Below are 59,997 nucleotides of genomic sequence, written 5' to 3'. Positions count from 1 at the left end.
AGTGATTTATGTTCTACTTGGCTATCCGCAGATGCATAACCCTACCACGGGGGTTATACATGGTTTCTATTATGATATGATGTTCTGATGACGATGATGATCATTTATGTTATGCCAAAAGATATTTTTGAATGAAATTATTTCTAAATCTTCGCTCTGATATTTTGATAACATGTTCTGTTTCCACATTCTGAAAATAAAAATGTTTTGTTCTGCATTTTGATCTCTGTAAATGCTCATGTTTACACACTGGTATATGTTCTCTGCTTACTGAGTTGTTGATAACTCATCCCTTATCTCTAAACATTTTTTAGATAATCTTAATGGTTATACTGGAGAGCAAAAGTAGGCAATATTATAGAGGTTTAATGTTCGCTAAGGAATAAGTACCCAAGGGTACAAGTTTTTATTTAAGAGTCTTAGTTAGTAATTTAGTTATTTTCAGTTATTTTGATTTAATGAGTTAAGGATATTTTCGAGTCTTTTGGAGAATTTCAATTTATTTGATTAAAAATTTATGTATTGTCCTTACGAAGGAACATAAATATTTGGTTTGGATAAATAAATATTTTTATGAAGTTTCTGGATTATTTATAGTTGTGATTTTGAGTTGATATTTAAATTACAAAAGCTAACTCTCCGGACTTCAAGAAACGGGGCATTACAATTTACGTGTTAATCAATTAATGGGGACAGAAGATTGAAAAAAGAAAAAACCTAAGGAGGAGGTGGCAATAACTTACACTCACAGAAAGAAAAGGTTTCTTCTCATGCTCTCTCCAGCATCAAGATCGACAGGAACAAACTCATGAAAATCAAGTCGATGCTCAAAGAGGCATGCCAGAACCTTCAATGTGTCCGGTGAGTTGAGGCTGCCGTACACTTTCCGGTCTGCCATTTTTATATAAATGTTGACTCACCTTCGAGAACTACCAACCGATATTCTACTGATCGATGAAGGAACGAATTAGATGAGGTTGGTTAAGGGACAAACATTTAAATAAGAAGTTGGTAACAAGCCGTTCCCTATCCTAAGCCAGAAGAATGGGCCTAACCTGATCCATGAGGAATAATGGGCCCGACTTGATCGGCCTAGATAAGCATATGTAGGCCGAGCCTCTATTTTTGCAATTGTCTAATAACATTGGCTGATTTCATTGAGAGCAGTGTTACTGTTTAATTTGTTCTTTTCGATGTGACATTGATATCACAATGATCTCAAAGATAGAAAAACTCTATAGTTATGCACTCCAATCAGTGTTTTGTTCTGGGAAGAAACATAGAAAATAGTTATTTTATTTTTAAATCAGTATATAAAATAAACTATTTAGATTATTTAAATAATAAGATTTGATTTGTAAGATTCAAATTTTAAAATTTATCTTTTAAATTAAATTATATCATGTAAGTATTTTATTAGGTGTGTTCTACACACCGCCTTGAGAATATAATTTCCTTTTAAAAAAAATACTAAATTATGACTTACGAGAACTTCCGTATTTTGTGGAAAAATAAAGATAGAGATGGGATTTTTGCCATAAAAGCATATGTGGAAGAACGAGATTTCAATAAAGATAATTGCTACATTTACATAAAAAATAAAAATAAAAAAATAAAGATAATTGCTACATTTACATAAAAAAAAAAAAAAAAAAAAAACTACAAAGGTAAATTACATATTAACTTCGTAATAACAACGTCAGTCTAGGATAAACAAAAAATTAACTTAAAAATTCAACATAAAAGAAAACTGGTTGACACAATGACACATCAATAAGCAGGGGCAGACCAACGATTGCTCCCAAAAATTTTTAAAAACATGCTTTAATATATGGTTTTTTTTAAAGATATTCTAAATTAATATAAAGATAATTTGCCCTCCTAAAACATTTTCAAAAATTTCATTTAGTACTTAATTGTCTAGATTTCTTTTAATTTTTTAATAATTTTTCATACTTAAACCTATTTTTTGTCATTAATAAAATCTCATATTCTCATTTTTTTTTTTTTTTACATCTCATAAGAGGCAAGAAAATATCTTGGTCTCTTTTTATATATAAGCTATTTGGTAAATTTATAACCTCAATATTTTTCCTATTTATTTATACTTTTCCTTTCCAAGTCTTTCACTAGTTAGCTTGTTTGGATTAGTTTTGTTAATAAGTGCATATATAGTACTACCATCGAGTCAACAATTAGGAGTGAATGCAACAAATCTCACATACATATTTCTATTTATATTATAGAGACTTTACAATATTCGTTGGGTTTGGATGGACAGTTCAGATGAGATGAAATGAGATGAGATGTTTGGAATTGTAATTGAATAAAATATTATTAGATATAATTTTTTATTATTATTTTTATTTTGAGATTTGAAAAAGTTAAATTGTTTATTATATTTTTGTCTAAAAATTTAAGAAAGTTGTAATGATGAAATGAGATGAGATAAGAAAATGAGGTTTGTGTATCCAAATCCAACCTCAATCTTAGATTCAACAAAAAAATTTATCTTTGTTTACTTAATTTTTATCATTTGCTTCAAAAAATCTTACATGACTATTTCTATCTTTAATTTTATCGTTCTCAAGTGAGAGGTTTAGATAGGTGACTTTAATAATTTAGTTTATCGTCTGTTACTGTTTACCCTTACATACGACATACTTCGCTAATCACCAACTCCCCCCCCCCCCAGGGGGCACTAAATCCTAATTCCGCCCCTGTCGATAAGGATTCCTACATAGACAAAGTATTTCTGTATTGGTTGATAGATTCGTTTACCAATATCTAATTAATGTTTCTTTCTCAATCTTATTAAACAATTCTCCTTTGACGAGAAGTAGTGTTATAGTCATAAAAGTAAACTAATCATAAATTCATATAGTTTCATGTAATTTATTAAATTTATTTTATAATAAATATAACTTTACAATACAATAACTTATTATATTAAGCCATCTCATTTTATAAGTGTACTTAGAGAGTTGTAGCTAAAGCACTTATTCTCCTTTTTGACGTTTTCAAAAGCCAATCCGAGGACTAGCAATATGCCTATAGAGAACTATTGTCCCCTTTCTTATCTATCATTGGTTGTGAGGTCTGTACTGTAAACGACTACTGATCTTGGAGGAAGAACATAAAAGGAAGATATGGTACTGCAAAAAAAAAAACATGATATAATGTACCCAGCTTCCAACTGTTCTAAGTCAGATGTAATGGGCTTCATCTGTTCCATGAGGAGTAATTTTCAAGAGTGTTGGTTGTTCCCATACGTTTCAGTAGGCATGCATAGGATCAATTCGTCTATATATATTTGTAGCCTAATACTTAAACAATTCATCATGATCTTAGTTCCTTTGAATCTTTAATTTTCATGCAACTTTAAACTTAATTCAAATGAGATTTATATAATTTAAAGAAAAGCATGATATTGTCGAGAGAGAACAAAAATCATTTATTTCTAGTTCATGGAGTTCAATTTATAACAACCACGACAATTTTTTTTTCCAAGTTCTTGCAGCATTAATATCTTGGAAACAGATCAAACCTAAATATTTCTCACTACTTCTTTTCCACGAAAGTCATACCCTCGGCCACTTTCATGAAAGCAGGTCGAGAAGAAATGCCCTCCCACCATGCCTTGACATTAGGACGATCATTGACGAACGAAGCCCATGGAGTCTTCATGAAATAATGAGTACAAGCGTGGTGATGCAGATCAGCTAGGCTAAAGAAATCACCAGCCAGGTATTTGGTGCAACTTAGCTTAGACTCGTAAACATCGAAAACTTTTCCCAGCTTCTCCAAACTGGCGTCAATGGCTGCCTGGTCAGGAGTCTTCCCAAGTATTGGCGCCACGAAATGTTCGAACATAATGGGAGTGATTGCAGGGTCGAAGTGATGAGATTCTACCTCTAACCACACCTTCACTAATGCAGCTTCTTTGGGGTTTTGGAGCCTAAGGAGATCTGTGCCCGTTTCCTTGAATTTCTCAGCTACATATGCTGTAATTGCCCTAGATTCTGAAATACATATTGCAGTCAATCTTAGGTGAAAGAGAAATTATGATATTGATGATCAAAGTTTTTTCTATTTTTTTAAAATTTTAATCATCTGATCCTAAAGTGGCATCTTTTGTTATTTTGAGGCAAAATACACAAAGTGATTGCTAATCAAGTCTGGTATATTCAGGTTAGTCCAATCATGATCATTACAATCAACAAAACATACAGTACTCAATCACAAACTAGAGAAAAGAACATTTGAGAAGCGAAAACTTACCGAAAAGAGTGAGATCACCATCTTCTAGCACTGGAATCCGGCCAAGGGGCTGCCATTTTAATTAGAAAAAACAAAACAAAAACCAACTCCATCAAAACAAATTAAAGAACATAAAACATGCACGCATGCAACTGCTATATATACATACATTCTTTGCCAAAAAAGAAGGCTGCCTGTTTTCACCGCCGAAAAGGTCAACAGGAACAAGCTCAAAATCTACACCCTTCTCGTGAAGGCAGGCCATCACGCGAGTGGTGTTTGTGGACATGGGAAGTCCATAAAGCTTGAGACCCATTTTTATGTTTTCTCTTTGAGTACGGCACAAAGAGATACAGATATTGCTAATCCTAGCTTTAAGATGAATGTGCCCTGAAACGTATATATAGAGGAGGGTCTATATATATATATAGCAGCATGCAGTAAGTGGACTGAAAATTATCTACTTTTACTATAAATACAGTCAAAGTACTACTAGTTTCACAGTCAAATCTTCACACTATGTTCTAGCAGCTTGTAGTAGAATTTTGTAGATTAGGGTTTTGAGAGTTGTAAATAGAGCAGAAGGGGCATGTGACCATGTCATTACAATCACCCACATTCATGTCAGGTTGATTGCATGTGATCAACATGCGGACCTGATTGAGTTGAGAATTAATGGATTATATTAATACATTAATGTTGTGGCATAGCCAGCTTACAGTAGTAGCGAATAGACGTGAGAATACTTTATTAATATTGGTTTTCATGACAAAGATCCTTCCTGCCTTCGCTTGGCCAGGATTTCACAATTTTAAAACATGCAATATATAATGCTAATTAAATATTTTATCTGGCCACAAATTATCATAATTTTATGTAATCTATCAAATTTATTTTATAATAAAAATAATTTTATAATTTAATAAATCAGAACAAGTCAGGTTAATTTACAAGATTATTTTACGTAATTTAGAGTATTTCTCTTAATTCAAACTCTGAAATATTCGACTATGGAATTTAGGAGAGAGATCAGTATGGATGATGGTCAAGTACGCTCTGTTGAGGACAATTTGTCAAATGACAACGTAATGCATGGACGGCGCAAGTTGAGATGGCATTAGGTTGTACCCTATTTATTCGATTCATTACATGGGAAAACTAAACCTGCAGGTCTATTTACAATCTTTTATTAGCCTATTGAATTAGTCTCTGACCATCTCTCTATCTGTGCCTGTGTTTTGGTCCTACCAATGAATGAGTATTTTTCTCACTGGCAATTACCTGAAAAACTAGAGTTTTTTTCTGCAAAATTAGGACAGGGACTGCTGTCCTGCATTTTATTCAATTTCGACCCTTCACATGGAGGCCGGTTGAATGCAAGGCCCAATGCTTTGATGCAACTTCGTGGCTCGAAATCTACATATTAGATGATATTTGAAAAAAAAACAAATGTCAGTGAGCAGTAGAGTAACACCGCTGTTAAAGAGAAGCCAAGCAATAGCGTGATGTCACAGGTACGTGATTTAAGCATGGTCTGTGGTGCCAATACACGTTCATAGAAAACTGTAACCCTAGACAAAATATTAATGATCCAGTCAAACTTTACCACAAGCCACGCACGGTCTTTGGTGCACCAAATTTAAAATGCTCTTTCACTAAGATCAACTGCACTACTTTTTTATAATACTTAAAGAGCATTCGCATTCGGTTAGTGAAACCGGATGTGAGTGCTCTTATCCCAAAAGTGATCAAATCTAGTTTCTTTAACAATTTATTTATCCAGAGAAACACCCACCGCCCTTCTTGAAAATTTAATATATTTTAGTACAGATTTAACAACTATATATATATTATAAGATGCAAAAGGAATATATATATATATATATATATATATTACTTTCTGAAAGGAGACGGTGGATAAAGAATATTAATCTCACAACTCTAGCTAACATGTAAATGTCACTTTTTTTTTGTCCTCGAGAGATAGAAAATCATTAAGGCATATATATATATATAATATATATATAATAACTTCGGAGATTAGGTGTATGATTAAAAATAGTTAATTAGTTTATCTTATAGTACTATATAATATTCGTCAAGAATTCTATAGTTTTTTTTTTTTTTCCGTAGAAGGAGGACGGAACCTCCAAAACTTTATTGACAACTCTCATTTGTGAACGTGGAATACCATAGAAACAAAACCTCAATCCAACTTAATAAAACCCGAACATAGACCACATCAAAAAAATAAGCTCAACAAAAACTCAAAAGAAAAGTACAACCAAACAACTTCTATCTTTATTGAGTTTAACTCTACCCGCATCAAGAGGAAACCAACGGACCAGCTTTGAAAACTTGCGACCAACCTGTTTAATCGGCAAATGAAGAGACGTTAGGATCACTTCATCTTGACTATTCAAACCAGTCCCTCCCTTAATCTTCAAACCAGCCCAACCAACCCAGTATTTTATTTTTTTTCCCAAACAGACATCACCAACTCTGCCTACTCTTCCATTCTCGCTTTGCATCCTCTATTCCATAAACACCAAATCAGAATACATGGCATGATACCAAACAATGATTCTAGTACCTCTATACTACTCTATACACTATACTATGTGCATATCATCTATTTAATATAATACTAGTCCCCTCTCACGTATATAGTATAATATATATAATCTATTTACTATTGTGGCACATCTTATCTATAAAGTATAATTGTATCTACTAGTCTATACACTACACTATACGCATATAATCTATTTATTATACCATATATCTAGTATATATAGAATAATATGTACTATGTAACTATTATCATCTATATAGTATATATATAGTATATACTACAGGCTTTATAATTTTAGTTACTAAAATATATTATATACTAGAACATACTATAAATTATGTATATAGAGACTATATTTGTAATATCAGAGTCCTACTACGTAAGTCCTTACGTTATTTTACTAATTTTTTAAGTTAAATATTTTGAGATAAAGATTTTTATTACTTTTAATTATTTTATTTTAAGATGAGTATGCTTTATTTTTAAAATATGATTTATTAAAATAAATTAGAGGTATTATTTTTAAGACTTTGAAATATTTACTCTTAAGTCCTCTAATTTTTATTTATTTAAGAAATTGTTCAATTATTCCCTACCATTAGATCATATGTAGGTGAAAAACATCCTTGAGGTGGATAGATCTCCATCATCCATCTCCCAAGCTTATGTGATAAGTTTTGACCAAAGCAACTAAATCCTTTGAACCCGTAGGCTTCCAAGAGAAGCAGCTAAATCCTTTTTTTTTTTCTTCTTCTTTCTTTCCTTGAACATGAGCCTGTGGGCTTCCTAAGCAAGCCATGAATTTTTTTTTTTTTCCCTTTCCTTGCACCCATCGATTAAGACAACAAAAGAGAGAAGAAAAAAAAAACAAAATCTATCCTAAGCATTTTTTCTCCTACCCGTCGGCCTCACACCCAAGAAAAGAAAAAGAAAAGTTTTCATCTTCTTCTCCAAGCTAAAGCCAATTCTCTCTCCTTCTTCTCTCTTTTCATCTTCAAGAAATCAAGTTTCCATCATCTTCTTCAAGCTTTGTGACTCCATAGCAAGGGAAAAAGAAAAATATTTTTCTCTCATCCTCTTCAAACCATACGAGAACACTCCCCCCATGTCCATTTTCGGCTTTGCCTCAAAGTTTGGAACTAAAACTTGATTTCATCTTCCAAATGGTGAAATATTGAAGGTAATAGACTTTTAATTTATTCCCTCATATGATTTATATGTGAATTTCGAGTTGCACCATTTTCTTACCTATAATGTTTCGGTTTTGGAGTTAAAACAGTTTTATCATTTTGGCTCTTCATCCACACGACTATACCACTATTTGGTCCTTTATCTTGCCTCTTGAAATGAGCTAAGAGGTTAAGGTAAAAATCTTAATTTGACTTATTTGTTTTTAATGTGATTTTGGAAGCCAATTAAATTGTTTTAGCTTGTGTTTTGATGTAGTTAAATTCTTCTATTGCAAATAAATATGTATGTCCTATTTTTAGCCCAACCGAATGGTGTTATAGTTGTTTTGCTATGTATTTTCCCATATTTCAAAAATGCTATATTGTTATTAAACTTGGTTTAATCATAGGTGATGATTAAAGTGATTTTAAATTATATATGTTGGTATCATGTGCCTTGTGTTGAAGTTTGGTTGGTAATCCATTCTTAGGATGCTAGAGGTTTGGTTTAAAGGTTTTGCTTGGTCCTATAATTTTATATATTGCTTTTGAAGGGTATTAAGTGAGTAAATCATAAGTTTAAATGTTTAAATGTTTTAAAATTTCTTAATGGGTAACCTTTTTATACTTTATGCTACGTTAATTTTAATGGGATATGTTAACTAAACTATTTAAAATATTTCTTGTGTAATTAGATTATATAGCATAGGTGGTTTAGGTACAAGAGATTAATTATGCATGATATATTATGATATATAAACTTGTCCAAGTATTCATATGTCTATGTCATGTCATGTCTTGAAGTAAGAATAGCTCATTTATGTTGTCCCCTGTTTGGTTAAATTTTACCTAATCCAAGAGTCCAAAATATTGATAAGCTAACCTTTTTATAATGAGGAACTACAAGTTGATTTAAAGGGCATGTTTCCTAAGCTTCTTTAGCCTGCTTGAGATGCTTAAATCTATTTTAAAGTCTATTGTTGAGAATTTCCAGATTTTATCTCCTAATGTCCACAACCCAAAGTGAACTTGAACCAAATAAACATTGTTTGAAACTTATGAATTCTTAACTACTTTTCATTTAAACTTTTAAAATAGACTTTCTATGGACAGCTAACATGTCTTAATATTTAAGTTATTGCTCTTGTAAGTTGATGTGAGGAGTAGTCATCGGGTTAATACTAAGTATAGAAGGGACGCTAGATTGTAATATCGTGGCTTTCTCTTTTAAATGGATGGCTAAAGAATATTGTATAAGTATTAACAGGCTTATGTTATTTATTGAAATAGGATCTATATTGAAGTTGGAAGTATCGAGGAGCATAGAGGGAAGTAGTTATGATCATCCTTCTTACACCAAGTTCTCTTTATGAAAGAATGTCTCTCTCTCTTTTTTCAAATGTTCTTCTAAAGAAAGAGTAAATGTATATAGTATGTATAAGTCATTTCTTAATAGCCCATATTAAACACCTTATCGATTATAATTGTGTAGATGTGTATAAGGTAATGCATGCACGTAGATTCTAAGTCACGAGATTTCCATACATACTCTCTTAACTTATTGATTATTCATATATGTAGTATAGCATGAAAATGTATCTTTTCATAAAAAAATGCATGTGCATCTGACGGGAAGAAAGTATTTCAAAATGTCTCTATGAACTAATACTTTAAATGATGCGAAGAAAACATTTTAAGATGTCCCTATGAACTGATGTTAAATTGTCCTTATGATCTGACGCTTTATAGATGCCATGAAAAATGATGTTTAAGCCCATGATTTTAAAATGATGTTCATGTTCATAAATACACTGTTAAATGAAAAGATTATGTCTAAGTTCATACTTTTAAACGACGTTTTTCATAAATAAACTGTTAAATGACAAGAACTGAAAGACAGAAATGAATGAAAGAAATAATTGAATGAATGAATGTTTTATTGTATAAAAATACATAACAGCCATATGAATGAAAAGGGTACCAAAGAAATGAGCAAATTGCAATGCCGGGTAAGTAGTACTAATAGTGCACCCAGTGCTACCCCTGACTAAAAGGGATTCTCAACCTGTGGCCATGGGTGGAATCCAGGTCCAAAGGAAAACCGCTAACCCCAACACACAGGGCGTAATAGTGTGTACCGGCCAAAGAAAGTGAAACATGAAAGTATGGTTATTTCTTAAAATGTTTATACATGGAAGTATAATTATTTCTTAAATGTTTATGCATAAAAGTACGGCTTATCCCTTAAACTGTTATGCATGAAAGCATTGTCAAGAATTAGCTAAATATTTATGTATGCATGTTTTCAAAAGAAAAGAATAGATGCCTAGTATGTTCACTACATGGTATACTACTTACTAAGTATTCAACTCACTTTTGTTTTAAATGTTTTAAAATTCCAAATAATGATGAAAAGGTTGTGGTGCAAGGCATTACTGCAGAGGGAGAGGGCGTCCAATATGGATGAATGTTCGAATAAAATGTCTATCAAGTGTTCTCTTTATTAGATCAGAAATTTAGAATACACGTGTGTCATATTCATGCACGCATGTTATTAGAGAAAGAAAAGGGAAAGAAAGAAAGAAAATAAAAAAACATGAAAATTAAAATTAAAAGAAAATGACAAGTATGTACGTCGCGATCCTGCCCTTCCCGGGTAGGGGTTGTGACAATATTATATGTAGTAAATATATACTATATATCTATATTAATCCATATACTATATAATCCATCTAAGATATTTACTATATATAAACCATTATAATCTATATATTCTATGTACTAGTCTATACATTATATAATATCATCCATTGACTATATGTCTAATACTATATCTAATATTAATCTAGTATGTCGTATATAGGTATATAATGTATCATTTACTATATACTATATAGGTGTATATATATAATATACTATTATAACATATCACATATAACATACTATTTGATATTTGATATCGGTTATGTCTATATATTACAAATCTAATAATTTACATATCATCATGCAGTAGTCCGTTCAAATGGTATTCGAATGGTACTATTGTCCATTCAAACTAACAAGACATCCTCAATCTGGGTCACGTTGCATGGGCGGGAAAATTATCCGCCTTAATGGAATGTTCAAAGGAATATACCTTTTATATTGTTCGAACGGATAGACCATAATGTTTGAACGTCTAAATTGATTTGAAGCTATTTGTTCGAATGTCAAATCATAAATAGAAATTATATTCGAACATTAATCATCTCCTTTCGAACAATTGTGTCTTGAGCTAAAGCGCTCACAGAACAAGTAGGATAAAAGATATTTTTGGCGTTCGAACAATACAGCTTGGTACAGACTATGCATAGTTTAAGTTAGAACAGATATAGGAGTCTGACCTACTTATTTGAATGTAACAACACGTGGAATAATTAGTTCGGACCAAAAAAATTTAGTTTGAAAGGTATGGCCCTGAAATAAAGTGAGCTTAAAATGGCAGCTAAAGTAAACTTTTCATGTTCGAATGGAAAAGTTAGCGTTCGAACATGTAAGTCATATATATAGAGCTTTCATCATTGTCTCAAAGTCCATTGTCGTTCTCTTTCTTTGGAGAGAGAGAAAGAGAGAGAGTCATCAAGAACGGGGAGATAGAGAGGGATCGAGAGAGAGAAGCTTCTCTTAGAAAGAGAGAGACATTGCGAGATAGACAGAGGAAGATATAGTATTTTCAGTTTTGTTGTCCTCCAAAAGTATTGTCATGCAACAGAGAGTGGGAGGTAATGCTTTCCATCTTAACTTCCTGCATATGTTTATTGTTGATTTATTGTTTTCATATATGTGATTTATATGCTTGTGAACTATTTTGTTGTTGTTGTTGGGTTTACTTTATTTGATTTTATAAGAGTGTGAGTGACATTTGTTAGGGACAAAGATGGATACAGTGAGTGAGAGAGAGAGTTTAGTTACATGATAGATAGAGATTTGCATGAGAGTGAGATTATTTCATGCATTGTGTATTATTTGAATGTCTAGTGAGTGTTCAAACGCCCGTTCGAATTATCAGGTTAGTATTCGAACAAGTGTTCAAACCTTTTCAAGTGTTATTTAGAATACTTTATATAGTTTTATTAAGTTTAATTCCATTGTTTTGATATATTTGGTTTTGTAGGTTTATTGAGTTAGTTGACATCTTTCACAACTTGAATTTTGAGATAAGTGTTATGGACATCTAAATATTTTAATTATTTGTAATACATAGTTAATTATGTATAGTGTTTAATGGATGTTGAGATGTAATGCATGTTGTGGATTTAATAAATGTTGTGGATTGATTACTTAGGATTTAATAGATGTTGGGAATTAATGGAGGTTGTTGATATACACTATAAGTTATGGATTTATTACTTTGTATTTAATATTGCATGTTCGGATTTAATGCACGTTGGGATTAATAATAGATGTTGGAATTAGCAACCATTTTGGGCTTTATAGTATATAATGATTTTGTATATGTCACTTGAGATTTATTATATTTTGTTAGAAAAATTAAGTGTGTAAAGAACAAAATTTGTAGTATTTATGTTTCCACATAATATTAAAGTTAAAAAGAGAACATTAACTAACTAGTCAAGTAATTAAAATACTAGTTATATCTCGCACAATTAGAATAAAATTAAAAAATGGATGACATGATAAAGAAAAATTAAAAACTAATATTTTGATGATTATAATTAGAATACTAGTTATAATTAGTCAAGGAAATATAAATGTTATAAAAATTATAATTAGACCATTTTCAAAATAATATAAGTGTTACTCCATGATTAAAAAAATTATCCCCTAATTTTATAATAATTTAGAATACTAGATAGTTATAATTAGATAATCAAATAAATACTAGTTATACTTGGTAAAGGAAGTAACAACTAGTTATAAAAACTATAATTAGAATAAAATCAAAAGGATACTATTATTAGTCCATGATAAATAAATAAAAAATACTAAAAAATATTATATTAATCATGGTTCTATTTGGATTGAGAGATGAGATGAGATGAGATGATTTTAGATAAGTTGAATAAAATATTGTTAGAATATTAATTTTTAATATTATTATTGTTTTGGGATTTAAAAAAATTGAATTGTTTATTATATTTTGTATAGAAATTTAAAAAAGTTGTAATGGTGAGATGAGATGAGTTAAGATCACTTCTCAATCTAAACGGGGTTTATAATTAGATTACTCGCTATAATTAGTTGATGACATCAACACACTAGTTTTAATTACTCAAGCAAACAGAAAACGAGTGATTAAAATTATACTTAGAATAAGATAAAAATAATACAAATATTAGTAGATGATAAAATAAAATAAAATAAAAATTTAGAAAAAAAAAAAAACCCATAAAATACAAGTGTTATATGGGTAAAAGACAAAAGAAGCGTGGATGGGAGGCCAAAAGATAAGGGCACGCGTGGTTATACACCTCGCAGTTAGAAGATTTGAACTTGCACCTAATCTTGTTCTGAGTAATGGAGTTTTTGTCATTTTCAGCACTCATAAATCGTCTCAAATCAACAACGGTGATGTCTAGGGAACGATCTGAGAAGACAGTTAGATTCATCACTCTACACGCATAATGATGTTAGATAAAAATAATTAGTTCTGTATGATTTCATTTATAACTCTTAAATGACATTTCTCTTCCCTCCCGATTCACAAAGAATGAAACTAAACAATTATATGTCAAAATTTTACTTCACGTCTAGAGGTCAGAGCGACTGTGCAGTATAATAATAATAAAACCTCATTTTTTTTCAAAATGATTATTCGTTCATTCTCTACAAGATGGAAAGTTTGTACAAACTTATTATCATATGTTTTACAAGTTTATACAGACTTCCAGTTTGGTAGAGAATGAACGGAGAATCATTTTGAAAAAATGTAAGACTTTCATTGTTACTGCACTGTACATTCTCTCCGACCTCGACAAGTAAAGTAACAACAAAAGTCCCCACATTTTTCAAGATCATTCTCTGTTTGATTTTTGCAAGACTGGAAGCTTATATAAACTTATTATTATCCATCTTACAAGTTTACTGACAGCTAATAATAAGTCTATACTGACTTTTTATCTTGTAGACTTTCGAACAGAGAATTATCTTGAAGAAATGAGGTGTTTTCATTGTTACTTCACTACAGAGTCTCTCGAACCTCAACAAATGCAGTAACAATAAAAGACCCATCATCTTCAAGAAAATTCTCTGTTCAATCTCTGCAAGATGGGAAACTTGTATAGACTTATTATCATCAGTCTTACAAGCTTACAAGACGGCTAATAATAAGTCTATATTGGCTTCCTATCTTGCAGAGAATGAATGGCAAATTTTCTTGAAGAAATGTGGGTGTTTCATTGTTACTTCACTAGACAGTATCAAAAGTTCGAGAAGTGATGGCCTGAAAATTTTTACATAAAAATGCTTAGATTGTTTTTTTAAATTACTAGGATAGAAATAAAAATTTTAAGAATTAACAATCCTATTGTACTTCATCACAATACTAAGAAGTTGATATACCAGGTAATGCATTGTTTCATTATATCAATTTCATTCACTTTTTTTTTTATCTCATATTGTCTACTAATTTTGCTTCTTCTTGTAGGAATCTTGTTAATAAAATAAATAGATCAAATTTAAAGATCCATCGTGGAGATACCATTACAACATCAGCAATAAGATTCAACATCACATTTTTTTTCTTTTTTTTGGGACGAAATTCTTGGTTCCAAAAGCCTTGTTAGCGAGAAAGATGGTATGTATATGTGAAAGACGAGTACAACATGCGTGAAAGATACTCCACGTTTGTATTTTTCGAAAAAATTTAGTTGAATATATGGAATAATCAAATGCTGTCGTCGGTCCACAATCCATGCCAAGAATTAAAGTTTAGTTTTTTTTTTTTTTTTACATATTAAATGTTATAAAGGGAGATACTCAAATACCAATATTTCTGTCACGAAGCCGCTTTCTGTCTCTGACATTAAACATCACAATTAACAAGGCATGCCATATCTAATAATACGGCAAAAGATGGTTGCTTTCCAAAACACTCAATTGCAGTAAGTCGAATGACCACAAAGATATCCGTCCAAGACACTGCCACCGAAATCAAACGTAGGGAATGCTATTGCTTGCACATGTCCCGGAAAGAAATACATTGAATGCATCTCACACTCGAAGCTAATTGGTTTGGTATATCCAAGCACATGTATCTTATGAGTGAGTATTTTTACAAACTACGCATCACAGACACAACTGAGATTGAAGAATCTAATCTAATGTATGTGATGAACAGATCAGAAAGTTATAACATTCATTTTTCCCTTGTTTTTTTGGAAGGCCAGTAGCATATTTTACACATATATTTACAACGTCATTACTCATACCCTATGTCAAAGGAAAGAAAAGAACCAAAAGTTAAAAAAAGAATATTATATGTAGCAACGAAATAATATGCACGCATGGCATCAGAAAGTTTCTTCTGGCTTTAGAAAGTTGTGATATTCCACTTGCGTCATCTCTCCTCCAGTTGCTGGGTCAAATTGACAGCGATAGAAGCTGCATATAAATATTTAATAGCAAGTTAAAAACTGGATTTTGAGATTATTGAACAGCTCAATTTAGTTATCTTTAAAAGAATCATCAGGACGATTTCAAAGAAATATGAATTCACACCTAATTCCAGCCATCTAATGAGGAGCAGCTCATAAGATAAGAGTATTCTGTTAATTATAAATACATATATATATATATATATATATATATACACACACATATACACGTAAAAGATGGGAGTATTTTCTTACAAATATAGTGTATTGTCATGTAGTATTATGTAAAGACCTCCACAGTACCTAACAGCGAACTTGTTTGATATAATACATTACAAGGGATGAATTGATGGCTGTGAAAATTGCTCGGTTAAAGGATGTAGTGATCAAGCTAACCTTAAGGAATATATTTCAGAAAAACAAAAAAATTGTTTCTTCTTTTAAGACCCCCTATATGATAGTCAGTTTCCTGTGTGCGTGTGGGCAAATAAGCAGTTACATCATACGTGGCGAATTTGGGAAGGAGGGGGGAATAATGTAGTTCTGTACATGACTATTAGTGCACACAAGGATTATAAACGGCTTTCCTAAATTGAATAGGGAGTCTTGCTTTATATACATCAGTCTTACCTTCCATCCATGCCAAGAATTACCACTGTATTTTTTTGGTGACCAAAAGCAACAAGGCAATGAGAACCCTCAGGCAAGCGGAACTGTGCAACTGACCACTCTGAGCTAAAATACTTTGGCAACACTCCTGCAAGCGCTAAAGGTAATTTAGACCCAGAGCCTAAAAAGGAGACAAACATGCTTCATTAGTAACAAGAAGATTATACTTTTCAGCATTGCCTAAGCTCCTTTCAAATGTAGCAGGTCGGCTAAGCTGCCAACCTGCCAGTCTTAACAATTTCTCCGCAGCAAGCAATAATTACAGGAAATGAAGTATAATGAGCTGAAAAAAGGCCCCAACAACACAAATGTAGTGAACTTTCAAGTGTGATAGTACAATATTATAGGGCAAATACATCGGCTCTTTAGCAGAAGTAACAAGGGGTAAGCAAAAGTAGAAGTCTCATCTAAAGAGTGTGTAACACGCTTTATAACATCAAGTTGGGTTTCAGCCTCTATGAATAAATTTCACAAATTCCCAGAGACTAACTTCAGTTATTTCAGATATGCCTAGCATGAAACCCATTGACCTCTATTCAGTTTAATAGTCATCATCATAAAGCATCTGAAAGAAAAATATCACAGAAGATTTAAAAAAAGGGTGAAATACTTCGACAATTCTTGTACACCACAAATCCCTTGTAAAACAAAGCACCTTCATTCTAGCCCCTAGTATACAAAAGAGCATATTTGGATGCATCATAAAAAGAAGAGAATTCCCATATCTTTTACATTGCATTCTATTTTATTGCCCATGTCATTCACGAAATACAATATCCACTTTTTAGTTCCCCTTTGTTGAATTCACTAGTTCCTCCAAACACCCAACACAATTTTTTTTAAATATCAGCATGAACATTCCCAAACAATACATCACTTGTAGACAACAAAATATATATATATATATATATATATTATAGGTAAGAAAAAGTACAATAAAATTAACGAAATAAAAAAAAAGGTGGTATACCCTTAATGAACGAGAGAGATGAGCTTGATTGTGTAACTGCAAGATTAGAATCAGATGCATATCGTGACTTCTCAATCCCTGGCGATCCAGGATTAACCTTAAGGTTAAAAACGTGGACGGTTCCCTTGTCACTTGAGACTGCTAACCACTGGGCAGTTGAAGAGAACGCTAAGCTGTAGATCTCTGCTCTATCTGCACCCCTCCTAACCTACATGCAATGTCAAGATAATTTCACACTGTATCTAAAACGTTTTGAACAGCCTAATGACATATCATAACGAATATGAAACGGATTGAGATGGAAATTATTGTATTTAGACTTTACCGGAGATAAGCAACCTCCTCAGACGTCAAGGTAGAACAAAAATAAACATGGCAAAGGTGACAACCCAACATAACACATTATTCCTTTTTTTTTTTGGATTGGTAACATAGCACATTATACCATAATGGGTGTAGCTTAGGCAGTTGATTGAGAACGGACCAAATTAAGTAAAGAGGAGTCCAAAACTACCAAGCCACAAGTAGTCCAGAAATTTAGAAAACCACATGATTTGATACTAAGAAATGTCACTTAGGGTTAAGTAACTATTAAGCAAAGTTAGAAAATTGACAACCACTATTATTTTGCAGCGGAATAGAAGAAGGCACCATTCATCAGTATTTTGATTGATTTCACCAAAAACATCTGTAAGTAATTATTATGATTACAATTTTAAAAATTAATTAATTCCCTCTTCATACACCTTCAACACAAGCATCTTCTAACTTCTCAAAAATAGCATTTACCTAATTGTATCTTCTCTTGCATTGCCACTCAGTCATATTGGAGCCGCTCATCTGATGTTTATGATTACCATAATCAAGGAAAATTGTTCTAATACAACATATAGGATCATGTTACTTCTACCGCTCATTTATTTTGATGCCTTATGAATCTTAAACCTAAAGGCATCGACAACAAATTTGACTTTACTTGCAAGATCTGACAAGAACAGAATATCAGTAATCAGTCCATCACATTCTTTAATGCAAGTATAAAATGAAAGAAGATATGAAGTCAGCGATACCCATTATTTCAAATGGACAATTTAAGACAAAATGACATTCAAAATGTGAAGTAATCGGTCATTGATCCATTACTACCTATGGGGAACTTCAATCGAAGTCTATGGTTTCTCGCTAGTCACTCGCCCTCAACCGTGCCCCTTGCAAGTAACCCTAAACTCGACGACGTTTTACATTGCATAACATACTTCCATTCTAAGCATTGCAGTGAGCCAATCACTCCATTTACAGAGCATTGCAGTGAGCCAATCACTCCATTTACAGGAAGTGCCTATAGGAATTTCCAATCACCGAATATGTATGAAGTTATGAATTGCACATAAGCTCCAAATTTCACATCGGCGTGGCTCAATTAAAGGTTCATCAAATATAGAATCGAATCAGTCTTTCGGATTTGTAATAAACAACCAAATACCTCTTGAAGAAGTGTTCCATCGATGCTATTGAAAACCCGGACCAGAGTCCCTTTGGAACTCGCCGTAGCGAGCAACTGCCCGTCCGGCGTGAGTGCGAAGCAGGCAATCCTCGAGTCGTGCGCCATGATAAACTTGGTTCTCTTCGAATCATAGTGCTCGACCCGAACCTGCCCTTTCTGCAAACCGGGGCAGACCAGGACCAGCGACGCCGCCAGTTGGGATACCGCGCATAGGCCCTTAGGGTTCGAGATGGTCTCAATTTGGTGAAGCAGCTTCAAGTCGGCAAAGTTGTACACGTAGACCTTCTGCTCCAGTACGACGACGATCCTGTCGCGGCGTAGTCGTACGGAGCGGACGTCAGAGCGAAAAGATAGCTCGCCGATGCAACGACCCTGGTGGTCATCCCAAATCATGACCTTGCTTGGTGGGTACTGAGGGTGGGGTCCCCCGCCAACGAGGGCCAGGATGTTGCACCGAAAGAGCATCTCTACACCGGAGATCCCCCGTCGTCGAAGTCGCGGCGGAAGATCTCGCGGAACGGGTCGCAGTTAAAAATCCGAAACCCGTAGTCAGTACCCACAGCGAAGCACCCCTGGTCCTGGTTGAACGACAGGTGGAGTACAGTCGGCGGATCAAGCGGCTTGGGGATGTTAGGATTAGGGTTCTCGTTACGGCCGTGGCCGTGGGGTTCAAGCGTTGGCGGGTCATATGGCGCCGGAAACGGCTTGTAGATGTTAGGGTTAGGGTTCTGATCGCTGTCGTGGTCGTCGTCGCGTTCGTGGCCAAGGCCGTGGGATCCAATAGATTGGTATTCAATTGATCGGAAAGAGATGGCCGAGTCGTTCTGGGAGTCGAGAGGAATCGACTGTTCCTCTTGAGAATTAGAGTTCGGGTTGGAATTGGGCCAGGGCGGGGACGAGAAGGTAGAGATGGTTGCCATGAGAGAGAGGGAGAGAGAGAGAGAGGGATCTCGATTGAAATTTGGACAATTCAGGGGGCGTGTCGGCAGTCCGCACGTAGAAGCTAAGACCCAAAGCTACGGCATGAGTTTGGATGATTTCGTAGAAAATTAAATAAAATATTATTAAATATTATTTTTATTTTAAAATTTAAAAAAATTAAATTATTTATTATATTTTTTTATAAAAATTTAAAAAATTTATAATAATGAAATGAGATGAAATATTTTATATATTTAAATTCATCTTAGATAAATCTTATAAAAATAAATTTATAAATTAACGTGATTAAATATAATGCGTTAAATTCTAAAATTATTTTTATTATAAATTAAATTTAATATATCATATCAATTCATATTAATTCATAAATTTATTTTATAAAAAATTTTTGCGATTGTAATTCTACTCTAATGGATTTGTGACAGAACCACCATCTTCTCGCGTACCTCAAAACACCCAAGGGCCAAGAGCCCACTAGATTTCTTTTTATGTCTCCAGAGAAGCTCCATTGTCCTTTAAAAGTGAAACTTTTATGATATTGTTGAGTAATTATTAAGTAGATTTGAACTTATAATATGTTATTTTGTGATATGAGCAAAGTATCACTATATATATATATATATATATATATATATATATATACACACTAGCAGTTGGGCAATGTGCAAGGCACATTTGTCCGGTTGAATGAAAAATAAGATGTTTTGTAAAATATAAATATGCTTTGTGTTAAAAAAAAAAACGTAATCATAAGTAAAATAAGTAGTATATAAAGAATCTTTTATGAACTCAGTTTATGTACTTAAAATGTGAAAAGAGATGCAGAGAATCTATGTAATGATAACAATACTTTACTGCATAAATCGAAGCAATCCAATCGAAAAAAATAAAAAATGAGAAGTGGTAAAATGAATTTTAAAATTAGCGAAACCAAAGCATGGTCTTGGTCACAGAATAAAAAATTTTGAATTAATTTTATTGGAGTGTAAAAGAATATGTATCAATAGAGAAAAACACATTATAGTTAGGAAACGAAAAAGAACCCAATCGTAAAATTCTGAATCAATTCCTCCAAAGTAGCAGTCTATATGTAAAGTCACAAAAACTCCTACGGAAATTGTAAAAATAAATGTTACAGTAATATGAGTAATATGAAAATTAAAAAATTTTAGATATTCTAATAATAGTTTTCTTAGCAAAATATATGAATTGTAGAATTCAACCATACTACTCAATGACCTAGAGAGTACTAAAAAAATACAGAGTCTTTTATTTCTATATTATTCTCACATTTTTTTCATCATTAAAGTAAGCCTCTTCTATTTTAGAAACTCTAAAAATATTATAATGGTAGAAAATCATTTTATTTAAATGATTTTGATTAATTAAGAATATTATGAGATTTAAATTATATTAAAAATTCTAATTATTTATATGATTTTACTCTTTTAAAAATATTTAACAAAACTCTATCATTTATTTAATGATGAAATATTAGTATTTTATAAATTAAAGTTGAATTTATATTTTAATTATCTATTTTAAATTAGTTTATTTTTAATATTTTAATCTCCCTCTACTGTTGGATCAATTATGGAGATTCAAGATGAAGGGTTGAGATTTAAAATCTCAAACCCTAACTTTTTCTTTCATTTTTTCCTCTTCCCTCTCTCGTCTCCCTCCCTCCAGCCGCACGCCCCTCTCCCTCTCAATCTCTTCTCCTCAGCTCCACCCAGCGCAACCGGCCGTTGCTACTGTGCCACCACCAAACCCAGTCACTGGCGACCTTCTCCAAGCCGATCTTGTGCCCACAGACCTCTCTCTCTCCCCCCGCAATAGGCCGAAACCCGTAGCCCTCTCTTCCTCTACAAGCATGGGTTTCTCCCCGTAGCGCTGCCTTTAGCCACCCCTATGGCACCGCACCACCACCACCAGCCCGCCGAGCTCATGCCCACAGACCTCTCTCTCTCCCGCCGCAATAGGTCGAAACCCGTAGCCCTCTCTCTTCCTCTACACGCACGGGTTTCTTCCCGTAGCGCCGCAGTTAGCCACCCCTACGGCACCGCACCACCATCAGCAGCCCGCCGAGCTCGTCCCCACAAACCTCTCTCTCTCCCGCCGCAACAGGCCGAAGCCCGTAGCCCTCTCTCTTCCTCTACATGCACAGGTTTCTCCCCGTGTATTGATTTGTGATTTGTGTGGAAACTTGTGTGTTGATTTAGTGATTTTTGTGGTAATGTTTTGATTTTGTGGTGATTTGGTTTCTCCTCGTGTATTGATTTGTGATTTGTATGGAAACTTGTGTGTTGATTTGGTGATTTGTGTGGTAATTTTTTAATTTTGTGGTATTTGTGTGGTGATTTACTGTGAGATTTTGTGGTATTTGTGAGGTGATTTACTATGAGATTTTGTGGTGATTTTACCGTGGGTTTCCTGTGAGGATAGATAGGGACGCGGATGCAACGAGGAACATAAGGTGGAAGATAGTGTTAATCACTATTCATGTCACTATTTATTATTGTTCACATTATAGTGACTTTTAAGTATAAAGAGATATATACATTTTTTTGCGATTCTCTAATAATTAGACAAGGTATGGATTTGACGGGAAAATAAAGAGAAGTTTTGATTCCAGGAGCATTAATTGAAGTTCTTTGTCAGCAACTTAATGGATCCAATTAAGACATTAATTAGGTTGTTTGGGATCAACAATCTATCTCAACTCAATTTGTAGACAAGTCTACCTTTTAGAGTGAGAACGTCTACCTTCTCTCTAGAATCGTCCCATTTTTGTGAGAGCCATTGCTGGAGCAGTCTCCTCTCCTTCTCCTTGTTCTCCACGTGCCACCGCACAACAACGCTTTCGATGGCTATACGCGTCGTACCAACAGTTTCATCTCGTCGAGATCTTCTAGATCTGGGCTACCCACTCTCCATCCCATAGGAGTGTGGCAGCCACGCGCCATCACAGACGCCCAAGAATACAGATGACCAACATATCAGTCCATTGGATACTGGATTTTCTCCTATATTATCATTTTCCCTAAACCGTGATCATGAAGAAGTGATTGAAAATCTCTCTAAAAATCATCTCAAGACAACAAGCAACAATGCGCCCGCCACTCTCATAACTTTAACCGGAGGTTCCACCGCTACCGCCGGTAGTTCCATTGTTTGCAACTTTTTGCGAACAGTTTATTTCTGTCTGTTAAGACGGCGTCCTCTTGGTAGGACGTGGGTGACGACTAAGAAATTAATTGTAAAAACTCGTTTTTTTCTTTTTTATTCACCACTTTGTACTGTTGTTATTGTTTTGAGGTGTTTGTTGGGAACCTCACCCCTCCTCTTGTATCATCTTTTTTAATGAAATATATTTTGTAACACCCCGTATTTTAGTGTATTTTCACTGAATGATTATTTTTAATAATTCAAAAATTTATTCTCTTGATTTATAATTATCAGATATTTTAAATGTGTTATTTTATGATCTTTAAATTGTAAAAATTAAATTGTTATGTTTTCTTAATATTTATTTATTGTTGTACATTTAAATTGTTCTTCTTTTTAATTAATTGATTGTGGGATTTAATTATTTTATTTTCATTGTATCATTACGTTTAATTTATTTTAATTGATTTGCTGTTTTAAAATCATCTTCGTTGGATCATTTTTTGTGACTCAAGAGGTGAAGATTGGACCTTATTTCTTTTCCCCACTTTTCTTTTTTTCTCTTTTTTCTTTCATTTTTCTTCTTTGTTCCGCAACTCCTTCCCCGCGCGCTGCGTCCTCCCTCTCTCTCTCCCCGTGCGCTTCTCCTTCCACCCAACCCACCGTCGTCGCGCCGCCGTGCCGGACACCGCCCGTCCCGTTCACTCCCCCACCGGCCGGCGACCACCCCCTCCATTTCCAGCTCCTCCATCGCCGCCGATAGCCCCCACGCACCCTCCAAGCCGCGGTGCATTTTGAGCTCCAGCACCGCCGTCGCGCCACCTCCGGCCACCATCTCTTCACCACTTTATCCTCGACCTCCGAGCAACCCAATGGACCCAACCCCAGCTCCGATCTGCCACCGGTGAAGCACATTCAACTCCATCTCCGTTTCAGACTTTTTGGCCTTAATACCACCATTTGCGCTGCCACCCACGGCAAACCACCACCACTATTGGCTTCACTAACTTCTCTAGGCTCTACCCTATCAATTTCGGGTCTTAGTTTGTCCCCATTCAAAAGTGGATATTTGAGACCCATGGCCACAGTGTATTTTACACTGTTACGTTGCTGTGTCGCCACCTTTTGCAGCTCCATGATCCTTCGAAAATTATTATATAGCACTGTAAGTATTTTTTCAAATAACTATCGTGATTTAAATATATTTTTGCACTAACCCATATTATTGTGATATGGTTGGACATGCCGGACTGAGTCCGAGGAGTTCGGGGGTCGGATGGATTGTGGACGGAGTTGTGTGTTTGGTTGGTATTGTAAAATGTTGGTTGCTAGTATGGTGTTGTTCATGTACATGGCATATTGCACGCATGATCATGTTTGTAAAGGAAACTGGGTTTTCGTGTACATGCATTCATGTTCATGTGTTTCATGAAAACTGAGTTTTCATGTGTTAAAAGATTTTGGGTGCGTGTGTATCACGACCCCAAGCCGAGATGGGCATTATCTCGGTGGAGCTCCTCTGGTCACTCGGGAGCGGAATATACTAAGTGACTTCCCCTGGATTGTCGCTGGGCGACAATGGGATCTGACGAGATGGTCTCGTGCCGACTCTGTGGCTCCTCTGCTGGTGGGGGCTAGAGGATGCTTGGCCACGAACACGCTAGGCGCGGAACTGGGCATCGCTCGTTGCGTAGTGGGTGCTTGGCCACGAATGCGCTGGGCGCGGAACTGAGCATCGCTACGAAGCCAGGACGTGCGGATGATCCCTATGGGAGATCATAGTGCATTGGTTAATGAAATAATGAGCTGTTTTCTGGGAAAATAGCGTATGTTGATTAAAATGTTTTTATGTGATTCATTTTCTGGGAAAATGAGATTTTATTGATTTGGGTCATTTTTTGGAAAAATGACGGAGTATTTTTTTTGCGCCAAAATGGGATTTTTGCGTGTGTTGAAAATATCTATTTTCGAAGAAAATAGTATTTTTGGATTTAAGGCATATTTCATCATATGCATGCATGTTGATCGTATTAATGTATTTTTAACTCGTGGTTATTTGGGTTATACTTACCTGCGGTACCGTTCTATGGTAACGCAGATTTTGATGCAGAGGAGGGTGAGGGTGAGCCTGAGGAGTCGGCTCCACCCGAGGAGTGATTGGATCACTCGCATTCTTGGGACTTGTAAAATATTTATTTCGGATGACTATATAATATTTAAACATTTTTACTGATTGTTTAAATTGTATTAACAATTTTGGTACTTAGTTATATTAATTATCCACTGCGTTGTTTTTGTACACTATTGCATGTACACACATTTGACACTAACGTTGGGATGTGTGACCCTGTTGTCATCATCCCGGCGTCTCAATTTCCGTGTCTCCTTACATGAGAGTCGTGGGCGCCACATATTTGCTTGCTTAGAAAAGAAAAAAAAAAATCTATCTCAACTCAAAATTTTTCAAAATTTCATTTCCCAACATCAGTAAAATATAAATAATTTTAAATTTTAAATTTTTAACTTATTTACTTAATCATTACAAATTTTTTATAAAATTCTAACAATAAAATTTTAACAATATTTTAACTCAATTCATTTGACTATTATTCACAAACTATTTTAATTTTTCATCTTATCTCATTCCCCAAACACCATTTTGGTGGAAGAGATTTGTTTTCCCGCTACCTAGGGCTGTAATCAAGCCGAACTGAACCGATTTTTGGCTTACCGAGCTCGGCTCAACTCAAAATACTCGAGCTCGTTTCACAAACGAGTTTGAGTCGAGCTGAATTCAAGCTCGAACTCGAATTGTTTATTTTTTTATTTTTTGAATAAGATTTAATAATTAAAAAATTAAAAAATAAAAAATAAATCTAATATTGAATTTATACAACTAACAAGTAGAATATTTATTGAATTATAAAATTTTAAAAAATTTATAAATGATTAATATCTGACTAGCTGATATTCATCCAAAATAACAATATATTATATGCCTACATATATTATTAATACATACACTTAATATGATAGCATATATCTATTTCATATATGGTTCTCACATACTAGTTTATGAAATTATTAAATTTTATCAATTAATTATTATACAAATTATAAAATATACTTATGAAGTGTATTCACTATAAAGACATAAATAATTAGATTATATATTATATATTTAATTATAAAAATGATATGTTTATATTATTAGTTACTACAATATATGTGTGTATATAAATATAGATATATGTATATATTTATCAATATATGAATGAGTTTTAATCGAGTCGAGCTAACGAGTTGACTCGAGCATAAACAAGTGAGCCTTAGCAGAGTCGAGTCAAGTTTTGTCGATTATGTGTCATTTACAATTCGAGCGGGTATCTAACTTCACGAACGATTTTTTTTTTCCACGAGTCAAGTTCAATTCGAGTTAACTGAGCGAGTATTAAGTAGGCTTTCAATCAGACTAGTTCATTTACAACCCTACCGCTACCCATCAACAATTAGAACGACCACTTTTCTTGTCAATGGAGAAGAAACGATTGTTTCGTGATGCATTTGAAGTATGCGTTGAGGCTTTGTTTTGATTTATTTGCTGTGCATTAGTCTGAATCAGGTTGTTATTTTCATGGTAGAGACGGAAAACATTTCAGTTATTGTAATTTTCTTTTTTTTATAATTATTTTGGGTTTTTTTATTTTTTTGGGTCAAGTGGAAAGCAAATAGATTGCATCAAGATGCATTTGAGAGGGATCCAGTGAAGTTTTGTATTCCCTCCTTTACTTATTGGACATGAAAATAAATATTTTGAATTAAAAATGAGTACACATATTTGTGAAGTGTTTGGTTAGACATCCAAATACTTTATCCAAAAGCTCCTTTTGGGTTTAATTCAAAAAAATATTGGTTTTTCAAAATATAAAATAGAATTTTAGGGGTGATAATACGTGACACGACCCGTTAATCCAAAACGAACACTATACAATAATAGCGAGTTTGGATTTAGTCTTAACGGATTCGAATAAAAATAAATTGACCCGTTAAAACACGATTACTTAATGAGTTGATAGCGGGTTAACCCATTTTGACATGTTAAGAAAATTAACGTTACAATTATACCTTTATATCTAAAAGTAAAATTGTTAGGATTTTGATTTTGATATTTTTTTTTTGTTTGAACTTTAGATTATAATTTTGGACTTGTAGTTAGTTTTATATTTTTTTTATAGATATTGTGATTTTAACATTTATATAAAATAATGTTAAACTTAATCAGGTCAAACGGGTTAATTTTGGATCTGTATAACCCATTTACATAAACAGGTTGGATTAGGTCGTGTTAACCTATTTCGTAGTATTCATTAACAGGTCGTATCGTGTCAACCCGTTATATTAATGAGTCATGTTAGGGTTTGAAATTTTGACATAATAAGTTTAAATGATCGTATTCAGATTGACCTATATAATATAATATATATACATTAATATAACACGAATACAATCAATTAATACGATTTGACACCCCTAATTATAGATATTTTTTTTTCTTTCACTTCCAATATCTTTTATACATAAAAAAGGATTTTCTTTATCTCTCATAAAATTTTTATCTGAACGTTGCCAAGTTTTCATAAAGAAAAAAATGCAAAAATTTAAACAACTTGTACAAAAAACTAAATCTCAAGACTTTTATCAAGGACCTATTTGAATAGTAAAAGTATTTCATTTTATCTCATCATTAATTTTCTCAAATTTTAACATAAAATATAATAGATAATTTAATTTTTTCAAATCTAAAAAATAATAATAATATTAAAAAAATATTTTAATAATATTTTATTTAACTTTTAAATTTTATCTAAACTCTTCTCATTTTAACTCACTATCCAAATTGTATCTAAAACAACTATTAATTATATTTACCAACTTTTGAAACTCCCAATACAAATACATTTAATTTTTTTTCAAGAATTACAAAAAATAAAAAAATAAAGAGAGAATACTCCTTAAAATATTATATAAAAATATTAAGAGGATATATTCAAAAAAATAGATTAAAGAAAAAGAAAGTCAAATTGCTGTTGCATTCCCGCCGAGACAAATTTGCTTCGGGAACGTATGCAGTTAAGAGTCCGATCCGGAGTAGATTTCACAGAGTTTTTGTTCGTTTCCAAAACGCTTTCGATGAACATCATCTCCGTTCTTCTTTACCCTCCATATATACTTACTTCCCTCCAGAGTTATCATCATTCTTCTCCTCTACCATGCCTACCAGCTCTGCCTCCTCTCCCTCTCCCTGGCCCCTTTACATCGTTAATTCTTCTCCCCGCTTCTCCGACTCCAATTCCTCCATGCATCGCGAGCCATTGGAGCCCCGCAGCCCCGACCCTAACCCTAACTCTGACATCCAGAAGCCGTTTTCTGTTTCGCGGTCGTCCGATCCGCAGACGCTGGTTCACCTTTCGTTCTTCATGGACCATAGGTTCTTCGCGGCTGGTACGAGCCGAGGGTTCAGAGTCTTCAGCTGCGACCATTTCAACGAGCTCTTCAGCCGTGAATTCAACGACGGCGGCTTTGCCGCCGTCCAGATGGATTTCCGAAGAAGCATCCTGGCCCTTGTAGGCGGTGGACCCCACTCCAAGTTCCCTCTCGACAAGGTCATTTTCTGGGACGAGCGACAGTCCTACTGGGCCTCTGAGATCTCTTTCCGCACCGAAGTCCGCTCCATCCGCCTCCGCTACGACCGTATCGTCGTCGTTTTGGAGCATAAGATCTACGTGTATAATCTCACGCACTTAAGGTTGGTCCACCAATTGGAGACCATCGCAAACCCTGAGGGCCTCTGCGCTGTCTCACAGTTGGGCGGGTCGTTAGTCCTTGCCTGCATCGGCTTGAGCAAGGGCCAGGTTAGAGTCGAGCACTACGCGGCCAAGAGGACCAAGTTCATCATGGCGCACGACTCCAAAATCGCGTGCTTGGAGCTCAGCCAGGAGGGGCTGTTTCTCGCGACGGCGAGCTGTAAGGGGACTCTGGTCCGGATTTTCAGTACCCTCGATGCAACACTACTTCAAGAGGTATGTGCTTATGAGTTAGAGTTTCGAGGTCTTCATGCATTAAGAATTTCGATGCTTATGAGTTGAGTTTGGTGGTGATAATTGTGAGATTCGTGACTTTATACATGCTCTGTGAAAGGAGAATCCTTCGATAGACACTTTCTGTGATCAGAGTAATTATCCGGTTATTACAATTCTTAAAACTGGAAGTATTTGATATGAAATACGATATGCGTTCGTATGAGTTTAGGTTTAGCTGTTAGGGGCACTATTGAAAGTTACATAGGAGAGCGCTTAAATACTTTGAAGTTTGCATTTGAAGTTAATAATGTTCCATGTTGCTTTCCATTTCGAAAATCGTCTTTGCGTTTATTGAGTAATACTAGCTACAAATCATGCATTACTCATCTTTGTTAGGTTCATTTGAACTAATTTGAAAGATTAAATTTGTGTATTCTTTGCTTTGGGATGATGAATACTTGGCACTTACAGTAAACACTGTAACATATGGATTCTGACATTTTGCTTGTGGTGGTTTGCTTACCTCCCTTGACAGTTTAAATTTATCTATTGCAATTTTTCGTATTGGTGCTGTATTGATGTGTTCAAAGTGCTTAGCTTAGGAAATTAATTGGATATTGAATGTAGGTAAGGAGGGGCACAGATCCAGCAGATATCTACAGTTTGGCATTTTCTTCAACTGCCCAGTGGTTAGCAGTTACAAGTGACAAGGGAACTGTGCATGTTTTCAATCTTAGGGTCAATCCGGGATTGCAAGGAAATGAAGAACCACAAAATGCATCTGATGCGGATGTTGCTGTTACAAAATTAAGCTCGCCTCTCTCTTTCATTAAAGGCAAAAAATTTCTTCCCTCCTTGATATACTTGTGCAGCTGTGCTGTTGGTATATTTAACATTAATATTTCATTATTACAAGCTAGGTTGTGTCCGGGAATGAATGTCCGCTTTGATATGTATAAATAAATACTTTAGTGTTGTTTTTCAACGACGTGAAGCCCTTAAAAAGGTCTATATAGATTGTACTTCGTGGATGACAACATGGGCATGAAGAAAATAGAAAGTTTTAAATGCCATGTAAAAGTACTGAGAAAACTTATGTTTTGATGGTTGATGATAATGACCACCGAAGTACTATAACTTAATTGAGGTGATCAATGAGATTTTACTAGGAGTATCTGAAATGACTCAAGTCAGTTGGAAAGGACCCATGGCGTTTATTATCTTGTTATATCTTCCATTCCAATTGTTCTTAAGGCCAGACGTCTGTTAAAACAAGTTTTTGCTTTATTTATTTTCCTCTAATTATTGCTTCTTGTGGAGAAATGGATGGATAGCTGACCTGAAACCTTTGAAAGAGGGTTTAGATGAGGGCTGTATGTGTGAATATTTTTCTTTTGCTACTGATCAACGAAGTATGTTTGTCTTTTGTATTTTTTGGGGCTCTGCTTCTAAATTAAGCTTTGCACGTGCAGGACTGTTGTCTAAGTGTTTTGCCTCACAGCGGTCGTTTGCCCAGTTTCATTTGCCTGAGCGTACTCAATGCATCGCTGGTTTTGGTCACCAAAAGAATACAATTGTAGTTGTTGGCATGGATGGAAGGTAAGGGTAATATAAATAAAACACTGAGTTGATATTCAATTTGGAAAAGCTATTTATATTATAGGACCCAGACTACCATTTAAGGTGGCCTTCAAAACGAATAACTCAATTTCTCTTAACTGGATTGTGTGGTGGTCGCTTAGTAATTGGTATATCACCTAGGGGATGTTTGGATATTAAGTTGAGATGAGATAAAAGTTGAATAAAATATTATTTGAATATTATTTTTTAATATTATATTTATTTTGAGAATTGAAAAAGTTGAATTGTTTATTATATTTTATTTGAGAATTTGGAAAATGTGTAATAAGTAGATGAGATTAGATGAGTTGAGATGCTTTCTGAATCCAACAAGACCTTAATTCTATGATTTGCAACGTTATAGCTTAAAGCAATACATGTCGCCTTTGCATTAAACCCTTTGATTCCTTGTAAGCTGCAAAATATAATATAGCTGGAATTAGCTAGGTTGATTGATATTACTCTAAAACATCTCTTTGATTAGTCTTTTGGAAGATAGCTAGCTAGAATGTTAGCTTTGGAATCATGTTTCTTTTCATTCCCAGAGACATCATCATGTACTGGTTTACACTTGGTGGAAATTTCTTGAAACTTGAATTTGTGATGTGTAATTATATGTATATGCATGCAGCTTCTATCGATGTCAATTTGACTCACAGAATGGAGGAGAGATGACAGAGCTGGAATATCACAACTTTCTGAATCCAGAAGAAGCTGCCTCATGATACTTAATTAGTACATAAAAGAGATTTTGGGTACATAAATAATCTGTTACTTCTTTTTTGTCCCTTGGTTTAGGATACGGCAATATTATTACGACATTCCCAAAAGTTATGAAAGCAACATATTTCTATCTTGCTGGTAGAGTTTTTCATTGCAAGTGGGAATGTCTGAATAATAATACAATTTTTTGTTTTTTTGTTTTTTTTTTTTTGAATCACAGTTGAGGTCCTGTCTTGTAATTTGGGATGATTCACTCGTTAGATGTAATTATCAAGAATTCGGACCAATAATTATAATATTTGTATTTTGTTTATTATATATGTTTCCATACTGATCTTAGTAAATTAAAATTTACTTAAGTTGTACAATATACAGATATTAAATAGTTGCATTATTGTGGTTAGTATTCTCAAATTTCACTATTATTCACAAGTTTTTCATCTCATTTTATCTGTGTAACCAAATAAAGCCTAAATGCAACCTAAGTTGTTATAGTATAGTTGGATAGAGGAGTTTTCAGAACACTCCACTACTATTTATTATTTTATCATTAATTTTTAACTAATTTTTACTAATTTTTATTACTATTCATTATTATTTAATATTTTATCATTATTTTTTTACTAATATTTACAGAATATTTGAAATCACCTCAGTATTCAAACATAACATAAATCGTTATAGTATAGTTGTTAGTAGGGGTGTAAGAAAAAATTGGACCGGCCTGGTGCGGTATCGGTTCTTAAAAACAAAAATCGGTCCTAAGCTGATGTGGTACTGATTTTCATATTAGTAGTTGTTAATAATAAATACTAAATTATCACAATTAAGTTTAGTATTAAAAAATTTAAAATATTAAACATATATAGTGTCACACTTGTAAATGTTAAACTAGAAAACTAGATCGGATCGAACCTATATTAAAAAAATTGAAAGTTTCGGTTTTGGTGATGAATCAGTTCTTAAATTTTCAAAACTGGTGTATATCGATTCGGTTCCAAAATTTCTCTAAAATTGAACTAGTTACACTCCTAGTTGTTAGTATTTCTGCCTGTCACATTGGTGACTTGGATTCGATCTGGACTGAGCATTTTTTCTTTATAACTACTTTTCAGGCCAGACCCAAAGTACCATGCCATATGGACCTTTAAACATGGGCTGAGTCTTTAGTATAGCATCGTTGAGGAAGCCTAAGTGTGACCCTTTCTTTAGATCAGAAGAGTTATACTACTCATCATCTCACATTATATATCATATATATTTTAATTCTTTTTTAATTTTATTCCTGCTAAACTAATTTAGTTGATCTACTTATAATCCATATATCACATAGTTGTTATAGGAAAAATAAAAAATTAAAAATTAAAAAAAGTGTAGTGTGTGAGATGCTAAATAGAATTATTCAAATCATAAAGTTGAACCGAACTCTAGTAAATTTATAGTAGTTACAAGGATGAGACTGTAATTTAGACCTTATTTGGATAGTGAGTTGAAAATTGAGATGAGATGAATTGAAATGTTTTGTAAATAGTAGTAAGATATTTAAGTTGAGATGAGATAAGTTATAAATTATTTGAGTTAAAATGTTTTATAGGATTTTAGAAAATGAGAAAGAAAAAGTTGAATAGAAATATTATAAAGTTAAAATATTGTTATAATATAATTTTTATTTTAAAATTTGAAAAAATTGAATTATTTTGTGTTTTGGTTGAAAAATTACTAGTTTAAAAAAATTGTAATAATTAGATAGTGATTAGATGATAAAATTAAAAATTAAAAATTTATAAATATATGTATTTATAATATTTAAATATTAAGATAAGATGGAATTAGAACGTCCAAACTCCATAAAGGATAGCCTATGGAACTCAAAGCCGTGGCCCGTGTCATATTTTTCTGCTTTCTACGTTATTTTCCTGCACATTTTAGCTTGCTTGACTGTGAAACTTCAGCTCATCCAAATAATCCCAATCACCAATTCTAATTGAGTAATGCTACTCATCATCACAACTTTCATTATCCTTCCATCATCCTATGATGTGGTATTAGGTGATTGAAAATTATTTATTACATTTCACTTGTAAACCTATCATTTAATATCAAATTATGAGATGATGGGAGTTGGGATGATGAATATATTTTTTCATTCTAATTTGACCGCTAAATTACTGCCCCCCATTCTATAGCACAAGAAAATGTTGGCTGCTAGGCATCAACCATCTCTCTTAGTACAAAATTGAATTCCAAGACAGACGGTCCAACTTGAGCGTATTACTTTAGTTAACTAACACACGGGCCATAAAGAGAGTGACTTCTAGTGAAATAATTTAGCGGCAACAGAATTAAAGAAACAGACTTAAGTATATAGCTAATTGTGTGGGAATGCATCCATCAAAGTTCACAGCTTTTAGATACTTCCTCGTGAAAGTAGCTACTACTTCAAATATTTCATATCAAATCTACTCATCTGTACTGTTCCAGCCCCGAATAAAATTGAAATTGAAAGCTAAAAATCTTACGTGCTTTCCGTCCATCATCTTGTCAAATGATCAAGATCCAAACCATCTGAGTGTGTATGTATGTACATAAATTTCTTCCTTCTGCACAAAGAATGGTCGTTAGTGTTAACAACATGCACTGGTTCCAAGGCATCAGATGAGGGGGAAAAAGAGAAAAAAAGAGCAGAAAATAAAAAGGATCATAGATGGGATACTTTGTGCAACCATGTCTCTTGCCTATGCCAATGGAAACAGAGTTTGGTGGCTGAACACACAGACTCCAGATGCAACTGAATATGGCACTTTATCCTTATCATACATCTACTTCTGGCATACTTTACACGGTCAAATTAGAACTTGGGAGAAATATGTGGAGAGAATAATACTCTCATCATTTCCCACTTGAACCTCCCTCCTGACAAAGTAAGTTTACAGTTGAACTTCATTCATATAACTTTAAATAAAACAGAAGAAGAAAACGTTAATAATCCCCTTGAACTAAACTGTACAACAGCAGCTTTTTCAACAGACTATAATAGTGCAGCTGGAAAGAGACTTCCTTTTAAATCAATTATATGAGCATCCATTGTCTTCTAATTAAAACTTGGATGGATAGAGCAGTGGAAATGTTGAATTTTACAATTCATACCATGGGGGGTGAATGCGAATCAAGTTCCCAACTTCAAGGTCAACATCACCACTAACCCTAGGATGAAAAATAATTGTTGTTTTCCTTCCTCCATTTACCATTGTTCGAGGGCTCCCAGACTGCATGGGGCCCTGCAAAATAGGCATGCACCATCAGCTATCATTTAACAGGCATTTGAAAGAAGAATCTTATTTCTAATTCACATCTATGGCCAGCACTGAGTAACCTTCTTCATATCATTGTTTTAAAGAATGTAAACCTAGCAAGGATGGTCGAGAATGTTGATTTTGCAAAAATGAAGTATCACTTCCATGTCATCAAGAATAGTTCTATTCACCAAAACGTAAAAAACCAGATTTAAAGTGATCTGTAAATAACTAAGGTTGTAGCATTGCGTCAAAATAAAAATTTATAATTTGGGAATATTATTGTCATTAAAAAATAAGGAAAGACTCTTTCAATTACTACCCTCTTGGACTGAAGTGGTAGCCACAAGTAGGGGTTGCATGAGCAAGGTTTTGCAAAAAGACAAAGTACCTCCATGTTATTGACAAAAGAGCATTGGCAAACCGTCATCTTTGCATCCAAGCATCTTGCAAGGATCTTAACAACAATGCAGTTTGCTTCATCTGAGTAGGTATTGACGAATAACAAATGTTAAGCAACAGGAAATACAGAAGAATAAAGTTCTTGTTTGTTAATGACTGGGCTCATGGTTTTCATAAGTAAGCATGCTTTTCAGGGAAAAAAAATTACAGTCACAAGCGCTACCATTTGTGCTAGATCCAGTCTGCAACTTCTTCAAGAAAATCATATCTCTTTCTTTTTCACTCTGCATGAGCTGCTGCAACTTCCCAAACAAGCCAATTCTGAAGAATTTGGCACACACTCAGTTCACTCCTACAACCATCTACACCATGTAATATATATGGTGAGATATGTTATACCAAATTTTAGCCTATTATTTACCCTGATGGTTTAGGCACTGCAACAAGGGCCCCTTCCTCATTTAAAAAAGCAGCACCTAAAGCTGCTTGAAACCGGTCTGTCATAGTTTGCCCTTTCATATCTGGGATATTAACCTCAAGTTTTTGATCTCTAGCCTGCTTTAGCATATAACCAATAATACATATTGTATATAGTATTAACAAGAAAGGAAGGAAGGGGGTGAAGGGGAGGACTGCGGGTAGAGACGACAAGTACCTTGTCCTCACTAGATGATCCACTATCCATGGATTCAGGGGAGTCCTCACTATCAACAGTTATATCTCCCAGTGAAGAGAGATTTCTCCTTGTAACAATCTGTACCTCTTTACCTCTCGCATTACTATACTGCTAACTTATTAAAAAAAAAAAAAAAAAAAAAAAAAAAAACCTTTCTTGATTGCTGCAGATACCAGTTGAACTGGGAATAAATAGCCAGATGAGAAAAAGAACAAAAAGTTCTGGCTCAAAGAACTGACCTTTGCCGAAACTCCTTTCAGCACAACAGCCCTACCCTGAAGGCCATCTAAAAGATCAGCCATTGATTGCTCAATGCCTCCATGCCCAAGAGCTCCTACTTCAGCGCACACAACCTCTGACTGAATTTCGTTCTCTCTTTGATAATCTTCAAGAACCCCAGCAATTGAATGTTCTTCAGATCTAGGCTCAATTGTTTCCAATCTTTCGGATGCTTCATGATCCTTGAGTGACACATATTTTTCATCATTAGAGATACAGGGACAAGAGAGTCCTCCCTCACGTGACTGGAACCGGAATGAGAATTTTCGCTTAGCCTTGCATCTCATGCCTGCAACAGTTGATTCTCAACTTGACCATATAGAACCAGGTTCTCATCATAAACATAATTTAAAATCATCCACAAATTCCATGCAGAGCTGCATCACACATCAGGTCTGATAGAAAGTTGATCACACCACTAACAAATCCACAGTTGCCTCATGTACACAATCTACAACAAGTCTAAGACATGTACATGGATTAGCATCAGGATATTACTGATTTTCAAACATTGATGTACTCATCCATTCAACAAGGTCTATACTATGGAGCATATATGACCCTAATTCCCATTATTCCCTGTGAAAAGTAATTAAACAAAGAGCATATTTCACATTTCCTTTCTGTTGTAGTTCTGATCACTATTTTATTTTAATGAGTAACACTTTTAACACAGGTTCCTACTCTTAATAAAGTGGCATGCGATGAATCCACAGAATGATCATTTATCCAAAATTAAGTAACATGTATGGAGTATGAATTTAAAAGATAATGAAGGTTGAAAAGCACCTTATAAAAGACAAACATAGATTTGATTGACAACGGGCATATGTAAGGTTAACAGAAAGATGTTCCATGGAAATGACCTTTTTACCTCTCCCATAGTTTGATATGTACCAGAAAACTCTATCTGAAGATAAGTACTAAATACATAGACAGGTATATGATAGACATCAGTGACAAGCAATCATAAAAGAGAGAAAAGTCACCTTTTTGGGGTTTGTTTGCAATGGGGTAGGCATAATGGGATGATGAACCTGGAGCATTCTTATTCAACCATATTAGTGCGTCAGCTTCTTTGCTTATATTGGACCATGTATGTGCCTCATCTTGCTTCCCACTTCCAAAGCTGTGGTTATCATCTTCATGCCACTTTTTAGTGCCAGAGGTAGCAGAAATTTTTAAAGGCACGATGTTTTCCTATCCAAACAGATTACAAAAGAACATTACTGTCTTGCAACAATAAAAAAAGAGATGAGAGACCACATATCCGTGGTATAAACATAAAATAAGTAGGTGCAACAGGTGAATAGAAACACAACAACAAGCAAAAAGATAGACCTAAATCCTCTTATATTGTACCTCATCATCAGAGATCTTTTCCTCATTATGGAACTGAGGCATTTCAACATCATCTTCTTGAGAGACATTTGTTTCCTTCTGATTAAACCAATAACACCATACAACTATTTTTATATAGCAATTGGGTATAAAGATTAACGATAACACAAATTTCTAATGACTCGTGCCTTGTCAGATAAATGGCTAGTTTTCCTTCCACCATCCAATTCAAGGGCACGATGGGCACCTGCATTAGAGACTGGTTTTTCAAAGGTCTACTTGACAATTAATAACAAAACGCCAGAAAAAGAATTGAAAATGTGCCAATACTCATGAATGAGCTTTTTCAAACAAATAAAAGAAAAAAATTTATACCTTTCAGTATCTCCAGCCGTAATGGAAGTTGCAATTCTTCCTACCAAAGTATAAAATTATAGTTACATTTTGATCATAGGGCATTAAAAGGAATTCACATCGAACGTGTAAGGACAACATTTATCCAGTGCAAAATTGATCGGTGAGCCGAAACGCTGTTACATTGAACAATCATAAAATGCCCAGAAGTCAGTTAATTTTCAAACCGAAACTCTCCATTCAAATTTGAAACGACGTCCAAACAAGCATATGCATGTGCTTATATGCATATGTGTGTGTATATATATATATATATATATATATATATATATATAGGTATTTATGTATATATAGGTATTTATGTATATATTAATAGGTGGATAAAAGCTTTAGTAAGTAGCACACCGTAGACTACAAAAAAAAAAAGAAAAAGAAAAAGAGTAGCATACCGACCTTTATATCCGACTGCCGATATACACAATTTTCAGGAAAATCAGCGTCGAGATCTTCATCTTCTGCAAAATTATAATAAAAATGCCGACCTATAAAACATCACGCAGCATAAATTGGAGAGAGAAATATAAATACAGTAAAACGTAAGCATGAAATAGTGAGGAGCACCGGAAATGCTCTGGTCAGAGTCTGGATTGTCCTGGGGAAAAAAATGGAATCAGAAAGTAAACAAAGGAAGGTTTTATTCGGTGAAATCGAGCAACGTGAGAGAGCGGACGGATAGTTTCATAGAGAGTTTTTACCCGGAAAACGTTTTGCCGCCGCATCTGGTGTCCGAATGACTTCAAGTGTGTATGGCTTCAACTTCATTCACGCTACCTTGAAAGATTAGAATAATTTTTTTTTTTTTATAGTAATGTCATTGTTTAATTTTTATCAATAATATTAAACGATTAGTAAAATACTGCGTGTGCATATTTTAAAATTAAAATTTACTTGTATCGGTTACTATTTATTCTCATTTTATATGTATAGCTTTTTTATAAAATATGAGAGTATTTTTTATAAAATATAAAAGTATTTTTTATAAATATAAAATATAAAATAATAAATAATAACAGATAAGAATAATTTTTTTTAAAAATTTATATTTATTATATCCATATATTTGTCCTGCACAATCACTCGTTTTCTCGCTCATGCCATAATGAGGTCTATGGCCCATGACAATAGTAGCCATGGATCTCACATGGAGAGTCGGGACTATTTTATCTTTGAAAAATTTTATTTATACTTTTTATTTAGAGATTATATGTACAAGTCTTTTATTTAATAGAAAAAAAATACTATTTTAATAAAAATATTATTGTAATTTTTTCAAATAAAATTAACTAAACTTGCAATGCAATTTCTATTTAGAGGTTATATGTAACATTGTTCTTTATCTTTTATTGACGATCATATTAGTTAATAGATCATATTTTATGTGAATTTTTATTTAAATGATTTATTTATTAAATTGTTTAAAATGTATCATATTAGTTGAATTAAAAATAATGAATAAAAATATTGTTAGTCTGATTATTTTAAGTTAACACACAGATATTATGTAAAGAAATTTACACGCTGAAGATTAGCACACGATTAATTAGGGATTGGATGTAATCGGGCGTTATGACAATTAACTAAAGCACCGTATTAGCAATAGACACATCTGGGAGGAGTTTATTTGCAAACATTACTAATTAGTAGGATATTAAAATAATTAAATAAATTGTGGGGGTGATTATAATAATATTATTATAGCTTGACTCCCCATGAGTAGGTCCATCCTCATCGCACAGAAACATCGGAGACGCCGGAGGTAGTGGCTACTTTTAGCCGTGTGGAGGCCGATTGGTTTGATTTTGATTCGAGTCCCATCGAAAATATGGTACTCCATCTTCTTTATCTTACCTTTGAAACGGACAAATATTGTCCGAGTCCTCCAGACGTGGCTAAAAACGATGAGTGTTCTCACCATATGTTTGTTTAAAGGTGTGTGAGAACTAAATTTCCCCACTAAGAGTGAGTCTGGAAGTTGTGGTGGGCTAGGAGGGGGTACAGTTCAACGTATTTTCTGTGTGGTTTACCAGTCGACGTCGGGAGATGAATCTCCCTCCAGGCTCCATAGGCCGAATGGATTAAGTTCCAATGGGTGGAGGGCAAAGATGGGGGATGCTGTAATAAAGGTTGGGGGGGAAAGATGGGTGTGCAAACGAGGCTAGGGTTCCCTTACGAATTCGGATGATGGATCCCTTGGCAAAGGCTGACTTAATTATAAAAATAAGTTATCATAGGTAATTTAGGCCTCCTTCAAATACTTGAGTTTGGGAATAAATTTTACTTGTACCTTTATTCATAGGGTCTTGCCACTTAAATAATGCATATAACTTAGTAAAAATGGCTGTACATAGAGTTTTTTAACATAATAAGAGATAAATATGATACTTATTAACAACATTGTTCAAGAAATAAAGGTGAAATTAAACTATTGACAATCCCCGTATTAACAAATTTCTTTTTTTTTTTAGAAATTCATAATGTAAGAAAACACAGCAAAAAAATACCTCAAATTCAGCTTATAAAATTGTTTCACAAGTTTCTCTAGACTGACAAATTTCAAGTGTTTTCTCTTAGTTGCAAAGTGTACAACATAGTATAAAACTAGAATAACACTTAACAAATCTACGGTCTAAATATTTTATCAAGAGAGAACAAAAAGAGATGAGAGTTTTTGTGTATATTAGATGGTCCCAAAACCAATATGAGAGGGATTATTTATAGTCTACCTACACATGACTGGCCGGCCAGCCATTACACTGCAATCAATTCGCACACGTTGCAAGCTGCAATTAAAATAGAATGTAACGTATGGCATTACTATATAAGCATGAAGGGAGGGGGTCAGCCAACGTGGGCGCCCCTCCTGCTAACACAGACTTTTGGCCAAGTTGATGATTACTGCTAACAACTTCATCTAGCGACGTGATGATAGATGACTACTAGTAATTATCATATACATGATGAGACACGAATTTCACTTAAAAAGAGGAAATATTTGAGTTAATTGTTCTTTTTAATCTTTGCAGTTAGCCGTGCAAGAATACCCATTGAAAAACAACGGAATGCCGCATAAACTTGAAGCCCTTCAATTTGAAAACTGATTGGAAAAGACCAGTAACACTCATAGAGAGAACGACCCGATAACAGAAGTCCAAACACTGAACAAGGGAGACTGAAACACATACTTATTGAGTTCAAATGACACCCTAGAGCACCATAACAACAGTTTACTCCTTACTGTTGCTTTTGCATGGCAAGGACCTTCGACCAAGCTGGCCTCGCTGTGATATCGGCTATCCACGCACTGACATGGGGGCGGGAATCAAAGAGCTTCTTAATCTCAGTGCCCATCAAGTAATGTACATTGGGCAGGTGGTGCAGATCTACCAAGGTGAAGCTTTCACATCCCAGGTACTTCGACTTAGCCAGTCGACTCTCATAGACATCAAGGACCTTAGCCAGCTTAGCTTCGTTCTCCTCCACAACTGCTTTATCTGTAGCCATGCCATACATTGGCTTGACTGCCAGCTCCCAGGTAAGCTTCGAAGTTACCGGGTCAAATTGGTGGGCCTCCACCTCCATCCACAACCCTATGATTGCTTTCTTCTTAGAGTCTCCGCATACCAAGTCGGTCCCCTTCTCAGCATACTCGTTGGCAACGTACTTTGTAATTGCCCTTGATTCTGCAGTTAAAAAAGGTCCAATCGTGACAATCACACTAATTGCATTCATGCACTAAAAGTATTAGGTAATCTCTGCCGGTTGCATATCATGAACTTTACCAAAGAGTTTTAGATCTCCATGTTCAAAGCCTGGAACTTGACCAAACGGCTGCATCCACAACAGTAAATTAGATTCAGCAGAATTATAGAAGTGATAACAATTCATTCAAACCGTTGATCGAGTAACATTAATAGCTCCCTTTTCCTTACATTGATGGACAGGAAGGACTCCTTCTTATGTTCCCCAGCTTTCATGTCTACCGGAACAAACTCAAATTCAACCTCTTTCTCATAAAGGGTAGCCAGAACTCGAGCCGAAGCTGTTGAGAAAGGGGTTCCATGTACTTTGATGGCCGCCATGATTGTGGATGGTGTTTTGTGATCGAGAAATAAGAAGAGAGAAGAGATACATATATACCAAGGAAGAGGGGGCTATGATCAGGAGACTTTTGATCCCGGTCTGTATATTATGGAGTTAGACTGAGCCTCACTTCGACTCTATAATGCTATACTCCATGGTACGTGGCAGCAGATTACTTGGGCCACATTTTCAACCACATTGCTTCGACATTTCTGGTATTTTCCCCCTATTTTTACGTGCATGATTGATTAAAAAAATAAGAATAGTGATTATCTTAGTACAAGTTGTTGACATATGGCAGCAGACAATCCCAAGCACCCCAGATCCCAAGTGACCTGGTTCGTCTTTTAATTTGGTTCTGAGACTCAACTCGCAATGTTCGCAGGATCACACGGATTTTTTTGTGGAGGAAAAGAAAACTTCCCTACATTGTACGAGTCTCGAAGCGATCTGTTTTAAGGTTATTATTCATTGCATTCTTATTTGAGAAATTATACATAAAAGTTTACACCATAATATATGATTTATCTGTGATTTATCATCTTTTTCTTCCTATCTCAACGCTTAATGTGTATGTGTTTAAATAGAATTACAAAAATGTCATGAGAGATAGACGTGTCTGGAATCTCAAGCGTTGATTTCCTACCTGAGAACATTCATAATGAGGATTGCTATAGCCACAAAGAGATTACACAAAAATAATCACACAAACTGACGTAATTTTATATGATCCGTTAGATTTACTTTACAATAAAAATAACTTTACAATCTGACGAATCACATGAAGCCACATCAATTTGTGTGATTACTTTTATGTAATTCATTTATGTCTAAAATATTTCTCTTTACAATATATCATACATCATCTTATCTATTTTTTCTTCGTATTATTTAAATAATTTTTTTATTCTTTTTAAGCATTTCCTTTCAATCAATAAATTTGTAATATCCATATTTTTTTTATTTGCAATATATTATTATATACAATGTAATATAATTCAATCATGTACACACAAAATAAAAATATATAAGCCAAATAAAAACTAAAAATAAAATTAAAATATGAAAGAATTAGATAAATAATATTTCCAAGATATTTAATAAATAAATAAATAAAATAGAGGTTTTAAATGATGAACAAGAAAAAAAATTTGTATTGAAATGTAAAAGTAAAAGTAAACGAGGGAGTAAATAAAATATAAATAATTAAAAAACTGTTTGAAGGATGAACAGTACTGGGTTACTGTAACAATTTATATTTTCCATGGAAATCATTTTCTGAACAATTCTTTAAATAATTTACATTTTTTTGTATTATACATAAGCCATTGAGAATGCTCTTAACACATAGATGGTACGACAGAGTTGATTGAACTCTGAAGTCCACTCCGATAGGTCTTGCCCACTTTCTCAACTTAGGAGCCAGGTGTTATGAAGAAGAACCTGCACATGACAAAGAAAGAAATACGTTGAATACATCTCATGCTCAAGCATCACAGACAACTGAGATTGAAGAATCTGATGCATACGCGTACAGCACTTGCATCTTACATTTTGTGATGAACAGATACAGAAGGTTAATTACATTCATTTTTCACTTGTTTTTTTTTTTTTGGAAGGCCAGTAGCATAATTGATACTACTCATATATTTACAACGTGATTACCCATAATCCTATATCAAGGAAAGAAAAGAACCAAAGTTAACAAAAGAATATTATATGTAGCAACGAGATAATATGTACACGTGGCATCAGAAAGCTTCTTCTGGCTTCAGAAAGTTGTGATATTCCAGCTGCGTCATCTCTCCTCCAATGGCCGGGTCAAATTGACAGCGATAGAAGCTGCATATAAAAAGTTAATAGCATATTAAACTGGACGATGAGATTATTGAACAGCTCATTCTAGTCATCTTTGCCAAAAATCGTCAAGACAATTTCAAAGAAATATGAATTTACACCTAATTCCAGCTCTCTAATGAGCAGCAGCTTATAAGATGGAGTATTCTGTTAATTATAAATATAAATATGTAGAAGATGGAGTATTCTGTTAATTATATATATATATATATATAAGTAAAAGATGGAGTATTTTCTTAAAATACATTGTCTATTGTGATGTAGCATTATGTGAAGACCTCCACAGTGCCTAACAGTGAACTTGTTTACTAAGTACATTATAAGGGATGAATGGCTATGAAAATTGTACGATTAAATGGTGTAATAATCAAGACCCCCCCCCCTATATGGTGTCCGCTTCCCTGTGTGCGCGGCCGTGCGCAAATAAGCAGTAACATCATACATGGCGAATTAAGGAGGGAGGGGGGAATAATAATAGTTCTGTACAAGGGCTATTAGTGCACACAAGCATTATAAATGGCTTTCCTAAATTGAACAAGGAATCGTGCTTTATATACATTAGTCTTACCTTCCATCCATGCCAAGAATTACCACTGTATTTTTTTGGTGACCAAAAGCAACAATGTAATGAGAACCCTCAGGCAAGCGGAACTGTGCAACCGACCACTCTGAGCTGAAATACTTTGGCAACACTCCTGCAAGTGCAAAGGTTATTTAGACCCAGAACCTAAAAAAGGAGCCAAACATACTTCATTGGTAGCAAACAAGAAGATTATACATTTGCCATTGCCTAAGCTCTTTCATATGTGGCAGGTCAGCTAACCAGTTCACCTGCCAGTGTATTGATTTCTCCGAACAAGCAATAATTACAGGCAACATCGTAAAATGAGCTTTTAAAAAAAGGCCCCAACAGTACCAATGTAGTTAACTTTCTTGTGTGATAGTACAATATTTTTTTTTGATAAGTAATGTGTGATATTACAATATTATAGGACAAATACATTGTCTCTTTAAAAAGAAGTAACAAGATATCTAGCCTTTAGAGCAATTGGATGCGGAAAGAAAAAGTAGAAGTCTCATCTAAAGAGTGTGTAGAACTCTTTATAACATCAAGTTAATTTCGGCCTCAATTAATAAAAGTCTCAGGTTCTACGAGACTAACTTCGGTTATTTCAGATATGCCTAGCATAAGACCCATTGACCTCAATTGAATTTGGTAGTCATCATTATAAAGCATCTGGAAGAAAAATATCACAACAGATTGAAAAGAGGTGACATACTCAACAATTCTAGTATACCACAAATTCCCATGTAAAACAAAGCACCTTCATTCTATCCCCTCAGTATACAAAAGAGCATCTCTGGACGCATCATGAAAATAGGAGCATTCTCAGTTCTTTTACATTGCATTCTATTTGATTGACCATGTCATTCATGAACTACATTATCCATTATTTAGCTCCCCTTTGTTGAATATGTTAGTTCCCTCAAACACCCAGCACAATTTATTTATTTTTTTAATATCAGCATGGACATTCCGAAACAAAACTTCACTTGTAGACAACAAAATATATATTTTTGTTTTATAGGTAAAAAAGTTATATAAAATTAAAGAAATAAAAAAAGAGGTAGTATACCCTTAATGAAAGAGAGAGATGAGCTTGATTGTGTAACAGCAAGATTAGAATCAGATGCATATCGTGACTTCTCAATCCCAGGTGATCCAGGATTAACCTTAAGGTTAAAAATGTGGACGGTTCCCTTGTCACTTGAGACTGCCAACCACTGGGCTGTTGAAGAGAATGCTAAGCTGTAGATCTCTGCTCTATCTGCACCCCTCCTAACCTACATGCAATGTCCAGTTAATTTCACAATGTATCTAAAACGTTTTGAACTGCATAATGACATATCAGAACCAATATGAAAGAGATTGCAATGGAAATTATGTATTTAGACTTTTACCAGACAACTTCCTCAGCCTTCAAGGTGGAACAAAAATAAACATGGCAAAGGTGACAACCCAACATACCACAATATTACTTTGTTTTTTTTGGATCGGTAACATTCCACATTATTCCTTAATGGATGTAGTTAAGGCAGTTGATTAAGATAACCTAAGGACCGAATTAAGCAAAGAGGCGTCCAAAACTACCAAGCTACAAGTAATCCAAGAATCTAGAAAATCACATGATTTGATACAGAAATGTCACTTAGGCTTAAATACCCAGTAAGCTTAAGTTAGAAAATTCACAACCACAATTATTCTGAAGTGGAAAAACGAAGGCACCACTAATCAGTATTTTGCTTTATTTGATAAAAAATATCTGTAAGTAATTATTGTGATTGGATTTTTAAAAATGAATTAATTCCCTTGATACAACTTCAACACAAGCATCCTCTTCTCAAAAATATCATTTACCTAACTACATCCTCTCTTGCCTTGCCACTCAATCATATCAGTGCCGCTCATCAGATGTTTGTAACTATCATAATCAAGGAAAATTGTCCTAATACACCGTAGAGGATAATGTTGCTTCTACAGCTGCATTTATTTTGAAGCTTTATGAATCTTAAGTAAAAATTTATCCGCAACAAACTTGCAAGATCCGACACGAACAGAATCTCAGTAATCAGTATATCACATTCTTTAGTGCAAGTCTCAAATGAAAGAAGGTATGAAATCGATGATACCCATTATTTCAAATCGACAATTAACACAACAAGAGATTCAACATGTGAAGTAATCGGTCATTGTTCCATTACTGCCTATGGGGAACTTCAATCGAAGTCTATGGTTCCTCCCTAGTCACTAGCCTTCAACCGTGCCCCTTGCAAGTAACCCTAAACTCGACGGCGTTTTACACAGCATAACATACGTTCATTCTAAACATTGAAGTAAGCCAATCACTCCATTCACAGGAAGTGCCTATAGGAATTTCCAGTCACCGAATACGTATTAAGTCATGAATTGCACATAAACTCCAAATTGCACATCAATTAGAGGTTCATTAAATATAGATTCAATCTTTCGGATTTGTAATAAACAATCAAATACCTCTTGAAGAAGTGTTCCGTCGATGCTATTGAAAACCCGGACCAGAGTCCCCTTGGAGCTCGCCGTAGCGAGCAACTGCCCGTCCGGTGTGAGCGCGAAGCAGGCAATCCTCGAGTCATGCGCCATGATAAACTTGGTTCTCTTCGAAGCATAGTGCTCGACCCGAACCTGTCCTTTCTGCAACCCGGGGCAGACCAGGACCAGAGACGCCGCCAGTTGGGATACCGAGCAGAGGCCCTTAGGGTTCGAGATGGTCTCAATTTGGTGGAGCAACTTCAAGTCGGTAAAATTGTACACGTAGACCTTCTGCTCCAGTACGACGACGATCCTGTCGCGGCGAAGCCGTACGGAGCGGACGTCGGAGCGAAAAGAGAGCTCGCCGATGCAGCGGCCCTGGTGGTCATCCCAAATCATGACCTTGCTGGGTGGGTAGTGAGGGTGGGGTCCCCCGCCGACGAGAGCCAGGATGTTGCACCGAAAGAGCATCTCTACTCCGGAGATCCCCCCGTCGTCGAAGTCCCGGCGGAAGATCTCGCGAAACGGATCGCAGTTGAAAATCCGGAAGCCGCAGTCAGTACCCACAGCGAAACACCCCTGGTCCTGGTTGAACGACAGGTGGAGCAGGGTCGGTGGATCATGCGGCTTGGGGATGTTAGGATTAGGGTGCTCGTTACGGCCATGGCCATGGGGTTCATGCGGTGGCGGATCATATGGCGCCGGAAACGCCTTGTAGATGTTAGGGTTAGCGTTCTGATCGTGGTCATGGTCGTCGGGTTCGTCGCCATGGGATCCAATAGATTGGTAATCAATTGATCGGAAAGAGATGGCCGAATCGTTCTGAGAGTCAAGGAGAATAGACTGTTCCTCTTGAGTGACAAAATTAGGGTTTGGATTAGGGTTAGGGTTGGGCCAGGGCGGGGATGGAAAGGTAGAGAGGGTGGCCATGAGAGAGAGAGAGAGAGAGAGAGAGAGAATCGGGGATCTCGGGAGTTCAAACTTCACACATGCAGCCAAAGCTACGACAACGAGAAATTGCGGTGTTGTTCAACTTTCTGATCAAAAGAAAGCAGAATGATGCTATGTTAAAGACCCAGCCCATGTTTAAAAGCTCATACGGCATACACTTCGGTTCGGCCCAGCCAAAAAATAGTGAAACAGACAAAACACCATGCCGCGGATCGAATCCGAGTCAACCGCGTGACAGGCATGAATGTTAACCACTATAGTACAACTATTTAGGGCTCGTTTAGAATAGTTTGTGAATAAATATTTTATTGAATTTTGATAAATGAGAGAAAAAAATTAAATAAATATATTATAAAGTAAAAAAAATTTTGAATTTAATTTTTTAATATAATTTTTATTTTGAAATTAGAAAAAGTTGTATTATTTTTTGTGTTTTGTTTAGAAATTAGAAAGTTGTATTGGATTTTGTATTTGGATAATGATTAAGTAATGATTAGATGAAAAAATTAAAAATTTGAAATTGAGAAGTGTTTTGTATTTAAGTGATGATTGAGAATGCAATTATAAAAAGTTTTGAAAATATATAAAAATATCCAAATGTCCAAATATGCCTTTAATATCATGATTCGAAGGATACGATTGTCCCTTGGTTAGCTCGGCCCAGCCTGATTACCAAAAGAAAGGCCTGGTATCAAGAGGGTCCCCAGAGGGCGAGAAGAAGGCCCAAACCAGGAGGGAAAAGGACAAGGCAGTCCCTGTTCAAACGCATCCCCAATCACCCCACGTCTAATGATTAGATACGGATCGAGGCCTCGTCTCTGACAAGGAATGCCATATTAAATGTGACATGACGCTGCCCCAGACACAAGGGTTTGGGTGGGTCAAGAGCCCTTTCGACAGGAAACACTGCATTAAATGTAATTTGACGTCACTCCCAGGCAAAGCCCCGACGATGGGGCGAGACGCCCTGATAGGAGCCCCCGCATTAAATGTGACGACACCCAATCCATCACTAGGGGGGACACGCTAGACATCAAGAATGCAGGATTCCACTGAGATAGGTATGAAAGCCATTTGCAAGTACCAATCAACGAATCCTTTTTTTCTTCTCCCTGAGAGCTTGACTCCCATTTTTTTATCTTGAAACTCAAACTAACTTAGGCATCAGAGTTGCTTCTTGGTAATCCGGGTTCATCAAGCTTCCCTGCCTCAGGTGACCAATGGAGCACGACGAGGTATGAAACACGTCCTTAACAATGATCCTAAAACTTAAGCAAACTTTTTTCAATTTTAATTATATAAGAACAGTATTACAACTATTGGTTGCAATTCTTGATAATCGGATTTGATGAGTGAATCATCCCAAATTACAAGACAAGCCACAACTCTTTACTAGCAAGGTAGAGATATGTTGTTTTCTTAACTTTCGGACCAATACCATCATTAACACTTATAAATTTGTTGTATCCTAAATCAAGGGACAAAAAAGATAAGGTACCAGGTTATTTATGTACCCAACATAAGTTTTGTGTACCAAGTATCACGAGACTTTTGCTATCTTCAAAAAGTTGTGATATTTCAATTTTGCCATCTTTCCTCCTTTCTATGCATCAGATTGATATCAATAAAAATTGCATATGCATTTAATTGCACATCATAAATTAAAGTGTTAAAGATGTGTTTCACATCACCACCGGCATTCTCAACTAGCCTGTATCAGAAGAAGGATAAGGGCTCGGTGTGTTAAGAACACCTCCGATACCAAGTCAGCATTTAGAATGGAAAGATATAAAATCTCTAGGGTCATGAAAGTTACCTCAAATCATCTATCATTACCATTTATATAGGTGCTTACTTAACCAATAGAGATCATACAATTGCATGATCATCTCTGATGATTTCAGTAAGTTGAATATTAGGCCTTGGATAGGCAATAATCTTGGAAGGAAATATCACTTTGGATGAGAACCCCTTTACGGTTACATCATTTACCCACATTTAATAGGGTTTGGATTTATTGGTGATATCTCCACGTGGTTGTATGATATATCTCCTTATTTCTCATTTGTTGGGCTTGTGGTATTGCGTTCGTGGAACTCTGTAAGGTAAATTAGGCACAATCCGAGTTGGAAGATATTTGCCCCTCCATAAAGTCTCAAAAAATTGTCACCAATTGTAAAACCAACAAGGCCCTATTTAGATAGTGACATGAGATGAGATGATTTTAGATAAAAATTAAAAATTGAAAAAATATTGTTAGAATATTATTTTTTAATATTATTATTATTTTGAGATTCGAAAAAGTTGAATTATTTATTATATTTTGTGTGAAAATATGAAAAAGTTATAATGATGAGATGAGGTTATATGAAACTGTTTCTGTATCCAAACGAGATCTAAATGTTTCTTGGAATCTGATAATTCTATTAGGGCTACGCTCCGACTCCAACAGAGTCAAAAAGCCCAACTCTAACCTCCAACTCCTACCAAAGTCGGATCTTAAGTCGAGTTTCGATTCCGACTGCAATTAAAGCCTCAGAGTTGGAGTTGGGCTTCCTTAGAGTCATCATCGACCACTTTCTAAACCTTCCACTTTCATCCCAAAAATCTTAGCAATTCCCTCTCAAATATTTTACACAATATTCACTCTCAACCCTTGGCATACACCAAAACTAGAGTCGCACCTAACCAAACTAAGACTCATCTCGTCGGAACCACCACTGTGACACCAAGAGGGTGTCGATGGTAAGACCCAAATCCCTTAACCATCACTTTCTCTCTCCTCTGTGATTAATCAATACTCTCATTCTGCCACCATTGACCACTACAAGGGGTTGGAGGTTCTTGCATCAAAATAAAAACTTCACCACTAAGATTTTCTGACAAAAAACACAAGAATAAAAAAGGTTGAGTCTCGAACCAGAGCAACAAGAGTTGTGACCAACATTCCAAGAGAAAGAGCAATTGTAGCCACACTACTCTCGCTACGCCACGCCGCACCTTGCTTCTCGGACAGCCACATAAACCATTAGTAAGGATTTGTCACACTATTCTTTTTCTCCTAAATGGAGGTGTTTCTCGCCTTCTCGATTCATGTAATTTTGACTTCTCAGTTCTTTTTCTCTATAGCCAGCGTCAAGCCCCATGGAAACATTAGGAAGATAATTTCGACAATAGTTGAAAAGTGGCATTGGGAAGATAATTTGAACTATTTTGAAAAATGGCCTAGCAGACATTGGGAAGAAAGAAAGGAAAAGCCTAGTTTTGACCTATCAAAGCAAACAACTTTCTTTAAAAAAATTGGTCGGAGTTCAAAGCCGGTATCGAATTTGAATCTGACTCTGACTAATTTTTTTAATAAATCTTCGAATTTTGACTTTTTGACTCTATTGGAGTAAAAATCCGAAAGGGTGGCTGGCCAGAATCGAAGTTATGAAAAAAATGCACAACCCTAATTCTAAGGGTGCTGCAAGGGTGGCCCCTTCCAGCACCCCGGCCCCACATAGGCAGAGGGTAGGGTTGCTCCCCCGAAATTTGCCCTTGCACATCGAGGGCATGGCCCCAAGTCCTGATGCCGGGGGGAGGTGGTGGACCCTTGGTCCTTCTGCCCCTCCATCCATCACCCACCACGACTGTCACAAATAAAATATAAAAAAAAATCCACAATAAAAAAACAAAATCTTAAACTAGTAAAAAAGTCATTTGTAAAGTTATTAACAACAAATGAGAGAGAGAGAGAGAGAGAAGAAGAAGAAGAAGAAGAAAAGGATGATGAGGGAGAGAGGCTTTGGGAAGACCGGGAGATAGAGAGAGGAGTTTGAAGAAAGAGAGAGCAAGAGAGGGGGGAAGATGAAGAAAGTCTAGGGGGTTAAACTTGGGGGGGCGAGAAAAAAAAGACGTCACTTGGGTAATGAATTTATGTGTATATATATAAAACTGGGTTGGGCTTAAGCTCAACTCAAGGTGGGCCTAGGCCCAGACCGCCTCCCATCCCAACTGAGTATTTTCCTTTTAGGCAGGGTTGGGGTGGTGGATGCGGAGTGGGTAGCAGTGGTGGGGGCGATGCCCCACTGCCCACCCCTACCTAATTCTAGCTATCTTCAAAGACTAATACAAGAAATCATTACTTTGTTATGGATGAGTTTGAAGAAGCATGAAATTCCCACCAAAACCTACTCAGGGAAACATGAGAAATAATATTTGTAATCATAGAGTGCACAAATACTATGCACTCCTTTTGAAATAAGTGAATAAATAGGAAACTCACATGAAATAATAATTTTTTAATGATGGACTCCATTTTTTTTCAATATGAGTGTGCAGCGCTTGTACAACCCATGATTATATCTAACACTACTCGAGAAATATTTATGTCATACTTTTGCTATGATTTGTAAGAACAGAGATTGAAGTTAAACATATTTTCTGTTGAAAATTCTCACAACAAATCATGTCCAATGTATAATTCAAATATTCGAGCATAGGCCCAAAAGTTGTATGTACATATGTACAAAATTTCAAAAACACACTACGAGCCTCAGGTGTCGTATGAGAACTCATCTTAATCCATCTCATCTTATTTCTAAACATCACTCAAATTCAAACACTTTTAAATTTTAAATTTTAAATTTTTTCATCTAATCATTACCTAATCATTTTAACTTTCTCAAGCTCCCAAACAAAATACAAAAAATAATACTACTTTTTTAAATTTTAGAACAAAGATAATATTCAAAAATAAAATTCAAAATCTTTTTAACTTTATAGTATTTTTATTCAAATTTTATTTCTAATTTTCCAAAACTCAATAAAACATTTTAATTCAAACCATTTCATTATTATTAAGATATATAATGGAATATTTTAAATATTCAAACAGGGGCTCTTAGAGCACTTGTATTATACATCTACATATTTGCATAATATGATCTTAAATTGGGTTGCATTAGATTATGAATATCAAAAAATTTGCATAGCTGTGAATAATGTTTCTATAAATTTAAAGATACATTGTTCACTCTCCAAATCTTATTTTATTACTTTTTTCTCTATCTTCCTCCCTTCTCTTTCTCTCAACACCAAAGGATAGAATTTTAGGAAAGAATTTCTAGTGGGTGCTAAATGATAGAATTTGCAGTGGTGCTAATTGCAAAATATAAAAAAAAAAAAAAATTTTTATTATTATTTGACTCAAATATGCATAATATAATGTGAGTTTTTCTTGATATACAAAATTAATCTCTAAAAAATATGATTTTGCATATGCATATAGAGAAACTAATGCTAGTGTTCTTAGATTCTTCCAATCAATGTACAAAAGCATAAAATCAATAAAATTGTTTCAAATGGGCACGTATAAAGTTTGCTTTAAAATAATTCAAGTTGTAAATGTTTAGTTAAGAAATATGATTATGAGTTATTATAGAAAATGATAAATTATATTTGCAGTTCCGAGTAGAAAATTGCGTGTGCAGTCCCATTGATGAAGATGGGTAAAATAAGAAAAAATATCATTTTAAAAATAATATTATTATAATTTTAATTTTTTTAAATATAACTGTATGAGCCCATTGATGAAGATGGGTAAAATAAGAAAAAATATTATTTTAAAAATAATATTATTATAATTTTAATTTTTTTTAAATATAACTGTATGAGCTTGCATGATCAGTTCCTATTTAAGGACTGTATGTAAACTAATTCTAAAGAAAATACCTTAAATTTAGAAAATTTAATTTTCACACATTTGATTTGAGAAGATTTGAGAAGAGATTAACCGCAGGGTACATATTTCCATGAAAACACAACGAAATTGGGGCATGTTGCAGGTGGAATGGCCTTGTGGAGTCTTGGTGCGGGTTGTTTAATGAGAAATCGTATACTTATTAAGTACAACTCATTTTATAATCAATTAAAACAAATATTACTTCATTAATAATTAATTTTAATTTAATAAAACTACTATCCATTAAATATAAAATTATAAAAAATTTGTAGGCCAATCATTTTCTTCGTCTAATGTTCGATTCCCTTGATCTTGAATTTATCAATTCTAATTATATCGGTGCAGTTTAAACTTCAAATAACTTTTATACAAACCATTTAAATATAAAATTATTTGTTAATATTTGGAATACAACACATTAAATTTTAATGTTCTAATTAAGGGCTAATTTGGGAACATAGGTATTCTTAGACATTTTCAAATATTTCTTTCTCAAGTATCACTCAAACGTAAAATATATTTTTATTTCAAATATTCAACTTTTTTATCTAATCATTATTTAATAATTACAACTTTTACTAATTTCTAAATAAAATATAAGAATAATGCTAGATACAATCTTAAAGAGCGTGCGCTACACACACTCCCTTTGAAAAAAATGTACAGTTCACTATTAAAAAAAAAATAATTTTTTATGTGTAATCTCAAATTTATCAACTTTTCTTAAATGGAGTGTGTGGGTCTTACACATTTTTTAATTGTAAATATTATTTTCTTTAACTTTATAAAATTTTTATTTATTTTTTCTCGCATTTTTCAAAATTTAATAAATATATTAACTCAAAGGATAATGTTTGAGCCACCACTGGGCTCTTTATGTGTTTTTTTTTTGTATTGATTTTTTTAACACTTTTAAATATTTTAAAAAATAAAAAAATACTACATCATTAAAAAATATTTCCTTAATCATAAAGTGTTTTTTAATGATTAATATTTTTTTATTAGCTCCAATGGGAAGACTATTTCTTTTTTTATTTCGTGATTAAAGAAGTATTTTTTAATGATGTAATAATTTTTTTTATTTTTTAAAAATATTTAAAAATGTTAAAAAAATTTATGTAAAAAGAAAAACATATAAAAGAGCCCGGCGGGAGCCCCCCCCAATGGCTCTAGCATTATCATAACTCAAATATTTCAATGCTATTAATAAACCATTTAATTACTATTACAGAAAATTTAAAACATTCGTATCCAAACAAGGCGTAAACATGGTTTCGACCACACAAGCTGCTCACCATTACTAATGATCCAATAGTAAAGAAGAAAAAAATAAAAAGACAAATAAACTCATCGATCGCTCATATAATTAATTTATTTATTTATTAAAGCGCACTAACTTTTTAATTTTTATTCCCACCGAATCGAGAAAAGCTTCCACAGCACGGAGTCGCACGTCCAGCCATTATTTCTTGTCAAAAAGTGCAGGACCAAAAGTAACCGTTGGATTAATTCGAAGTATTTCATTCAACGGTGCAGTAAAACAAATCCAAGGGTAAAGTCTCTTTCCACGTAGTCCCGGTTGCACAGAATCCAGACTCCTTCCCGCGCAATTTGAATTATATGCTTCCCCCTCCATATTTTCCCAAAAAAGCATTTTCCAAAAATCGAAGCGATGTGCTTCAATTCTTAAGTATTTAGAGCAGACCACAGACACAGAGAGAGAGAGAGAGAGAGAGAGAGAGAGAGAGGTTGATGAAGGCGAAAGCCCTAAAGAGGAGAGAAATGAAGGGCACTCTGGCGAGGCAGTTGCATCAGGTTCAGCTAGGCCAGGCCTCTTTGGTTCCCTTTCAGCTCCACCACCAATCCTCTTCTTCCGCCTCTTCCTCCTTATCCAACCCCTCTTTCTTCCACAATCTTCTAGGACAAGATGCCGCCGACGTGAATCTTCCGTCCTTGTCAGGTGCCGGTGGCGATGCCGATGCAGACGACCGAGATTTCATTCTCAGCCAAGATTTCTTCTGGTATGTCAATTTTTCTTACTAGCGAATCAAAACTTTTATATTTTTTAGGGCTTTAATTTGCAATTTGGAGGTCGTTTCGTGTTATCGTCGGAGAGCGAGAGGAAAAAAAACTGTTGCGTGTTTTTCTATTAATCTTGTGTTGGAGTGAAGCGAATCGGATTGAACTATGTGATTTTAGGTATTTTTGTTCTTTGTTGGTTTGATGATTTTTTTATTGCATATTTAAATGTTACAAACAGTTTTCTTATGTTTTTTTATGGTTTGGGTTATCCCGGAATGCAGCACTCCGGACTATATCACCCCGGATAATCAAAATGTACTGAACGGTTTCGATTGCAACAAGGTGACGTAAATAAGGGATTTGTTGCTTAGTTTCTGCTAAAGAAACTGTGTCTAAACTCTAAATTGAATACTTTTCACTTTTTTATCCACAGGAAAACGTTCCTTGCCCAATGTCCCCTGACAAGCTGAATACAGTGAAAAGTAAGAGGCGTCGGCCAGGTAAGATCAGTTGTTGCAGCATTTGGTGATTCCTTTTTGCTGGTTTATTGTTCTTAGATGATATATTAAGCTAAAATTGACTTGCATATACTGATAGAATCACGGGAATTTTTTGATTTACATCCACTGAATTGTGTTGTTAGACTAAACATGGGTGTTTTCTACAAGCATGTGATTTGTCTGGCATGTCTGCTATAGTTATGGAGCTTGAGATGGCTGCATCCACGACTTAAGATGTTCATATAGGAATTTTTGAGGCATTTAGAGCTGAAATTGTCCACAAATTGGAATGTTTACGCGAGTTATTTAGTATGAGTAGTGTGAGGCAAGTTGTATAATGGTAACTATCGTACATAACTAGTTAAGATGTTCAGTGAGCAGAATAGCAGGGTAGGGTGACGGTTTATTGTGGCAAATGGTAGTGTGCATTGGAAATGTGAACTTGACTTCGATTTAAATTATAAAACTTTCAAGAATATGGATTTTTTTTATAGAGACCATGAGATTGGAGAGAAACTTATCTGAAATGGATGTCAGCATACCCCCTGATGTATTGAACGGATATCATTATCGGAATGCATTTTGATGAACATGTTTAACGAGTTCAATTAAGCCATCCAGACTAGGGTCTTAATGTCAGTTAAATCCTGGTTCGAGGAAAATGAACATCAAGGCATTTTGGTACTTCCTAACGTGTAATGAATATGTTTACAAGAAATGATTACCACTCCATGAATTTCCATTATTTTGCTGATAGGAACTTTTTAGTGGCTACAAAGTAGTGCCTCCCTTTTCTTCTTAAATTTCCTCTCTTCTGGACAAGTATGGTGCATCTTTGTAACTGGACATCTATGCTTTTGGCAGATTGTATCTTGTTAAATCCTCTGAGTCCTAGCTTGTCTGGTCATCAACAAGTGGTAGAACTTGCAAATGATACTTTCGATATAGAAACAGATGAAGTAAAGTTAGATAAAACATCCGTGTCTGGAGCAGAGAGGATTCATAGTTATGTTTCTCAATCCGCGGTTGCATTACGCTGTCGGGTTATGCCCCCTCCTTGCATTAAAAATCCATATTTGATGGGTGCTTCGGAAATGGATTTGGATCCTTTTGGCAATCAAAGATCAAAATGTGCAGGTACAGTGCTTGTTTTAGAAGCTTATTCTAAGATGTATTTGAAAGCTTTTCCATCAATTTCCCCCTTTTTTGGAGGCGGGTATTGAGCTGGCAAAAGGCTAGCAAAGATTCTTTATCTTGAAGTTTTAATCGCATAACATTGAAATCTGCAGGTTTCTTCCCTGCACTTACTGGTGGAGATGGACTTTCACGGTATCACACTGATTTTCATGAGATTAAGGTACCTTTACAAGTTGCAAGAATTACAACTCTGCAAAATCATTATAATTATTAATTGTCAAGTTTATGGTCATTATGTAACTTGTTATTTATTTGCTTCCCATTTCCAGCAAATTGGTGCAGGGAACTTTAGTCAGGTTTTCAAAGTCCTGAGGAGAATTGACGGCTGCTTGTATGCTGTGAAGCATAGCACACGCCAGTTGCATCAAGACACCGAAAGGTGGCTACTATATGCATTTACATGCTTCTATCTTTTTGTCGAGTGATGTGCTTACGCAATAATGTTGCATGTTGCAGGAGGAAGGCTTTAATGGAAGTTCAAGCTTTGGCTGCTGTAGGTATGTATATATTTTGCATCACTTTTTTGGATTTCTTAATATGTTACTAATTAGTTTCACCATCTTGCCTTTGTAGGGTCTCATGAAAATATAGTTGGATACTATTCTTCTTGGTTTGAAAATGAGCAACTCTACATTCAGATGGAGCTCTGTGATCACAGCTTATCTATGACTAAATCTTCTCAATTATTAGCTGAGCAAGAAGTGTTGCTAGCCTTGTATCAGGTTATCTTCTTTCAGTACCATTTTGTACGCCAACCTCACAGTTGAAAATATATTATAGCCATATAACATGTTGCACATGCAGTACCTGAAGTCATAACTAGACTGACCACATAGAACAGTGTTGATTAAATTTATTTTCTTTTGCAAAAGGAACATGAATAAGACCACTAATCTAGAATGCTTTTTGAAGAATAGGACTCAGAAGATACGTCTTCTGCTATATCTTTTCCTCTAAAAAAGATATAGCAGTAGATACGATTGAATGGTCCTAAGTCAACTCTTTTATCCTTTTCTTTAAAATATCCATCTGTTTTGGATGGTGATATTTTACCTAAAAGCTACTTATTTCTTGCGTGCGGTGCATTTCAATCACTGATAGACAGATTTGAAATATTGTAATGTTAAGTGAAATATTGGAAGGCACCCATGATTAGCATGGAAATAAGCTTTATCATTGAACTTTGTGAAGAATTCTAGATTTTGAGGGTTATCCTGTTTGTAATTTGGTGTTCAGATTTGTTCTTCATATGAATACATTATACAATGCTAAAAGCAAAGATGAAATGCAATCTTTTATTTTAATTTTTCTGAACTTGGTACTCTAAACTCTTCAATCGATCTGAACATCTTAAATATGAATTTTCCTGTACCATTATTATGTCATTTTTTATGCCTGATTTGCACAGGTGGCAAAGGCATTGCAATTTATACATGAAAAAGGAATTGCTCACCTAGATGTCAAACCTGATAATATTTACGTAAAGAATGGTGTTTATAAACTTGGTGATTTTGGATGTGCAACTCTCACCGATAAGAGCCTGCCAATTGAAGAGGGTGATGCGCGCTATATGCCTCAAGAAATATTGAACGAAAAATATGATTATCTTGACAAGGTTGACATATTCTCCTTGGGAGCTGCTATTTATGAGCTTATTAGAGGGTCACCTTTGCCAGAATCACGATCTCAGTTTCTGAATCTTAAAGAGGGAAAATTGCCACTCCTTCCTGGTCATTCATTGCAATTTCAGAACTTACTCAAGGTGCAAAATGTTCTTTTGTCCCTAGTTCTGCTTGAGTTCTTTATAACCAAGGAAATAATGTTCTTACTCATCTTGGGAGGGTGTGGAAAGCAACTTAGGATAACAAGTGCAAGTGAAATTGTAATTAGAAGATTAATAGGTTGAATATTGTTGATCTGCATCTCTATTCTGCTATAGATGATATAAGCAACTACAGGTCATAGTTTGACTGTAATATTAGTATGCTTAAGTTGGTGTCGCATACTTTCTTTATCATCTAACAGACAAATGCCTGTTCTAGAAGAAACTTGCCATTCATTTTTTAAGATAAATTTCGAAGCTGGTTTTTAGTTTCAAGGAGTTTGCAACAACAGGGTTGATTTTCTGTTGTTTTTGCCAATTCTGTCAGGCAATGGTAGACCCAGATCCAGTGCGGCGGCCGTCTGCTAAAGAATTGGTACAAAATACAATATTTAACAGGGTGCTCAGAAATGCAGCATAACAATTGCAACCATGATATGAGTATTTTGGTGTGGACTGGAATGTTTTGTATATGTAGCCACTAATAATCTGCTGGTGCAGGGAAAATATTATGAGGTAACTTACGAATGGCCAATTCTGAGAATATTTTTCCTTCGTATTTGCAGTGTTTATGCACCAATTTTGCCCCTCAAGGTGCAGATTTTGTATAGTAGGTTAGTGGCAATCTTGAGCAATGATGTGTTATGGATTTAAGGCATGTAGTGCGAACCTAAAACTTCCTACGCTTTCAGTGTTTGCAGTATATCTATTGGTTCTTTTCCTCGCGTTTCATTAGATATTTGACAGCATTTAAGATGTTCTAGAATTAGTATTACAGACAGAATAGATTAAATCATAGAACATTTATACATATTTTACAACATTAATTGTAATTCTTTTCACTATTTCATGGCCAGAGTTAGTCTACACAACATGCCAATCGAATCCGATGTGGCATACGCTGTGGATGTTGTAAAAATATAATTTTTCTCAAAGATTAAACATGTATTTTGAGATTTCTTTAAAGAAATCTGGAATAATAACAAACAAATCTGGTATTAATATCAGTAGAACTGGACCTACTCTATAACACTCTTTGCTGATGATCTGATCCTCTTTGGAAAAGCTACTACACAAAATGCCCAATCCTTTA

The 59,997-nt window shown here is 34.6% G+C and overlaps 7 protein-coding genes across 11 annotated transcripts; 2 read left to right on the top strand and 5 right to left on the bottom strand.

Annotated features, from left to right (window-relative positions):
• Positions 1–3,450: 3,450 nt before the first annotated feature.
• On the bottom strand, positions 3,451–4,628 carry LOC121259323 (glutathione S-transferase F13). The gene is made up of 3 exons (XM_041160873.1): positions 4,430–4,628; positions 4,282–4,330; positions 3,451–4,022 (listed from the first exon to the last, which is right to left on the bottom strand). The coding sequence occupies exons 1-3, from the start codon at positions 4,574–4,576 to the stop codon at positions 3,562–3,564; spliced, it is 657 nt and encodes a 218-aa protein (XP_041016807.1). The 5' UTR covers positions 4,577–4,628; the 3' UTR covers positions 3,451–3,561.
• A 10,604-nt stretch (positions 4,629–15,232) lies between these two features.
• LOC121259321 (autophagy-related protein 18a-like) lies at positions 15,233–19,772 on the bottom strand. The gene is given in 5 exon segments (XM_041160870.1): positions 15,233–15,606; positions 16,230–16,356; positions 17,239–17,446; positions 18,722–19,221; positions 19,224–19,772. Coding segments are annotated over 5 exon segments (1,365 nt in total). The 5' UTR covers positions 19,663–19,772; the 3' UTR covers positions 15,233–15,515.
• An 8,179-nt stretch (positions 19,773–27,951) lies between these two features.
• On the top strand, positions 27,952–31,551 carry LOC121259322 (autophagy-related protein 18a-like). 2 transcript variants are annotated; one of them, XM_041160871.1, is made up of 4 exons: positions 27,953–28,932; positions 29,560–29,767; positions 30,405–30,531; positions 31,184–31,551. In XM_041160871.1, exons 1-4 carry the CDS (start codon positions 28,123–28,125, stop codon positions 31,275–31,277), a joined length of 1,239 nt encoding a protein of 412 aa, XP_041016805.1. In that variant the 5' UTR covers positions 27,953–28,122; the 3' UTR covers positions 31,278–31,551. The 2 variants fall into 2 exon arrangements, with proteins under 2 accessions (XP_041016806.1, XP_041016805.1); XM_041160872.1 differs by lacking the exon at positions 31,184–31,551 and having other exon boundaries at positions 27,952–28,932; positions 30,405–30,535.
• Positions 31,552–33,989: 2,438 nt separating this feature from the next.
• LOC121259318 lies at positions 33,990–38,436 on the bottom strand. Of its 4 annotated transcripts, none has more exons than XM_041160863.1 (14): positions 38,376–38,436; positions 38,242–38,272; positions 38,074–38,135; positions 37,642–37,681; positions 37,455–37,513; positions 37,288–37,365; positions 36,915–37,125; positions 35,886–36,214; positions 35,626–35,757; positions 35,392–35,525; positions 35,194–35,291; positions 34,960–35,051; positions 34,423–34,553; positions 33,990–34,188 (listed from the first exon to the last, which is right to left on the bottom strand). In XM_041160863.1, exons 1-14 carry the CDS (start codon positions 38,397–38,399, stop codon positions 34,119–34,121), a joined length of 1,491 nt encoding a protein of 496 aa, XP_041016797.1. In that variant the 5' UTR covers positions 38,400–38,436; the 3' UTR covers positions 33,990–34,118. The 4 variants fall into 4 exon arrangements, with proteins under 4 accessions (XP_041016797.1, XP_041016798.1, XP_041016799.1 ...); XM_041160864.1 differs by having other exon boundaries at positions 35,626–35,754; XM_041160865.1 differs by having other exon boundaries at positions 35,626–35,724.
• A 2,308-nt stretch (positions 38,437–40,744) lies between these two features.
• Positions 40,745–41,988, bottom strand: LOC121259327 (glutathione S-transferase-like). Its single transcript, XM_041160876.1, has 3 exons — positions 41,610–41,988; positions 41,460–41,508; positions 40,745–41,360 (listed from the first exon to the last, which is right to left on the bottom strand). Exons 1-3 carry the CDS (start codon positions 41,757–41,759, stop codon positions 40,912–40,914), a joined length of 648 nt encoding a protein of 215 aa, XP_041016810.1. The 5' UTR covers positions 41,760–41,988; the 3' UTR covers positions 40,745–40,911.
• Positions 41,989–42,930: 942 nt separating this feature from the next.
• LOC121259320 (autophagy-related protein 18a-like) lies at positions 42,931–47,721 on the bottom strand. The gene is made up of 5 exons (XM_041160869.1): positions 46,673–47,721; positions 45,255–45,462; positions 44,186–44,312; positions 43,504–43,602; positions 42,931–43,203 (listed from the first exon to the last, which is right to left on the bottom strand). Exons 1-4 carry the CDS (start codon positions 47,615–47,617, stop codon positions 43,512–43,514), a joined length of 1,371 nt encoding a protein of 456 aa, XP_041016803.1. The 5' UTR covers positions 47,618–47,721; the 3' UTR covers positions 42,931–43,203; positions 43,504–43,511.
• Positions 47,722–55,014: 7,293 nt separating this feature from the next.
• Positions 55,015–59,633, top strand: LOC121259317 (wee1-like protein kinase). Its single transcript, XM_041160862.1, has 10 exons — positions 55,015–55,384; positions 55,667–55,727; positions 55,819–55,885; positions 56,750–57,022; positions 57,175–57,242; positions 57,352–57,461; positions 57,539–57,579; positions 57,656–57,804; positions 58,491–58,844; positions 59,233–59,633. Exons 1-10 carry the CDS (start codon positions 55,116–55,118, stop codon positions 59,323–59,325), a joined length of 1,485 nt encoding a protein of 494 aa, XP_041016796.1. The 5' UTR covers positions 55,015–55,115; the 3' UTR covers positions 59,326–59,633.
• The last annotated feature ends 364 nt before the right edge of the window (positions 59,634–59,997 follow it).

Source organism: Juglans microcarpa x Juglans regia, chromosome 4D, assembly GCF_004785595.1.
Source record: "Juglans microcarpa x Juglans regia isolate MS1-56 chromosome 4D, Jm3101_v1.0, whole genome shotgun sequence".
In the NCBI taxonomy this organism is placed as follows: domain Eukaryota; kingdom Viridiplantae; phylum Streptophyta; class Magnoliopsida; order Fagales; family Juglandaceae; genus Juglans; species Juglans microcarpa x Juglans regia.
Note: the sequence above shows the minus strand (reverse complement) of the source record. Positions and strands in the feature narration are given on the sequence as shown.

Bases quoted from the DNA above. Each gene is read 5' to 3' on its own strand.
- LOC121259327 (XM_041160876.1), bottom strand. From the start codon at position 41,759: ATGGCGGCCATCAAAGTACATGGAACCCCTTTCTCAACAGCTTCGGCT. The intron at 41,509-41,609 runs GTAAGGAAAAGG...TTGTGGATGCAG, and splicing joins AGTCCTTCCTGTCCATCAAT to CCGTTTGGTCAAGTTCCAGG. The intron at 41,361-41,459 runs GTAAAGTTCATG...TTTTAACTGCAG, and splicing joins TGGAGATCTAAAACTCTTTG to AATCAAGGGCAATTACAAAG.
- LOC121259317 (XM_041160862.1), top strand. From the start codon at position 55,116: ATGAAGGCGAAAGCCCTAAAGAGGAGAGAAATGAAGGGCACTCTGGCG. The intron at 55,886-56,749 runs GTAAGATCAGTT...TGCTTTTGGCAG, and splicing joins AAGTAAGAGGCGTCGGCCAG to ATTGTATCTTGTTAAATCCT. The intron at 57,462-57,538 runs GTGGCTACTATA...TGCATGTTGCAG, and splicing joins TTGCATCAAGACACCGAAAG to GAGGAAGGCTTTAATGGAAG.
- LOC121259322 (XM_041160871.1), top strand. From the start codon at position 28,123: ATGCCTACCAGCTCTGCCTCCTCTCCCTCTCCCTGGCCCCTTTACATC. The intron at 28,933-29,559 runs GTATGTGCTTAT...TATTGAATGTAG, and splicing joins ATGCAACACTACTTCAAGAG to GTAAGGAGGGGCACAGATCC. The intron at 29,768-30,404 runs GCAAAAAATTTC...TTGCACGTGCAG, and splicing joins GCCTCTCTCTTTCATTAAAG to GACTGTTGTCTAAGTGTTTT.
- LOC121259318 (XM_041160863.1), bottom strand. From the start codon at position 38,399: ATGCGGCGGCAAAACGTTTTCCGG. The intron at 37,682-38,073 runs GTCGGTATGCTA...ATACTTTGGTAG, and splicing joins ATCGGCAGTCGGATATAAAG to GAAGAATTGCAACTTCCATT. The intron at 37,366-37,454 runs GCACGAGTCATT...TGGTTTAATCAG, and splicing joins CTAGCCATTTATCTGACAAG to AAGGAAACAAATGTCTCTCA.
- LOC121259323 (XM_041160873.1), bottom strand. From the start codon at position 4,576: ATGGGTCTCAAGCTTTATGGACTTCCCATGTCCACAAACACCACTCGC. The intron at 4,331-4,429 runs GTATGTATATAT...TTAAAATGGCAG, and splicing joins CTTCTTTTTTGGCAAAGAAT to CCCCTTGGCCGGATTCCAGT. The intron at 4,023-4,281 runs GTAAGTTTTCGC...TATGTATTTCAG, and splicing joins TGGTGATCTCACTCTTTTCG to AATCTAGGGCAATTACAGCA.
- LOC121259320 (XM_041160869.1), bottom strand. From the start codon at position 47,617: ATGGCCACCCTCTCTACCTTTCCATCCCCGCCCTGGCCCAACCCTAAC. The intron at 45,463-46,672 runs GTATTTGATTGT...CATTGCATGTAG, and splicing joins ACGGAACACTTCTTCAAGAG to GTTAGGAGGGGTGCAGATAG. The intron at 43,603-44,185 runs GTAAGACTAATG...TTTTATATGCAG, and splicing joins ATTCTTGGCATGGATGGAAG to CTTCTATCGCTGTCAATTTG.